The sequence below is a fragment of the Helianthus annuus genome, chromosome 2 (assembly GCF_002127325.2).
Source record: "Helianthus annuus cultivar XRQ/B chromosome 2, HanXRQr2.0-SUNRISE, whole genome shotgun sequence".
NCBI lineage: Eukaryota > Viridiplantae > Streptophyta > Magnoliopsida > Asterales > Asteraceae > Helianthus > Helianthus annuus.
Window position 1 is genome coordinate 114,126,697 of NC_035434.2, and position 72,089 is coordinate 114,198,785.

The window sequence follows — 72,089 nt, forward strand, 5'->3', positions numbered from 1 at the left end:
GTGAATTTCTCAAGAAAAATGCCGATTCCTACTCCCCAATTACCAACCTGGGAGTTCCGGCAAGTCAGGTTTTACATTTAAACAGTTTCACCCAAGCCTGACGCATCTTGGGTGCTTTTGAAATTTCGTTTGATAATGATGGAAAATTTTCGTCATTCATTGTCAAACCGGAATCACCACTGTTTACCTCAACCGATGGCTCTTCTGGCTTTGACGAACCCGATTCATCGCCTGAACATGGCTTGTCTGACTTTGATGAGTCAGATTCATTGCCAACAACTGGCTCCTTTGTTTCCGAAGAAACAAATTCATCACCAGAAACTTTTTCTTTCTTAACACTCCATTCTGTCCTCAGATTTGTATCTGATGAATTCATTTTACTTAACTGATTTTTTGTTGAGCAAGCGATTCATCAGAATTTTTATCTGAATTAACCGTAGTACCCGAGGACAAAATCCTTTCGAGATACTCACGTGCTTTTTTCCTTTTCTTTCTCAATTGATCTTTCTGCCCTTGTGAAAGTTTCACTTTTGGTTCTTTCACTTCTTGTTTTTTCTGTGCTCTGGGCTTTTCATCGACTTTGACTGATTCAATCACCCTTTTCTGAGATGCAGCCCTCGATCTTTCATTTGATCTCATTGGGCAATCTCTGGCAATATGACCTTTGATTTGGCAGTTATAGCATCTCCTCATCTCAAACCACTGATTCTGGCAGTTAATAGCAATGTGTCCTTGAACACCACAAGTGTAACACACTCTGTTATCATACCATTCACCACTTTCACACCAAACGCGTAGATCATAACATTGTCTGGCTTTGTGGTAATCATCACTCTTCCTGAAAACTGGATTTGCCTTTGAATCACTGTGGTCAAACCTGCACCACTCATTACCAACTTTTGTGAGTTTTGATTTTTCAATTTTTGTGTTTTTTTTATCATGATTGGATGATTGAACTGATGAGCTTTTATATTTGTTTTGAACATTTTCTGAATTTTTAACTTTTTGTTTCTGTTCCAATTTCTTTTTCAAAGGTTTTTGCGTAGAGCATTCACCCTTTTCAGTCGATTGCAGAACAGTTTCTTGAAATTTTTCTTTTAATTTCAGAAAGATTTTCTTTTTCTCATTTTTTCATTTCCATCATTAGTTTTCTCATTACAATCTGAATTGATCGGTTTTGGACATAATTGATCAATCATTGCTGCAATGGTCACAAAACCTTTCAATTTCTTTTCAAGCTCATCAATTTGGTTTCTGGCACTCTTAGCTTCATTTTCAAGCTGAGAGATTTTCTCAAGCTGAGAAGTAATTGCATTTTCATTTTCCACTATATTCTTTTCAAGAACAGATTTTTCATTTTCTAAAACTTTTATATGTTCTTGAAATTTTGTTTCATTTTGTTTCAGATTTTTGTTTTCCAATTTTATCCAAAAATCATTGTTTTCTGAAGATTTTATCTTATCTTCAAAAACTTTTTCATTTTCTTTCAAAATTTTGATTTCCAATGTCAAGCTCTCCATCTCTTTTAAGAGTTTGACATTGTCTGCTTTAGATTTATCACAGTTTAATCACTTCTCGGTCATCGTTTCAGCTTCAGCTTTCTTCTCGATCTTGATAACTGAAATTTCTTCAACTTGCTTCTCTACCACTTGAACATTTTCCTCAGATTTGTCTTTTACTTCAACAGCTGCTGCTTTATGATTCTTTTCTCCTGAATCAGACTTCAATTTTCTAATCTTTTGGAATTCAAGTTCTTGAGCTTGAATCTTCTCGACGAACGAGCTCAAATTGAAACTATAATATTCACCGCTCTTCTTCAAAGCTAACAAATACGTTCCCCACACATCATTTGGTAAAGCATTTGCCAACTTGTCAACCCATATCTCATCCACTTTGTTAATGTTCAAATTTCTCATCTCTATATGCAACTTGACATACCTTTCGATCAATTCTTTTGTAGACTCTCCCTTAATACCTGTAAAACTATCAAGCTTGTTCTGTGCAATATAAAACTCAGAACCCATGTTTCGGTATTAAAAGATTTACAAAGACAGATTTTCAAACGATACGAAAATTCACACAGTCTAAAATCAATTCAATCACTTTATCAAACCACTGAATCAGATGAATATCCGATTGAGTGACAAAAATCAAGTGACAACGGATCGAGTGAGGATTCGCTCGGGCGGGTATCCGATGCTTGACAAATCACCTGAAATACATACAAATAGAACTGATTAGGATCGGGTGGCAACTCGTTTGGATTGCCGCTCGATTTGTTGCACTTTAAACTTGAACAAATAAAATCCTTGAATCAGATTGTGACCCGTTTGAGTAGGGTTTTCACTTTTGATTTCAACAAATGAACTTGCCATTTTCAATATACTTCGAACAATGTAATCTCGTGAACATATGATTGGGCCGATAACATCAAATGTTAAAAGACTATGATTGGGCCGAAGATTTTAATGCAATAAATGGAGTCAGATTTCACGTGGTGTACCCAACAACTTTAGTTCAAAGCTCTATTCTATTGGACCTTCTTTTTAACCGGCAACAAACCACTGTTATAAGATTGGCCCTACAAATCTTGAATTAATGAATCTCGACAGTCAGTTATATTTAAATCAAACTAAATGTTTCTTCCTTTGAATGTGGCCGACAAGCTTTAGATGTTGTTGATTAATGATTGGGCGGCACAAGTTTTACCACATGGGCCGGTGATGGGCTGGTGACTCTAATATTAGGCTATGTAAACATGACCGACAATTGAGATTTAAATCTGTTGATATCTCTTTGTTAGGACCGATAATAAATTTCTTGGGTCTCTCAAATCACATGCAACTATTTAATGGACCAACAATATTATGATATCTATTAAAAGTCTGATAAAGTCGACTAAAAGACCGAACAAACCGATGCAACCTGACACAATTCACATGATCTCTTTTCCCAACTACTGACAACCTCGTAAAATGTTTCACACGAAAATATCAATTTCAAGCGGAATTATTTATTTCGCTTGAAATTACCACCATATTTCAAGCGAAATCAGTTGCACGTTCAAGCGGAATAAGATGTTTTTCAAGCGGAATAACTTGTTTCAAACGGAATCAGGTGATATTTTCAAACGGAATCACCTATTTTCAAGCGGAATCAGATTGTTCGTTCAAGCGGAATTAGGTTTTCAGTCCATTTTTACCAGATTTAGTTCGAATTTTGATCTGATTCTCTCAAGGGTTTGTTAAAACAGTGTTTTACACACAATATCAAAAACTCAGTTCATTTTGTCCGTTAAAATGTCCAAAAATCCAAGAAAGTGTAGAAAAAGTCACTGATTCAAGTGTATTGGCTCATAACTGGCTCTGATACCAATTGTAGGATCGATTTAACGATCAAGTGAGTCAATTAAAGTCAATACACCACTGTTTGAGTGGCGGAAACAAACAAACAGTGTTGAATCAGAGAGAATTGGGTAGAAAAACAGAGAATATCACTTTAACACACGTTTCTCATTAATATTTCACTTGAAAATCCGGCAGCAGTTCGATATACAACTTGTGATTCCGTGCCAAATGAGAAACACACATCACCTATATATAGGCATGTGATTTCGCTTGAAATGACCATGTGTCATTTCAAGCGAAACTACATCAAATTCTGATTTCCCTTGAAATGACCATGTGTCATTTCAAGCGGAATTACATCAAAATAACATAAATTTACATTTAGACCCCTATACAAGCTACCGACATGACCTAAGACGAAGTCAACAGACATATGCACCAACATCGGAAACAACTTAAAACTAAACAACCAACCGTGAACTCACTCAACTTTGTTGTTGACTCGTTGTTACATGCCTTACAGGTCGTTAGAAGCTTATGGAGCTTGCACGAGGAGGAAGTCGTTGTGGGATATGGACTATTATGTCCCGTGCTTAATAAATAAACTTTATGAACTCATGGAACTTATTGTAACACCCTAATTACTATTTAACGGTTTTACATATAATTACCAACAATTAGTTGTGTAGATAAGACTACAAATACTATAAAAATATGGGTTTATTAAAACTTTTACAAATCATAAGTTATTCGACATAACGTAATTGAATTCGTCGTTTAAAATTTACGACGGGACACTGTGCGGAAGCATGTATCTTTATCGTGTTCGGTTCTCCAATGAGCTTGATCGTCTTCCGGCATCCAAAATGTACCTACATTTCATAAACAAGAAATGCTTTAGTCTTATGGGGGTTATAAACGTGTCTAACGAGTTCTGGGAAACGAAACTGATTAAAATAAATTTTGTTACAGGGTCTACCGTAAATTACGGTGGCTACCGTAATTTACGGTAGCCCCTGAATGTTGATTCTTCCACCGTAACTCAGTGGGTTTAAGGCGTAAAGATTTTTAAGGCTACCGTAAGTTACGGTAGCTACCGCTGCAAGATTTTCCAAGTTTGCCGATTTCAAAACGGAAACCTTCATAACTTTTAATCCGCTTGTTCGTTTGACCTACCGTTTCTTCCTACGTGATTGTAAATTGAACCTCCATCAAATGGAGTCAAGACCCAACATCTGGATTAACAAAATTTAAGACTTTTATGTCTTCGGCTTATTACCCCTTTTTACCAAATTTGACCCGTTCGTGATTTTATCAAACAAACCTGTTGTTTGATTCTAATTTCTCATTTTTAACCAAATCTTGTTTTCAAAACATTCTGTCTATAATTTAAATCCTTCGGTTTACCTATTAAGGTAACCGAATGCCCTTTTTTTTATTTTGCCTAACTTTCATAGAACTTCAAGTTCTACATGATGAGTTAATCTATTATACATACCTGGCTCGGATCAACTTACTAACCCGGTTTAATACCTTGCTTTATAATTGCTAATTAAGAGCGATGCGAGTATCCATTGGATATCTACTCCTGTAAACATATAACTCGACACCAGAATCATTAGTCGATATTGTCAAAAGGTGATGTCTACACCTTTTGACCCGTTTGGCTGAATTGACCGTTTATCTTTGCGAGATAATATTTATTATCATCTCATCTACATGACTCGCTCCTTTTAACACCGTATGCTCATTTTATTTATAAACCGTTTATTACCACTTTCGGCTCTTTATGTCTTACGCGGGAAGCGTCTTTTAAAACTAACGATTATTGTCAACGTGTGACTAAATTACCATTTGTCTTATTCGTAGTCAATACGACAAAAGAACATTCTAAAATGTATGACTAGTGTAAGTTATACTTACCTTGCATCCTTACGAGCTTCATACTTGAACTTGTATCCATTTGACCCGTTCATTTCCAAGCTCCTACCTAGCTTGTCAGAGTCAAACTACCATATCATATCCACAAGATGATTAGATTAGTCAACCATTAACATGACCATCACACCTTATGGATTCACACACTTATTCACCAAAGTATGCTATTTGTTCAACAACTATATTATTTATTTTTTTTTTTTGTCATAATTCTTTCCATTCACTAACCGTTTGACCCGTTAGTCAAGTTATTTATACAAACTAGTTAGTAAGTGATTTTGAACACTTTAAGCATGTCATATAAAGTGTTACTTGTTCCTAACAATAAATACTTCATGACTAAACAAGTATACGCAATCATATGTCTTTTTCCGGATTAATAATAACATTATTAATGTGCAGCGATTTTCTATTCAGCTGCTGTAATCGACCATTATGACCCATTTAAAGTCCGAACTAGATTAACATGTTCAAAAATGGATCGTAGAAAACTTCAATACCTTCGCAAGCATATAAGGTACACCTTCTAACGATTTTTCTATGATTTTATATGATTTTTATAAAATCAGCACAGCAACTATATTTTCATTTTTCAACCAGCTTTTAAGTTTTCTGAACAGCAGTTTTAATCAGATTTTTGACCTCTTTAACTACCACATTTGTTTCTTATGATTGAAAACAGCAAAAATTTACTTCATAAGCTTTCCGAAAAGGTATAGAACACCCAAATCGGATAAACGGTTAATTTTATATGATTTTTTTTAAGATTAGTCAAAATCCATATAAAAAGCTACGGAAATCATGTTTAGGTTCCTTTCAAATTCGACCCAACCATCAAATGCAACCCATTTTTATGGCTATAACCCTTATTAAACTCTTGGTAATGGTTTGAAACCTATAACACAGTGATTGTAGGCTAAGAGATGTCAAAAACATCATCTATTTCAGCACTTTAGTTTTCATTTAGGCATTTTAACAAACACCTAGTGTGCATAATTTTACATATTTACTAACTAGTTATTTTTTTTTACCAAAGTTAACATCAATTAATCAAACCTCTAAGTCTAGTGTTCATGAACTACACATCATATTTTCAGAAATCAGTTTCTATGCATCAATTTACACTAGATTAGCATTCTACATCCTAGTGTTCATCATTTTCTCACAAAATCCATGGATGACCTTCAATGTACTCATGAAATTTCCAGAATTTAGGCATGATTTCACATGTTGATGTCTAGGTTTTACTCCTAGATACTATATCATCCCTATATTAATCAAATAGCTAACATGCATCATCAAATTTCAGATTTCCCAAATTCATGAGAATTTCAAACAGAGAATTAACATCAAATTTTACATACCTTACAACCCCCTTGCAATGGGGATCAATAATCTATGCTCGATTTTCGATTTTAACTTAGTTTGAGCCTTCAATTTGTGAGATTAGTGAGTTGCTAGGGTTTTGAGAGTGGGGGTCGCCCTCCTCCTTCTGTTTGATCGAACCAGACACCTAAAATGGTGTATTTGGTTTTATTTTGTTACTTTTATTAAACTTAATAATATAAGTTTAGGTTTTAACAACATAAGCCCCTCCACTTTAGTTTGGTTTATAATTTGAGTATTTTGTTCTTTCACTTAATTACAAGACTTGTACTAGGTTATTTATTTCCTAGTTATTTATCTTGTTCTAAACCCGTTTTATTTTAAGTCCCGTTAAATCTCGGGCCTTTTATATACTTTGCTTTCTCAAAGTATTTCTCATCCTTTTGACAAATATTAGATTTATTTATTTAAATCCTAAAATTTACCGGGTAAGTTTTACCACTAACTGTATTTTACCCGTCCTGTAGTATTAACGTGGTTTGATTACCAAACCCGTTTTCGGGGCGTTACACTTATGTTTTGGTCTTTAAACTTATGAACTATGAACTTATGTTTTGGACTTACGTTTTATGCTTCCGCTGTTAACTTAAAGTCGGTTACTTTCTTTAGGTCACCAATTATATTGTGGTTGGTTTTATTTACTTAAATACGTTGTTCAATATGATTGGTGGCTCGATCCTGGTCATGTCACACCCCCAAGCGGTGATACTCCGCATGGTGGATTTTGGGGTTGTGACAGATTGGTATCAGAGCCATTGGTTATAGTGAACTTGGTTTTAAAAAGAGAAAAGCTTTTTGACAAAACCAGACTATAACCTATACAGTGCTCAACGATCCACAACGACGCTTCGCTCCACGTGCAAGACTCGACACAATAGGTGGTATGATTTATGTTATACTGTCGGTTAGATAATTCACACTGTGCATTAATTAACGTGATAATTGCTATTTTAACCTTGTGTGCTTACTCTCTACTGTCATCCCACACTTACGCACTTTCGCGACACTTTTCTCACTTACGTTGCTTCGTTGTGAAGATCATGAACGGACGCAGAGGACGTATCAACCTAACTCAAGCCCAGTTGACGGCTTTGATCAATGAACGAGTTGCTGAGGCACTCGCAACTGCCCCTGCAGGAGGTATAACCTGCCATATCAACCCATCTTAAGACGTTTAGGTCCTACGTTCGTAAATCAACCCTTGTGCTTAACCTTGTCTTTTATTCTCGCGCGACAGGTCAACCTGCACAACCTCCTGTGTGCACGTTCAAAACATTCATGGATTGCCGACCTAGTACCTTCAGCGGCACAGAAGGAGCTGTAGGTCTTCTCCACTGGTTCGAGAAGCTTGAGTCTGTTTTTGAGATGTGTGAATGCCCTGAAGATCGTAAGGTGAAATTTGCTACTGGAACACTAGAAGGTGCTGCGTTAACTTGGTGGAAAGCACAGGTTCAACTGCTAGGGCTGGAGGTTGCTAATGCCACCCCATGGAACGACTTCAAGGAATTGATCAAGGAAGAGTACTATAGTCGTGATGATATCCACAAGCTAGAGGTGGAATTCTTCAATTTGAAGATGACGGGGTCTGAGATCGAGGCATACACAAAGAGGTCGAACGAACTAGCTATCTTGTGTCCCACTATGGTGGACCCTCCCATTAAACGTATCGAGCTGTACCTCAAGGGTCTTGTACCAGAGATTTAGAGTCACGTGACTTCAGTTAACCTGGGTACCATTCAGCAAATCATTCGGTTGGCTCATCGTCTCACTGATTAGGCAGTTGAGCAGAACAGGCTGCCCAAGCGTATTAGCGCCACTACTACTGATGCTCCCAAAGATAACAAGCGCATGTGGGATGGAAATTCGGGCAAGGGTTCTACTTCAGTTCAGTCTCAGTCCCAGCAGCGAAAGACAGATGATCACCAGAGTCCTGGTCAGCAATCTTCTGGTAGTCAAGGACACGGTGGATACCGAGGGAACCACCCCAAGTGCAACCGGTGCAACAAGCATCATAGCGGGCAGTGCCACAAGGGTCGCTGTCTGAGATGTAACAAGCTGGGTCATGAAGCCAAGGATTGCAAGAGCCCACGTCCTGCGAATCAGAATCGTCAACAGCAACAACAAGCTCCCCAGAACCACCAGCAGCAGCAACAGCAGGGCAATAAAGGATGCTTTCAGTGTGGCGCTGAAGGCCACTTTAAAAGGAACTGCCCTCAGCTGAACCAGAATCAGAACAACAATAACCATGGAAACGGGAACAACAATGGAGGCAACAACGGGGGTAATAATAATGGCAATGGAGCCCGAGGTCGTGCCTTTGTGATTGGTCAGGGTGATGCAAGGAACGATCCCAACATTGTGATGGGTAAGTTTCTTCTGGACGACTTCTTTGTTACTGTTTTATTTGATTCGGGTGCCGATACTAGTTATGTGTCCTTAAAAGTTAGCCAAATGCTTAAGCGCACTCCAACACGTCTGAACACCAAACACACGGTAGAACTAGCAAACGGTAAAAGTCTTGAAGCCACACACATAGTTAAGGGCTGTAACCTCGTCCTAGCTGGTCAGACCTTCTCTATCGATCTCATTCCTATCGTTCTGGGTAGTTTCAACGTTGTTATTGGGATGGATTGGTTATCTCATCAGCAAGCGGAAATTCTTTGCAACGAGAAGATTGTCCGCATCCCTCGTTCTGGTAAAGAACCCCTCGTAATTCGTGGCGACAAGAGTGGTGCTGTTGTGGGCATCATCTCTTTCCTTAAGGCCCAGAAGTGTTTGCGAAAGGGCCACACTGCTATTCTAGCCCTCGTTTCTGATACATCCTCGGAAGAAAGGAAGATAGAAGACATACCTATTGTACGCGATTTTCCTGAGGTATTTCCTGAGGAATTACCTGGTCTTCCGCCTCATTATCAAGTTGAGTTTCAAATCGAGCTAGCTCCTGGAGCAGCGCCCATAGCTCGAGCACCTTATCGTCTAGCTCCATCAGAACTTGAAGAGCTGTCCACGCAACTGCAAGAACTCTTGGAAAAGGGTTTCATACGTCCTAGCTCTTCGCCTTGGGGAGCTCCAGTGTTATTCGTGAAGAAGAAAGACGGTACCTTCAGAATGTGTATTGACTACCGCGAACTCAACAAGGTGACCGTGAAGAATCGTTACCCTCTCCCACGCATTGATGACTTATTCGACCAGTTACAAGGGTCGAGTTTCTATTCCAAGATTGACCAAAGGTCAGGCTACCATCAACTGAGAGTCCGAGACGAGGATGTCCCTAAAACAGCATTCAGGACTCGGTATGGGCATTACGAGTTTCTGGTTATGCCTTTTAGATTAACGAATGCACCTGCAGTCTTCATGGATCTCATGAACCAAGTGTGCAAGCCTTACCTGGATAAGTTTGTCATTGTGTTCATCGACGATATCCTGATCTATTCGAAGAGTCAGGAAGAACACGAACGACACCTGAGACTTATTTTGGAACTTCTTCGAACAGAGCAGTTGTATGCCAAGTTTTCGAAATGTGACTTCTGGCTTCGCGAAGTCTACTTTCTAGGCCACGTGGTGAATAAGGATGGAATTCATGTTGATCCATCCAAGGTTGACTCGATCAAGAACTGGCCTGCACCCTGTACACCAACAGAAATCCGCCAATTCTTGGGTTTGGCAGGATATTACAGAAGGTTTATCAAGGATTTCTCAAGGATTGAGCAACCTCTCACTTCACTGACTCAGAAGGGTGTCACCTATCGCTGGGGTGATGCATAGTAGTCCGCATTTCAGCACTTAAAAGACAGACTTTGTAGCGCGCCTATCCTCTCATTACCTGAAGGCACAGATGATTTTGTGGTTTATTGCGACGCTTCCATCCAAGGACTTGGTTGCGTGTTGATGCAACGTGACAAGGTCATTGCCTATGCATCACGCCAACTTAAGGTTCACGAAAGGAACTACACTACGCACGACTTGGAATTGGGAGCAGTTGTTTTCGCACTTAAGATATGGAGACATTACCTGTACGGTACCAAGTGCACCATTTACACCGATCACATGAGTCTCGAGCATATCTTCAAGCAAAAGGAGTTAAACATGCGACAACGCCGATGGGTCGAGCTCTTGAATGATTACGAATGTGCGATCAAGTACTACCCGGGCAAAGCCAATGTTGTGGCTGAAGCCCTCAGTCGAAAGGATACTATACCTAAGCGTGTACGTGCATTACAGCTTACCATTCACTCTAGCCTTCCCGCTCAAATTCTTGATGCTCAGGTCGAAGCATTGAAAGCAGAGAACATCAGGGCTGAGTCCTTACGAGGATCGAGGCAGCGGCTAGAATAAAAGGAAGACGGTGCCTACTATGTAACAGGGTGCATCTGGGTCCCACTTTACGGAAACTTACACGAGCTTGTGATGGATGAAGCGCACAAGTCTCGTTACTCAGTACATCCTGGTGCGGATAAGATGTACCACGACTTAAAGACTACATACTGGTGGCCTGGTATGAAAGCCAACATAGCAACCTACGTCAGTAAATGCTTGACTTGTGCTAGAGTCAAGACTGAATATTAGAAACCATCAGGCCTACTTCAACAACCAGAGATACCGAAATGGAAATGGGAGTAAATTTCCATGGATTTCGTTACTGGCCTGCCCAGATCTCAACGCGGAAATGACATCATTTGGGTGATCGTGGATCGACTGACCAAGTCTGCACATTTCCTGGCTATCAAGGAAACGGATAAGTTTTCTACTCTAGCAAACATTTACCTAAAGGAAGTAGTATCAAGGCACGGAGTGCCAACCTCCATCATTTCTGATCGTGACTCACGTTTTACATCTGAATTGTGGCGAGCTATGCATAAGTCCTTTGGTTCTCGATTAGACATGAGCACGGCATATCATCCACAAACGGATGGGCAATCTGAACGCACCATCCAAACCCTTGAAGACATGCTTCAGGCATGTGTAATCGACTTTGGTAATGGCTGGGAAAAGCACCTCCCGTTAGTGGAGTTTTCATATAACAACAGTTACCACACTAGTATCCAGGCCGCTCCGTTTGAGGCATTGTACGGACGGAAGTGCCGATCACCTCTTTGTTGGGCAGAGGTTGGCGACAGTCAAATCACAGGCCCAGAACTTGTAGTGGATACAACCGAAAGGATTGCTCAGATACGACAACGAATGGCGACACCAACGGAAATACGCCAATTCTTGGGTTTGGCGGGGTATTACAGACGATTCATTAAAGACTTCTCCAAGATCGCACAGCCGCTTACAATGCTGACACAGAAGGGTGTCACCTACCGCTGGGGAGACTCCCAGGAAACCGCTTTCCAGTACCTAAAGAATAGGCTTTGCAGCGCACTTATTCTCTCATTTCCAGAGGGCACGGATGACTTCGTGGTTTATTGTGACGCATCGATACAGGGTCTTGGTTGTGTATTGATGCAGCGGGATAAGGTTATTGCTTACGCTTCTCGTCAACTCAAGGTTCACGAACGGAACTACACGACGCACGATTTAGAGCTGGGAGCTGTTGTTTTTGCACTTAAGATATGGCGACACTACCTGTACGGTACCAAGTGCACAATTTACACCGATCACAGGAGTCTCGAGCATATCTTCAAGCAGAAGGAATTGAATATGCGTCAGCGAAGATGGGTTGAACTTTTAAACGATTACGAATGCGCTATTAAGTATCATCCAGGCAAAGCCAATGTTGTGGCTGACGCTCTCAGTCGAAAGGACACTCTACCTAGACGCGTACGAGCCTTGCAGCTCACTATTCAGTCCAGTCTTCCTGCACAAATACGAACTGCTCAGATGGAAGCATTAAAGCCCGAAAATGTCAAAGCTGAAGCTTTACGTGGCTCAAGGCAACGATTAGAACAAAAGGAAGACGGCGCCTACTATGTAACAGGACGTATTTAGGTTCCACTATATGGTGGTTTACGAGAACTTGTGATGGATGAAGCTCATAAGTCTCGCTACTCGGTACATCCAGGTTCGGATAAAATGTACCACGATATCAGAACTACATACTGGTGGCCTAGCATGAAAGCCCACATCGCTACTTACGTCGGCAAGTGTTTGACATGTGCAAAGGTCAAAGTGGAGTATCAGAAACCAACGGGCCTACTTCAGCAACCCAGAATACCACAATGGAAATGGGAAGAAATTTCCATGGATTTTGTTACAGGCCTATCTAGATCCCAGCGTGGGAATGATACTATCTGGGTGATCGTAGATCGACTCACAAAGTCTGCTCATTTCCTGGATATTAAGGAAACAGATAAGTTCTCTACCTTAGCAGACGTCTACTTGAAAGAAGTTGTTTCGAGGCACGGAGTGCCAACCTCTATTATTTCGGATCGGGATGCACGATTCACTTCAGAACTATGGCAAGCAATGCACAAAGCTTTTGGCTCTCGATTAGACATGAGCACAGCTTATCACCCTCAGACGGATGGGCAGTCTGAGCGCACGATTCAAACCCTAGAAGACATGCTTCGGGCGTGTGTTATCGATTTCGGCAACGGCTGGGAAAAGCACCTCCCGTTAGTGGAGTTTTCGTACAATAACAGTTACCACACCAGCATACAAGCCGCTCCATTTGAGGCATTGTACGGGCGTAAATGTCGGTCACCTCTCTGTTGGGCAGAGGTGGGGGATAGTCAGATCACGGGTCCAGAGATTGTAGTGGACGCCACAGAAAAGATTGCACAGATACGACAACGCATGGCGGCAGCACGCGACCGTCAGAAAAGCTACGCGGATAAGCGTAGGAAGCCATTGGAATTTCAGGTCGGGGACCGGGTTTTACTAAAAGTTTCACCCTGGAAGGGTGTGGTTCGATTTGGTAAACGAGGCAAGCTCAATCCACGGTATGTCGGACCGTTCGAGATCATTGAGAAAATAGGCAAAGTGGCCTACAAGCTAAACCTACTAGCTGAACTCGGTACTGCTCACAATGTACTTCACGTGTCGAATCTGAAGAAGTGCCTGTCAGATGAGACCCTCATAGTTCCTTTTAAGGAACTCATTATCGACGAGCGGTTGCAGTTCGTCGAGGAGCCAGTTGAAATCATGGACCGGGATGTTAAGTCCTCAAAAACAAGAGAATCCCTCTTGTTCGAGTTCGTTGGAACTCCCGTCGTGGCCCAGAGTACACCTGGGAACGCGAAGACCAGATGACAGAAAAGTACCCCCAGTTATTCGGGACCAATGCAATCACTACTGAGACTGAAGCTACTACTGCGGAATTTCGGGACGAAATTCTAAATCAACGGAGGGGATGATGTGACACCCCAGGAAAACCAGTAAACGATACAACTTACCTAGCTTCCTAACCGCATGCTAAATTTCGGGACGAAATTTCTTTTAAGTTGGGGATAATGTGACAACTCGAATTTCCAAGACTTCTATTTCGCATTTATTGCACGTTCTTGTATTGTTTAGTTGATTATTTGCACAATTAATTGCTATGGAATTATATACGTTTTGATGCAATGAATCGTATTGTGTGATTGTGCATGGTTGTTTGTTAATTGTGAAAGACTTGGTAAATATATGAACTTGGTGGTGAAACTATGAAATTGTTATGAGATGGTGTACATGTGTAAAATATGATACTTAGGGAGGTAGAGGGTAACTAGTGAAATCCTAGAGATACTTAACCCTAATCCCTTTTCACTAATCATTTGCACACAAAACAAAGCACGTAGTTTCATTCTCTTTGGTTCTCTCTGGAAATCAATCATCATCATCACAAGTTCTTAATCACGCTTGATTATCCTGTTTCTGTCTAGAATCAATCCAAGGTAATTATTAATGATTTGTTGTTGTTCCTGATTGCTTGATTATATCAATCCTTGATTATTAGAACACTTGTAAACCCTAGCTTTGATTTGATGGTTCTGTGCTTTAATTTGATTCTGATTATTGTAATATGATGGTGACTAGTTGTGTAATGGTTTGTTACATGATATGCTACAATTGTGACTGATAATTGGATTAAAATGGTTGCCAGTGTATGTAATTAGGGTTTCACGATTGTATGAACACAAGAACGTAACTGTTATGATCTTTGATTCTGTGCAATGATTGGAATTCACGTATTGTTATTGTCAGAGTTTCGTAACCCTAATGTAAGTGTCTGAGTTTTGAGAGGATGTTCATGATCCGAGTTTTAACTTTGCATAAGGTTGTCTGAGTTTTTAAGTGATGAAGTCCGAATATTATGTATTATAAGGGTCCGATCTTTATAACAATGCAAATGACCTGACTTTTGAATGTGTGCTTGTTATCCGAGTTTCATGACACTCCACATGGTCCGAGTTTCGTTGGGCCTTCCTTGTCCGACCTTTAGTGAGGATATGGGGGAGGTCCGAGTTTGTGAGCCCCATTCCCTAGTCCGAATTTCAAAGGGGGAATACCCCCAGTCCGAGTTTCATAGGGATGGCAGGCAGTCCGAGTTTTGGGTGAGGTGTTACCCCTGTCCGACTTTGTGCAGGGGACCCTCAGGTCCGAGTTTTGAAAGGGAAGCCCCCTCTTCTTCTTGTCCGAGTTTTAAGGTGGCCATGGTCCGACTTTATGGGTGTTAGTACATCAAAAGTTTGTATGTTTTCACATGATGTTTAGTTTAATAAATGTACACGCGATTCGACTTTCAATATCGAACTGTCTGAGTTTTTTTTTAATTCAATACAGGATCTGAGGTACAGTGATGATACATGCTCTGAATTCAGATAATACTCGAAGAGACAGAATGAATTAGGATGCCTAGATCGGAATCCTGTATGATATTATGTGATTATATGATAATGTACGTTACTGGGTGATGTTGTATGCATGAAGGATATTTATTATAGCACTCTGTACACGATAGTCACACCGAACACGATTGCTTGGATATCAAAGACTTATAAACCCTAATTGTCTACAAACTCTTACATCGTATCATGTGCAATGAATCCTAGGTCGTGTGTAACGGACTAAGACATTTAATAAACCCTAGAAGCAGTAACATACCGAGCAAACCAAGGTGAGTTCACACTCTTACTAAGGCATGGGATTCCCAGGGCACGGGAATTGGGATTGAAGGATTGAGATTGAATAGAACTGTACTTACACTGTTACTAGACTACCATACCATCGTCCTCGGTTGTGCAGGACACATACGTAAAACCTACGTATACTTGTATTGCTCACTGTCCTCAGGTTGCGAAGGACACTCACGTAAAACCTACGTGAACTTATACTCACTACTGCCTCGGTTGTGTCAGGTACTTACGTAAAACCTACGTAAACCCCCGCGTACCCCTATCCTCGGTTGTGAAGGATTACTTACGTAAAACCTACGTAAACTTGTACATGTTACTGTTCTCGGGATATGTAGAACACTTATGGTTACGAATAGTCTAGTGGTTATACAACATGGGAAGCCCCCACCAATAGAACGTACTATCGGCCCAGTAGAGCTACATGTTATAAACGAATATACTATTACGCATTTACTTTCTGTGAACTCGCTCAACTAGTTGTTGATCCTCTGTTACATGCCTTGCAGGTCGTTAGATACATGGAGCTTGCACAGGGAGGAGCTGGTCGTTGTGGGCTTGGATCGTGATTGTCTTGTTAAACACTTACGACATTTGATACTTTATTATGATGGGTTTTATTTATACGCTTCCGCTAAACAATGATAACTTACTTATGTTTTGGAACACCTTCATATTGGTGGTTGAATGACATTTACCTTTAAATATTAATTACGTGTTCAATATGATTGGTGGCTTGATCCTGGTCAGTCACGCTCCCAAGCGGTGATACTCCACAAGTGGATTTTGGGGGTATGACAGATGACACATACGTAAAACCTACGTATACTTGTATTGCTCACTGTCCTCAGGTTGCGAAGGACACTCACGTAAAACCTACGTGAACTTATACTCACTACTGCCTCGGTTGTTCCATAGCAATAATTCCATAGCAATTATTGAATGACAACTGTACGCCAAGTTTTCAAAATGCGACTTCTGGCTTCGTGAAGTCCACTTTCTAGGCCATGTGGTGAACAGGGATGGGATTCATGTCGATCCATCCAAGGTAGATTCGATACGGAACTGGCCTGCACCGCGTACACCAACGGAAATACGCCAATTCTTGGGTTTGGCGGGGTATTACAGACGATTCATTAAAGACTTCTCCAAGATCGCACAGCCGCTTACAATGCTGACACAGAAGGGTGTCACCTACCGCTGGGGAGACTCCCAGGAAACCGCTTTCCAGTACCTAAAGAATAGGCTTTGCAGCACACCTATTCTCTCATTGCCAGAGGGCACGGATGACTTCGTGGTTTATTGTGACGCATTGATACAGGGTCTTGGTTGTGTATTGATGCAGCGGGATAAGGTTATTGCTTACGCTTCTCGTCAACTCAAGGTTCACGAACGGAACTGCACGACGCACGATTTAGAGCTGGGAGCTGTTGTTTTTGCACTTAAGATATGGCGACACTACCTGTACGGTACCAAGTGCACAATTTACACCGATCACAGGAGTCTCGAGCATATCTTCAAGCAGAAGGAATTGAATATGCGTCAGCGAAGATGGGTTGAACTTTTAAACGATTACGAATGCGCTATTAAGTATCATCCAGGCAAAGCCAATGTTGTCGCTGACGCTCTCAGTCGAAAGGACACTCTACCTAGACGCGTACGAGCCTTGCAGCTCACTATTCAGTCCAGTCTTCCTGCACAAATACGAACTGCTCAGATGGAAGCATTAAAGCCCGAAAACGTCAAAGCTGAAGCTTTACGTGGCTCAAGGCAACGATTAGAACTAAAGGAAGACGGCGCCTACTATGTAACAGGACGTATTTAGGTTCCACTATATGGTGGTTTACGAGAACTTGTGATGGATGAAGCTCATAAGTCTCGCTACTCGGTACATCCAGGTTCGGATAAAATGTACCACGACATCAGAACTACATACTGGTGGCCTAGCATGAAAGCCCACATCGCTACTTATGTCGGCAAGTGTTTGACATGTGCAAAGGTCAAAGTGGAGTATCAGAAACCAGCGGGCCTACTTCAGCAACCCAGAATACCACAATGGAAATAGGAAGAAATTTCCATGGATTTTGTTACAGGCCTATCTAGATCCCAGCGTGGGAATGATACTATCTGGGTGATCGTAGATCGACTCACAAAGTCTGCTCATTTCCTGGATATTAAGGAAACAGATAAGTTCTCTACCTTAGCAGACGTCTACTTGAAAGAAGTTGTTTCGAGGCACGGAGTGCCAACCTCTATTATTTCGGATCGGGATGCACGATTCACTTCAGAACTATGGCAAGCAATGCACAAAGCTTTTGGCTCTCGATTAGACATGAGCACAGCTTATCACCCTCAGACGGATGGGCAGTCTGAGCGCACGATTCAAACCCTAGAAGACATGCTTCGGGCGTGTGTTATCGATTTCGGCAACGGCTGGGAAAAGCACCTCCCGTTAGTGGAGTTTTCGTACAATAACAGTTACCACACCAGCATACAAGCCGCTCCATTTGAGGCATTGTACGGGCGTAAATGCCGGTCACCTCTCTGTTGGGCAGAGGTGGGGGATAGTCAGATCACGGGTCCAGAGATTGTAGTGGACGCCACAGAAAAGATTGCACAGATACGACAACGCATGGCGGCAACACGCGACCGTCGGAAAAGCTACGCGGATAAGCGTAGGAAGCCATTGGAATTTCAGGTCGGGGACCGGGTTTTACTAAAAGTTTCACCCTGGAAGGGTGTGGTTCGATTTGGTAAACGAGGCAAGCTCAATCCACGGTATGTCGTTCGAGATCATTGAGAAAATAGGCAAAGTGGCCTACAAGCTAAACCTACCAGCTGAACTCGGTGCAGTTCACAATGTACTTCATGTGTCGAATCTGAAGAAGTGCCTATCAGATGAGACCCTCATAGTTCCTTTTAAGGAACTCACTATCGACGAGCGGTTGCAGTTCGTCGAGGAGCCAGTTGAAATCACGGACCGGGATGTTAAGTCCTCAAAAACAAGAGAATCCCTCTTGTTCGAGTTCGTTGGAACTCCCGTCGTGGCCCAGAGTACACCTGGGAACGCGAAGACCAGATGACAGAAAAGTACCCCCAGTTATTCGGGACCAATGCAACCACTACTGAGACTGAAGCTACTACTGCGGAATTTCGGGACGAAATTCCAAATCAACGGGGGGATGATGTGACACCCCAGGAAAACCAGTAAACGATACAACTTACCTAGCTTCCTTAGTAACCGCATGCTAAATTTCGGGACGAAATTTCTTTTAAGTTGGGGATAATGTGACAACTCGAATTTCCAAGACTTCTATTTCGCATTTATTGCACGTTCTTGTATTGTTTAGTTGATTATTTGCACAATTAATTGCTATGGAATTATATACGTTTTGATGCAATGAATCGTATTGTGTGATTGTGTATGGTTGTTTGTTAATTGTGAAAGACTTGGTAAATATATGAACTTGGAGTATCAGAAACCAGCGGGCCTACTTCAGCAACCCAGAATACCACAGTGGAAATGGGAAGAAATTTCCATGGATTTTGTTACTGGCCTGCCTAGATCTCAGCGTGGAAATGATACTATATGGGTGATCGTGGACCGACTCACCAAGTCTGCACACTTCCTTGCTATTAAGGAAACGGATAAGTTCTCCACCCTCGCAGACGTTTATCTTAAAGAAGTTGTTTCGAGGCACGGGGTGCCCATCTCCATTATTTCGGATCGGGATGCACGATTTGCCTCAGAACTATGGCAAGCGATGCACCAAGCGGTTGGCTCTCGTTTAGACATGAGCACAGCTTATCACCCTCAGACGGATGGGCAGTCTGAGCGCATGATTCAAACCCTAGAAGACATGCTGCGGGCATGTGTTATTGATTTCGGAAACAGTTGGGAAAAACACCTCCCTTTTGTGGAGTTTTCATATAATAACAGTTACCACACCAGCATACAAGCCGCTCCATTCGAGGCATTGTACGGACGTAAATGCCGGTCACCTCTCTGTTGGGCAGAGGTGGGGGATAGTCAAATCACAGGTCCAGAACTTGTAGTTGATGCTACTAAACGAATTGCACAGATACGACAACGCATGGCGGCGGCTCGTGACCGTCAGAAAGCTTACGCAAACAAACACCGGAAACCGCTCGAGTTCCAAGTTGTGGATCGAGTGCTACTCAAAGTCTCACCCTGGAAGGGTGTGGTTCGTTTTGGTAAACGAGGCAAGCTCAATCCACGGTATGTTGGACCATTCGAAATCATTGAGAAGATAGGCAAAGTGGCCTACAAGCTAAACCTACCACCTGAACTCGGTGCAGTTCACAATGTATTTCACGTGTCGAATCTGAAGAAGTGCCTGTCGAATGAGGCCCTCATAGTTCCTTTTAAGGAACTCACTATCGACGAGCGGTTGCAGTTCGTCGAGGAGCCAGTTGAAATCACGGACCGGGATGTTAAGGTCCTCAAAAACAAGAGAATCCCTCTTGTTCGAGTTCGTTGGAACTCCAAACGTGGCCCAGAGTACACCTGGGAACGCGAAGACCAGATGACAGAAAAGTACCCCCAGTTATTCGAAACCAATGCAACTACTACTGAGGCTGAAGCTCCTACTGCGGAATTTCGGGACGAAATTCCAAATCAACGGGGGGGTGATGTGACACCCCAGGAAAACCAGTAAACGATACAACTTACCTAGCTTCCTCAGTAACCGCATGCTAAATTTCGGGACGAAATTTCTTTTAAGTTGGGGATAATATGACAACTCGAATTTCCAAGACTTCTATTTCGCATTTATTGCACGTTCTTGTATTGTTTAGTTGATTATTTGCACAATTAATTGCTATGGAATTATATACGTTTTGATGCAATGAATCGTATTGTGTGATTGTGCATGGTTGTTTGTTAATTGTGAAAGACTTGGTAAATATATGAACTTGGTGGTGAAACTATGAAATTGTTATGAGATGGTGTACATGTGTAAAATATGATACTTAGGGAGGTAGAGGGTAACTAGTGAAATCCTAGAGATACTTAACCCTAATCCCTTTTCACTAATCATTTGCACACAAAACAAAGCACGTAGTTTCATTCTCTTTGGTTCTCTCTGGAAATCAATCATCATCATCACAAGTTCTTAATCACGCTTGATTATCCTGTTTCTGTCTAGAATCAATCCAAGGTAATTATTAATGATTTGTTGTTATTCCTGATTGCTTGATTATATCAATCCTTGATTATTAGAACACTTGTAAACCCTAGCTTTGATTTGATGGTTCTGTGCTTTAATTTGATTCTGATTATTGTAATATGATGGTGACTAGTTGTGTAATGGTTTGTTACATGATATGCTACAATTGTGACTGATAATTGGATTAAAATGGTTGCCAGTGTATGTAATTAGGGATTCACGATTGTATGAACACAAGAACGTAACTGTTATGATCTTTGATTTTGTGCAATGATTGGAATTCACGTATTGTTATTGTCAGAGTTTCGTAACCCTAATGTAAGTGTCTGAGTTTTGAGAGGATGTTCATGATCCGAGTTTTAACTTTGCATAAGGTTGTCTAAGTTTTTAAGTGATGAAGTCCGAATATTATGTATTATAAGGGTCCGATCTTTATAACAATGCAAATGACCCGAATTTTGAATGTGTGCTTGTTGTCCGAGTTTCATGACACTCCACATGGTCCGAGTTTCGTTGGGCCTTCCTTGTCCGACCTTTAGTGAGGATATAGGGGAGGTCCGAGTTTGTGAGCCCCATTCCCTAGTCCTAATTTCAAAGGGGGAATACCCCCAGTCCGAGTTTCATAGGGATGGCAGGCAGTCCGAGTTTTGGGTGAGGTGTTACCCCTGTCCGACTTTGTGCAGGGGACCCTCAGGTCCGAGTTTTGAAAGGGAAGCCCCCTCTCCTTCTTGTCCGAGTTTTAAGGTGGCCATGGTCCGACTTTATGGGTGTTAGTACATCAAAAGTTTGTATGTTTTCACATGATGTTTAGTTTAATAAATGTACACGCGATTCGACTTTCAATATCGAACTGTCTGAGTTTTTTTTTAATTCAATACAGGATCTGAGGTACAGTGATGATACATGCTCTGAATTCAGATAATACTCGAAGAGACAGAATGAATTAGGATGCCTAGATCGGAATCCTGTATGATATTATGTGATTATATGATAATGTACGTTACTGGGTGATGTTGTATGCATGAACGATATTTATTATAGCACTCTGCACACGATAGTCACACCGAACACGATTGCTTGGATATCAAAGACTTATAAACCCTAATTGTCTACAAACTCTTACATCGTATCATGTGCAATGAATCCTAGGTCGTGTGTAACGGACTAAGACATTTAATAAACCCTAGAAGCAGTAACATACCGAGCAAACCAAGGTGAGTTCACACTCTTACTAAGGCATGGGATTCCCAGGGCACGGGAATTGGGATTGAAGGATTGAGATTGAATAGAACTGTACTTACACTGTTACTAGACTACCATACCATCATCCTCGGTTGTGCAGGACACATACGTAAAACCTACGTATACTTGTATTGCTCACTGTCCTCAGGTTGCGAAGGACACTCACGTAAAACCTACGTGAACTTATACTCACTACTGCCTCGGTTGTGTCAGGCACTTACGTAAAACCTACGTAAACCCCCGCGTACCCCTATCCTCGGTTGTGAAGGATTACTTACGTAAAACCTACGTAAACTTGTACGTGTTACTGTTCTCGGGATATGTAGAACACTTATGGTTACGAATAGTCTAGTGGTTATACAACATGGGAAGCCCCCACCAATAGAACGTACTATCGGCCCAGTAGAGCTACATGTTATAAACGAATATACTATTACGCATTTACTTTCTGTGAACTCGCTCAACTAGTTGTTGATCCTCTGTTACATGCCTTGCAGGTCGTTAGATACATGGAGCTTGCACAGGGAGGAGCTAGTCGTTGTGGGCTTGGATCGTGATTGTCTTGTTAAACACTTACGACATTTGATACTTTATTATGATGGGTTTTATTTATACGCTTCCGCTAAACAATGATAACTTACTTATGTTTTGGAACACCTTCATATTGGTGGTTGAATGACATTTACCTTTAAATATTAATTACGTGTTCAATATGATTGGTGGCTTGATCCTGGTCAGTCACCTTCATATTAATTACTGATCGAGATGTTAAGATTCTCAAGCGTACCAGAATACCTCTCGTCCGAGTTCGTTGGGATTCCCGTCGTGGCCTAGAGTATACCTGGGAACGAGAAGACCAAATGAAACTCAAGTACCCCCAGCTGTTTAAGAAAAGTGCAACCACTACTGAGGCGGAAGCTACTGCAGAATTTCGGGACGAAATTCCAAACCAACGGGGGGATGATGTGACACCCCAGGAAAACCAGGAAACCACGCAACCTAACTAGCTTCCCCAGTAACCACGTGCTAAATTTCGGGACGAAATTCTCTTAACAGGGGGAGAATGTGACAACCCTCAAAATTACATGTATCTGTACGATTGATTAATGTTAATTAAAGTGCTTGATGACTGTGTTAAACTACTTAACTGCTTTCTGATTACTGTGTCGGACTTACATGTGCTTTTTAACATACTAGTCTTGTGCAGAAAATTGACTAAATAGTCCTGTATGTTTTCCTGAGCGTTGGGAATTAAAAATGTTACAAAAAGATATATATAGGACACTATATGGAATAACTTAGCACTTTAACAGAACGGTATCTAACCGAACAACCGGACATTACCCGGAACACTAAAATGTTGTTAAACACATTGTTTCACCTTTACTAAGCTAGTTATGATCCCCGAACATTATAACACATCATACAAAATATCTAGTAACCAATAAACCTAACTAATACTTGATTTCTAACTATTTAAGTAACTAACTAGTTGGAACCTATGCCTAGACCCACCCCCCAACCTAAAATCGGCCAACACCAAGGGCCCACATTGGATTTTATTTGAATAAATTACTAGATCATGTTTCACCTTTTGAAACACATTACACACTAGTTAAAACATTATGGAGGATTATAAGTTAAACCAAGAGCTCCATAACCTTCATTGTTCACCCAAGATCACCAACACCACTTCTCTCTTCTTCCTCCCCATACTTTCGGCCGAAACCATCCACCACCCTACCACCATCATTCGACTTTGCTTCATCCATTTTCTTAACACACAAGGGTGTTAGAAGGTGCACAAAGAAGCTTGGAGCTTTTGGAAGTTCAAAGACCTTCTTCGTTTGCTATTAACCACCTCATTTATTCTCTTGAACATCCCTAGCCTTGAGCTAGTGGTAAGAATATCCTACACTTCATATTTCATCTTATTTAAGTGGTTAAAGTAGTTTACTTGATGATAAACTTAAAGAACACTAAGAAACTTGAACTTGAAACATGAACATAAGCTAAAGTTATGAAGAGATCATGTTGTTTAGTGTTGATATGCTTGTTTATTGTTGATTGCTTGTAGAAATGATGTTGACCATCATGTAGTCTTGCTAGATCATGATTAAAAACATAATCTAGCAAGATGAGAGGATGAACATGTTAAAGGTTGTGGATCATCCTCACTAAAGTCATGAACTTGAATGAATATAATGTTTCTTGTAAAATGATGAACAAAGTAAGTTTAAAGTCTTGTAGATCTAAATATTTCAAGTATGATTTACCAAGAAACCAAGTTAAAAATACAAGTTGTACTTAATCTTGGTTCTTACATAAATATACATCATTTTTGGTGGTTAACAAAGTAAAGAAACACATGTGTAACAAAAAAAATACATGAAGAAGTATTTTTAGAAAATATAAACATAAGTTGTAAAGAATCACATTCTTTAAAAATGGGGTTTTTAAAGAAGCAATCACACTTTAAAGGGTAACAAGACTTACTAAATACACTAGTAAGTTACTACACATTTTTATAAACTTTCAAGTTCATGATATAGAAATTAATGCTTGTTTTTAACAAGATTGATAAGTAAAGGTTGTATATTGATTGGTTGAGGATTGTTTGGATGAATTCTTGAAAAGAAAATGATATGCTAATAAGCATGGACACCTCCGTTTACAAAGGAAACTCTGGCAAAATTTTCTAAAAATTCCAACACTTAGAAAATATTTTTCTAAACAAGCGTTACAAGTATATTTTATAACTTGTGTTTCGAATATAAACTTCGCCATAATTTTTGTAACAAAATACAAAGTGTCGGAGGTTGGTTTTTGTAAATAAAAACGGGTAAATATATATTTAGAATATATATCTTATACTAGAACACTTGTGTGGATACTTGTTTATTTTGTGAGATAGTTATATTATATTAGGGTAAAATAATATGACTTAACAAAGTACTTTGACGTTAGAATTGTGTGGTGCGTGATACAAGTAATGAGTAGATAAACCGTACGTAGGATACGTGTCATGCATGAGAATCTGATTGTTATCTGTACCTTATTAGGATGTGCTTGATTTCCTGATTATTAGAGTAATTAATCTAACCGAGCAAATCAATGTGAGTTCATACACTTTCTAAGGCATGGGATTCCCGGTGGTTTGGGAATGGGTTAAAGAATTAAAACGGAACCTACATATCCTCATTGGGTAGGATATGTACCGCCATCCTCCTTAGGTAGGATGCCAAAATTAATCCTGCGTATTCTCCTTGGGTAGAATACGTACGTTCGTCCTCCTTGGGTAGGACAACAACCTTAAAACTTACTAGACAAAACTCTATCATGAAGTCCCTCATTTTATATCAACTTAATCGCCGAGGCCAATGGCGAGCGGGTCATTAGTTAATAGCGCTATTAGGTTTAACAAACCTCACACCGTGCCAGTCGGACGGGCGTGTACTAATGGACTATGGCAAACTGTCAAAGATGATAGGCATTGACGTAGGGCACAACTATTGTTCGTCAGTTGTCGATATGTATGGTCTAGTGGTTCACATGGGGAAGCCCCCACTGATTATGGATATGGTTTGGGTAATAAAGAAGGAACTGGTTAATCATACTTTCAACTATGGGGTAACCCCCACGGCAATTAAGCAAACGAAAGACAAACCATGTTTTCGGAAACAACTTAAAACTAAACAACCAACCGTGAACTCACTCAACTTTGTTATTGACTCGTTGTTACATGCCTTACAGGTCGTTGGAAGCTTATGGAGCTTGCACGAGGAGGAAGTCGTTGTGGGATATGGACTATTATGTCCCGTGCTTAATAAATAAACTTTATGAACTCATGGAACTTATGTTTTGGTCTTTAAACTTATGAACTATGAACTTATGTTTTGGACTTACGTTTTATGCTTCCGCTTTTAACTTAAAGTCAGTTACTTTCTTTAGGTCACCAATTATATTGTGGTTGGTTTTATTTACTTAATTACGTTGTTCAATATGATTGGTAGCTCGATCCTGGTCATGTCACGCCCCCAAGCGGTGATACTCCGCATGGTGGATTTTGGGGTTGTGACAAAATAGGTGACCCCCGCGCCACGCGACAGAGTCCCTTTTCACTCTCGCGACAAGCGACAGCAGCTCGCGGCCCGCGACAAGTGTCGCTTCCCTGGCGCGCCCCGCGATAGCATCACAGACCTGCAAATTTTTTTATTGATGTGTTTTGATGACTTTTGGTCATAGGTAAAGGAACGGACTTGCGGATGATGATCAAGCCTTGTTAGAGAACCGAACACATGCTAAAAAGGAGCTTCCGCAAATGAAAAACTATTACTTTTGTCACAAAACACTTTGGTGTTGTGTTATCAAACTTTTGTAAATAGGGTTTGCATGTTTTAAAAGTGAAGTATGGTTTGTTTTAACAATATAGTTTTGAAACGTTAGTAAACCTCGTTTGAAAGGTTGAACACTAGGTAAAAGTTGGTTTATAGATGTTTTTGGAATATTGGCACTATAAATGTGCTATATATTATATGAAATATTAAGTTGGTGATATGGGTCTTACAGCATAGCTGAAATAATATTGTGTGTATAGATTGGGTTTGCTCCTAAAGCAATTATTAAATGTAAAAAAATCTAAACATTACCATGGTTTTGCAGTGCACATCATAATACCATCGTTAAGCACCCGATCCGTAACCCAAATCATCGTCGTCACTCCATCATCACCGGTCTTTCTCGTTCTCTCTCCTTGCATAGATCCCCTTTAGAATTCAGTATAAGATTTAACACAAAACAATTAGAAGTTAACATCTCTTACTTGCACTAACATGGCAAGAAAGGGCACTCAACCCAAAATCTGGAAAAAAAAGTGTTTTGATTAAAGTAGTCGTGGTACAGAAAACGCACTTTGTTGTAGTCATGGTCTAATGGGTGTGCCAAATACAAAGCCACTCGTAAACACATTGAGGGATCTCGGAAACACTTGCAGATCTCTGAAGCTCGATATAAACATAACAAAATTAACATAGTTCAATTCATACAATCAAAATCAAGGATATTCATTAGAATTCTTACGATTCAATAGCACACAAAACACAATAAAATAACTAACTTAGGGCCCGTGGTCATTTTCTATCAAATAAGTTAGAAACATACACAATTTATCAATGTTTAATTATTTTGTTATGAATTTTCATGGTTTGATGAAACATCTAACACAACTAAATACTAATATTGGGTTTGTAAGCATTTTCTATAAAAAACATGAATACAAAAGTCCATTTGCACAACCAGTTAAGTTATAAGCAAATTATACAATATTTCATAATTAAAACCTTGGAGGATGGGAAGTTTTTTCTCTCAAGAAATCTTCCACCCATCTCGGGATGAAAACACTATGTAAATCTATAACAATATCAGAAATCAACTAAAAATGATATTACTAACTTGAGAATCGCTATAATCAGAAACAATAACAATTTCCGTGAACAAAACAACAACAAAAACAAACAAGGTCAATCAAGTAGTCTCCATATCCATGTCAAGCAACAACAGTTCACATCTCCTTCTACCGCAAGATTCTGAAAGGGTAACATCAAAGTCTTCAGATTGTTATGATTAGAAACGGTGACAACAATTAGGATTTCGCTAGTGGAATCAGAATGAGCTAACCTGTGACGATACATCTGGGTTCAGGACTTCTGTGATAAGTCATCGTCTTCAAATCGAGACCCGGAGAGGGAGAGAGAGCGAGATGGAGCGCAGAGATATAGAGAGAAGTGAAGAAGGAAGGAATAGGAACATTTGAATTTTGAAACTCGATTAGGGTTTTTGTTCAACTCAGACCTGTCACACATCCTTTTCATTTCAGAGTTTAACATGTTTAACCAAACCCCTTCGCCAGAATCTTAGTTTCCTTTGCCATCTCTACCTTCTCTAGAGATTCTCCTTCCCTTCTCTCTATCTGATTCTTCCTGGCCTCTGCAAATGAAAAGAATAAGCGGGATAACAGTATTTGGGGATGAGTGTTGGAATTCAAAATTTGAACTCAAAAAATATGGGCCACCTAAAAATTCAAGCTGCTTCACATCATGCTTCAAAAAGCTTTGGGTTGGTGTGCTTTGATGGATTGTACAATGAGCTTTAAATATTTGTACATGTTGAAAAAGTGGCAAATGACCATTATTGCCCCTCGAATATGCATTATATATATACATATACATACTACAGATTAAAACCTATAATAAATTAGCTGGTAATTGTTGATGGGCCATATTCCCCTTATTAACTAATTGGGTTTCCCCTTGGGTATATAAGGGATTAAGGTTAGACATTCATAACATCATACATAATTTCGCCCCTCCTCTCTCTCAATTACCACGAGTTCTTCAACCCTAAAGAACTCGGCACTACCATCAAGAACATACATCCTAAAGGAGAACCAGATCAAGCTGACTACTATGTCGAACTCCATGGTTGCGTCTCTGACTGGATTCTATGCTGGCCTGTCTGCTGTATCATGTATTATTTGCATGTTTTCCCTTATGTTTAAACAGAACTGATAAACATCATATAGAACTGCCAAAAGATTATACAACTAGCCTCACTCCAAGGGACTGGACGGACCTCTATTCCTCTCCCAACCCCAACGGATGGATATACCCCAAACCTGAAAAACAATCAGCCACCAACGCCCTTTTATAAGCTGCCAAAGAACATATGTGGGGACCTATGACGGAGTAGGGCCTCCCTCCAACCAACTTTTTAACCAAAACATAATTTGCTTTCAGTTTCCCTCCATCCCAATGAGATTTTCCACCAAAGAGAGCCCTTTATACACAAACTTTTTCAATACCACCCACATCTTTCCAAACACCTTAATAGTTTTTTTTTTTTTTTTAAAGAAATAGAGTGAACGGTCTTAGAATTACCACGTAAAGAGTTGATCACCGAACCCGCAACGCGGATTCGTTTTCTGTAAATATCCATCACCATTTTGCAATCAAAGCTAAATTTGTATTCCGAATATCACTGAACACAAAGCTACCAAGCCTCTTCGTAGTGACCAACTTATCCCATAAAATAATTACATATCCTTTATTTCTAATGCTAAAGGGCTCGGGGCATTGTGAAATGTGAAGTTAAAAAAGGTGTAGTGGTATAATGCCACATCATACCCCTGTAATGATTACCCAATTATTATATTTTAGAAAATAAAACAAAAAAGAAAAGCATACAATTCTATTGGACCATTCAATTAAGAGATGGCGTTTTAATAAACACGCTTGGGACAAAAAAATGGAGATCGCGCCTCTGGGAGTGGTGTACGGGGCATTGTAGGGCGTTATGGGACAACTTCACCTACCTTTCCACTACACATTTTTTTAAAATAAACTTCATTAGAAAACACCAACCCACAAAACAGAGCGGACACAAAAACTACCTATATGCTTACAAAATTACATCACTCGGTCTAAAACAAAGACCTTGTTTTCATTCTACTACTAAACCATAAAAAACCAACCGACCTAGTCTCACTAAAAATGTCTTCCACTAAAACTTCTTTGTTAGGGTACACGGTATGGATTGTTTGAGTTAGGGTGTTTGAGTTTTCTCTACCCAATGATATAAAGCCATGTCAACTCCCCCTTTCACTCCCCATTTTCTACTCAAACACTAGGTATGGTTCAAACTCCCACTCAATTAAAAAATAAAAAAATTTTGATTGGTTTTTCTATCATCTCTCCTCTCTCTCTCCTCAATCACTCCTTCTCTACATTCGGTGAATAGTCACCGATTTCTCTCCCTCTCTCCAACTCCCCACTCACCATTCAAACACTAGGAGTGGTTCACCAATCGGTGAAACCATTCCCCAAGCTCGGTCCCCATAACCATACCAACTCCCCTTAGAAAACTTAACTCGATTCCTAGTGCACCACATGTTAAACAATATTGTTTAAAAATTTAAAAAGAATTAAAGTATATAAAGATCTAGTTTCCAGAAGATTCGACAGTTAATCGTGTTCGATTACGTGACACCTGCTACAAACAACAGAACTCAAAACCCTAGTAGTCAAATCGATCAGGCAATTCAACCACACCGGAATCAATTTCTTCAAATTCTCCTTCAGATCAATCCAAAAATTCAAACGCAATGAATCCAAATCAATCGGCGAAACCAGAGGAATCTCACTCCACCGGTTACGCTCCGTATCCAAAAATTGATCCAAACGACGTCGTTCCTCCTCCGGCCGCTGAGAGCTGGACATCCGTCCCCGTCGGTTCTCAACCTGAAGCTCCGCCACCGCCGCCACCTGCTGCCGGACAACCGGTGTATACGGCTGCTGCTAGGGCATCGGATGCTCCGCCGCAAGGTGCGGCGACGACGATGCCTAGTGAATCTAATCCTTACATAACTCCGGCTCCGGTGCCAGCATCTTCTTCAAAGAGTGAGTGTGCGGTTGAATTCGTTTTTGTTATAGATCTGGTTTGTTATGTGTTGTTGTTCAGTGATATGAGTATGAAACTTAATATTGATTGTGAAGTAGTTAGGTTTAAAAAAGTATCTGTTTGATTAGATGTTTGTTGATTGGTTTAAATGTATTTTGATGTTTACATGTTGTGTACCTGCTGTTTTAGAAACGATTGATACGGTGAAGGATGTGCTTGGGAAATGGGGAAAGGCGGCTGCTGATGCAACAAAGAAGGGTCAAGATTATGCTGGAGAAGTCTGGCAACATTGTAAGTTTAGCGCTTAAAATGTTTTTGATCAATTTTTATTTAGTTATTGTTTGACTCTATATATGAAGCATAGTATGAGTACTTTTAGTTTGAAATGCATTTTTATCGTCACGAAGATAATGAAGATCATATATGCATATGACCATGGATTGGACAATATGTTGACAGTTATCTAGGATTAGTGCTTTCATATTTTGTACTATGTAGTTGATATCCCGATATATCACCGATATATCAGTGATATATTGGTTATCGGCCCCTTGCCGAGGTATCGGTGCGAAATATCGGTACCGATGATATCAGTGATATTGATCGATATTTGACCGATTTCCCGATATCAGTACCTTTCTTCTTATTTCTACCATTCGTCCTTCTTCTTATTGTTGCTATTAGTGTTTTAAGTCTTAATTGTTAGTTGTTCCTGTTAAATGTTAGTGTTTTAAGTCTCAGTCATTTCCTACTTGCTACAATTGTTAGTGTTTTGTAAGTTGCAAAAGGTTAATTTGTTGGTAGGAGAGTATACTGAATTGTTAGTGTTAAATCGCTACATATATAAATTTAGCATGATATTAAAATTACCGATATCCCACCGCGATAACCGATAAGCAATATTTTACCGCATTAACTACTTAGATTTTGTAGTGTATATGTTACTTAAGTGTTTCAACAACATGCAACATAAGGACAAACGATGACCATGAAACGAATGATGAAAAAAAGAGGTCATCTGTTTATTGAGTTTAGGTAATTAGATTTACTGTATCATTAAGGCGATGGGCTTTTTAGCATATCATTTAGTGCCCAAGAGAAGTTATGAGCTTCGTGTTTGAGTTTGGTTGTATTAAGAATAACGAGTTACGATAAGGTAAATTGGGAATTGGTGCCACATAGAATCCTACACAAGGTGAATGCAAAACTGCTAACTTGGATAAAAATTTTGTTTTGGTTGAATAAACGCTACTCATTTTTTTTATCCGCTTAGAAGTTAACATGATGATTGATGGCTGAATTGAAGGTTTTCATTTAGTTTACTTATCATGATTTGTTAAATATCAGCCATGATAAATGTTAAGAAGAAGATGATTTGAACTCAAGAAAATGTGGACGATGGGAAAACACAAGAGGAGGATAGAGAGAAAATCACACTTAGAATTCAAGAATGAAGGAAGAAAGGGATAACCGCCCCCTATTTATACTCATCGCATTTAATGCGATGGATAGTGGACCGTCAGGAAACAGGAAAAGCACCCAATAGCTGACTGACACGTCAAAGGAGAGAGAAGACGTCGGCTCGTTTTTCGGGAAGCATGGGCGACAGGGTCTGCTGATGTGACAGAAAGTCACTGCAAAAGCAACTGTTCACCTCCGAAAAGACAGGGACGTCAGACGGTCACACCAAACACTTCCCAATAACCACCAAACTTCCAACAGAAGGAAACACAAAAGGGTCAAAACCCATGCGGCATGCGTCCATTTGGCTCACTTTTTTCAAGAGGCCAAAACCCATGCGGCATGCGTCCATTTGGCTCACTTTTTCAAGAGGCCAAAACCCATGCGGCATGCGTCCATTTGGCTCAGTTTTTTCAAGAGGCCAAAACCCATGCAGCATGCGTCCATTTGGCTCACTTTTTCAAGAGGCCAAAACCCATGCGGCATGCGTCCATTTGGCTCAGTTTTTTCAAGAGGCCAAAACCCATGCGGCATACGTCCATTCGGCTCACTTTTTCAAGAGGCCAAAACCCATGCGACATGCGTCCATTTGGCTCACTTTTTCAAGAGGCCAAAACCATGCGGCATGCGTCCATTTGGCTCACTTTTTCAAAAGGTAAAAACCATGCGGCACGCCCCCATTTGGCTCACTTTATATGAACCAACTTCAACGCGACGCATGGAGATCATAACTCTCATAAGTCCAGAATCCCTCCTAGACGATTAACTCAACTAGAAGGCACACTGGACTGGGGGGACTTGAAGAGGTATGGTCCCAATTCCCTGCCTACATGGCAGGGACCACACCACTTTTGTGCACACAAGGCATCCATGCACCAGAACATTCTAGAAGCTTGCAGAAGACATCTGGGCGGTTCACAGCTGGCATCGAAGATGCTTTGCCCAACATAAAGGACAACACGTGTCACCATTGACAGAAGGCCACATAGGCCTGCGACAATCCAGAGAGCAGGGCTGACATGACCAGTACGAGGTACCCAGCACAGGCGAATGCAAGGACGCCACGTGTACCACTACACCCTTCGCGACAGAGCAGACCAAGAGGATATTCCCCTTGGTCGGACAGCTGGCGCGCACCTACAGCTGGCACAGCTGCTTCCTCCTTCTCCACCCTCCGGCTATAAATAGGACCCTTCATCATTCAGGTTCGGGATCTGGGCTCTCTTGACTCACTCTATACACACACTGTTTATTTCCTCTCGGAACAGTACTTATTCTCACGCCGGAGCCTGGTTAAGAGGGAAAATCCCCTTCCCCCCTCTTAACGAGACTAACGGTGTTTACTGTTTTGCAGATTTCGAGCCATCAATACGAGTAGAAGAAGAGGTTGAACCCCTTGTATGAAACAACCCCATTGATTATCCTTGTGATAATCACTGTTTCAACAGTTACTTAAATTGTTTTATCAAGTGTAAGTTTAGTAAAAGCATTGTATATTGGTTTTGTTTAAGTTGGCTAAATCATCATCATCATCATACTCGGTAAATTCCAAGGTAGGGTCTGAGGAGAGTAAGATGTAGACAGCCTTACCTCTACCCCGTAGGAATAAAGAGGCTGCTTCTAGTGAGACCCCCGGCTCGATTGTAGTTTTGTATCAAGCCTTGGACGTAAGACACATAACACTCAAAGTCTCAAACAATCGGGACAGAGACTGATTGGTGCATGTACCCCGTGTCTTTCAGCTATCAACGTCACCACATGATGCATGATTAACCATCCGCCGCTTTTAACGTTATTTTCACGAAATTAGTAAAATAACGTTAAAGTTAGTACCATTTCACTTTTGCCCCCCGAGCGCCCACAGATATATACCTTATATGTGCACACCGCAAGCGGGACATACCAGTGATCAGATACAAATCTACTAAATGGTCATCTATTCATGGTTTCATTAAGCATCATATCGTCTTAAATGTTAAAAGTTATCAGCTATATTTGCTACCAACGCACTTGTTGAGATGACTTTTTATGGGAAGATGAACATAGTTCATTAAAAAGTATGAACATATATTACTATATGCCTATATAGACGTATCCTTGTGTCATATATAATCCTTGAATCCCAGAATTGGCGCCAAGTATATATCAATGACAATAATCTATGTAAGCTGTTCGATACTAGGGCTGGTCCATGATCCATCTTGGTCAATTAATTCATCTAAATAGTTAATGATAACTATTTTATTTTTTTACCATCTCTTTCTGTTTTTACTTTCAAACACTGATCCCAGTATCCCACGTATTACTCTTTTCTTTTTCTTTAAAGTTATATGTTCTGTTTTTTGCATCTGTGTATTTTTTTATTTTTTAAAAAGCCATCTTGTAGAGGTCACAGGTAACTGTATATATTTTTGGATATCACCTTTGCGAAAACATATTTTTTGAAACATCATTTACACTGAAATTTGTATAAAGCCAGTACTTCTACAAAATGCTTTATTTTATAAATCTATATAGCGTGAGTACTTTGCTTCATAGTAAAATTTAAAACATGGCATATTCAAATCCAATCTACAAAAATGACTTGTTTATATTGTTATTTTCTGTAATAGGTGTTCTGAATAATAAAATCTCAAAATATGATGACAAGTTTGTCTTCAAAAAGTTGATTGGTTTTATGATATTGTTATTTTATATATAATCATGATCATTTTTGGATAGTATAATTCTTTAGAATGCGAGTGGTATTAAGTTTGATAACTGGTCATGCTTTATGTATGGATTTAATAACAACAGGCATTTAAATAACAGACCTTTTATATTATGGCACCTTGTTTAGTTGCACCTTTTCAAGTATAACTTATATGAAGTGTGTGGTTCAAGACCTCAACTTTTCAGATGCGGTTGTATTGTTATGACGACACTTTGTATTGTTATAAGTTATAATGGCATTTAGGAAAATGTATCGTTATAACAAATTAGCACATCTGAGAATAGCATTTTAAAAATAACTAAGAGACTGTATGTGAAGTCATATAGAATGTTGACACCCTCATCAGTTATTTTTGGCTTTTCAAAAATTCTGATGGCATTTTTGTCATATAAAATGTTGACATCTTCTATTATCTTTCTTAAGGCTTCATCAGGTACATTTCTTTTGATGAAAACAAACGCATTATATGTACCGAAGCACAGATTTGTGATTTGTAGCAGTTTAGGGTAAATTTGGGATCACTGAGAATAATGACCTAACAAATAAAGATCGTCAAAGTAATCAGCGTAGTCCTTGTTTTTTTAGGGTGTCATATTTTAATGAACAAATGGACAAAAAGCTTAAAATTATCGAGAAAACTGAACAAGAAATAAGTGAAGGGAGCCAAATAGTACAAACAAGTAGAGGAGACAGGTGCATATGAATAAGAATATACAAACAAAGTTGTGCAAATGCAAAATGTCAATTCCAATAATTGAATTTGAAGTGTTCTGTTTTCTCTGTGGAGTCTTTAATGAAAAATTGAGAAGACAAAAAGAAATGCTTAAACTTCCATCCAATTAAAATACAGATCCTCTTCTCATGATTCCATATGTCAATTGAGTTTATTAGTACAACAATTTATCTTGCATTAAGCTTATTTTTATTCGATTTATCTATATTTTAGTGAAAATTTACATTCAGTATACATGCAAGATATGCTAATATATATACTGTCCTGCTCTATGTAGCTATGGTAACTTGTTTCATAAAACAGAGAACACCAGAGGTGGCAAAATGGGTGGGTTGGTTAATGGGTATTGGGTCAAAACATGCAATATTTAGGTATGGTCAGAAACGGGTCAGGTTGACATGAACACTAACTAGAGTGTTAGTTCTGAGTAGAAAAAATATATTATTTTGATCATAAACTTATAAACTTATTTTTATAATAGAACGATTTAAAAGATTTAATGCATCGAAGATGCACTTTAGGAACCCGTTTTTTCAAATCCCGCATTTTGGTTTTACTCGTTAAAGAAAAACACAGCCCAAATGGTCGAAATTGCCACATCTAAATAATGCACGCATGCAAATCCAAAACATGATACTAAATTCATCTGATGTTATCAGTTTTTTAAATAAAATGAATATTGAATCAGTGAAAACGGCACCAAGTATTACTGATGCGGCGGTTGGGAGAATTGCACAAGGAACCAAAGCTCTTGCAGAAGGTGGTTATGAAAAAATCTTTGCAACAACATTTGAGACGGGCCCTGATGAGAAACTTGTCAAGTATTATCCCTGCTACCTTTCCACATCTGCGGGTCCGGTCATGGGAATCCTCTACATGTCAACTGCAAAACTTGCTTTTTCAAGCGACAATCCACTTTCATACAAAGTTGGTGAAGAGACACAATGGAGCTATTATAAGGTCCCATATCTTCTTACCATTTTTAAAAGTAGAAGTAAAGTATATGGATGGTCCCTGTGGTTTACTAAAATTTTGGATTTGGTTTATAGCTTTCCAAAAGTATACGGATGGTCACGGTGGTTTGCCCTTTCTAACACATTTAGTCCCCCAGCTTTGCCAAAAGTCACATGGACGGTCCTTATGGTTCGCACTTTGTAACGCATTCAGTCTCTAACTTGGACCTGGTAAAACCTTTAAATTTGTTGGTTGCGGACTAAATGCGTTACAAAGTGCAAACCACAGGGACCATTCGTGTACTTTTGGAAAGCTAGGGACCAAATTCAAAATTTTGGTAAACCACAAGGATTATCTGTGTACTTTACTCTAAAAGTAGTTTGCTTTCTAAAATTTCAGTTTTTTTATAGTTGACCCATTTGATCATTTAAAGATTAACATAACCCGAGGCGGCCCATTCATTATTAAACGGGTAAACTGTTGGACTAAAACCTTAATATAACAGGTGGTTATCCCGTTGCATCAGCTGAAAGCTGTAAATGCTTCAAAAAGCAAAGCCAATCCTGCGGAAAAGTACATCCAGATTATCTCAGTTGATAATCATGAATTCTGGTTCATGGGTTTTGTTAACTACGACAGTGCTGTAAAAAACCTTCAAGGCGCTCTTCAATCGCATCATCAAGTGTAACTTCTTTCTTCATGGGTATATTCAAGTCATACATGACAATTTATTGCGTTGATGATAAACCATGGTCGCTACAGTAAACTGGTTAGAACATTATGTGGTATGGTTCTTGCTGCATATTTTATGTGGTTAGATACAAGTTGGGTGCACTTTGGTGTTTCGTGTGATGCTCTTTTATTTCTTTCTTTCTTTGCATTATGTGTTTCGTTGTCGTTTCTCTCGATATTTGTGCTATTGTTTTATTGTATATTTGTATGATGTTAAACATGGCCCTTCGTGTCATTAAGAGATTTTTTATTTGGTTTGTATGATTATGTGGAGACTTAATATGTAGAATTTGTACAATTGTACTGCTTTTCTGGCTCTTGTACTTACCGAAATACTAATGAGTTCTTTGTCAAAAGTTTTAGCAACTATAAACCGACTTAGTTGAGAAATGATGGAGCTTTACATTGAATTAATGTGTATTGCGCAATCTATCCCTTGTGTCAAGTATTACCAACAAAAATTGTTAATGATATATAAGTATTTTATATCATACAATTAAGCACAATGTAAAGGATCTCTCTCTCTCTCTCATGCAACTTGGGAGCCACCTAAGCATAAGATTTGTTGGGGTGAGGAGCACGAAATGGAGAAAGATGGTCTATGGTGGGTGATTCAAGTGGCAGTTTGGCTTATGTGAAAAAACAGAAATGATTTGGTGTTTACCCGAAGATAACTAAATATGGCTATGATAAAACAAGAAATCAAGCAATTTGCTTTCCTATTGGTCAAAAGCCGCTTGGGTTTGAGGGTAATGACGAGCGAGGAACGGTGTGATTTTGATGTATTGAATAGATGTAGTTAACTTTGGTGATGTTTTGTAACATTTGGTGTGGGCTAATACATTGTTAGTCCTATGTTAAATAAAATATATGCTTTAATACATTGTTAGTCCTATTGAAATAAAATATATGCTTTGTTGGCCGTTAAAATTATAAAAAAAAAAACTCACTAGTAGTAGCATACTTTGCCATATACTTTAATTCAAGTGGTTGGTTACCATTATTCCTTGGTCAATTGATGAGAGCATCACACGTACGGTTCAACATATGGCCTGCGTATATGTAATCATTGTTCTCCCATTTTCTCATGTGTCTTCTTGCCTTTTGGAAATCGTCCTCCATTATTTCTGGAATATTCGTACTTGTAATGAACACCACCTTTAGTGTCACGAATAAAATGTGCATCTTCTTCTACCATCGCTTGACTATTAAACGTCTGATGTGTGACGAAGTAGATACAAAATAGAAGTGTAATCATCACATAAAGTATATTTGTCCAGCCAAGAGTTTGTCTCCACTAAACTTCTCTTTACCCGTATAGATCAACGTTAACACCCTAGACAAATCATATATTAGCTGTGAATATGCATTATTGCGTTCATAAGAAATGTCTTAGTCTTGGATATCCACGCATATTAAACCCATTGGTTACAGATACGTGATCTTTATCACATCTTCCCATTCCATATAGGTAAGGACTAATGCCATGTTTAGAAAATTGGTGCAATTTAACTTTTGCCCCCGATAGCAAGTTGGCTTATGATAGGATTAATAAAATTATATAGATAAACACATAATCAAAGTAGATGCAATTGGATTTTTAATAAATTACTAGTGATTAGATACATCATCATCATACTTAGTAAATTCTACCAATATCAAAGCTAAGGTAGGGTCTGAGGAGGGTAGATGTAGACAACCTTACATCTATCTCGTAGGAATAGAGAAGCTGCTTCCAGTGAGACCCCCTGCTCGATTGTAGTTTTGTATCAAGTCTTGGACCTAAGACACATAACACTCAAACAATCGGGACAGAGACTGATTGGTGCATGTACCTCGTGTCTTTCAGCTATCAACGTCACCACATGATTCATGATTAATCATCTGCTGCTTTTAACGTTATTTTCACAAAATTAGTAAAATAACGTTAAAGTTAGTACCATTTCACTTTTGCCCCCCGAGCGTCCATACATATATACATTATATGTGCACACCGCAAGTAGGGCATACCAGTAATCAGATACAAATATACTAAATGGTCATCTATTCATGGTTTCACTAAACATCATATCGTCTTAAATGTTAAAAGTTATCGGCTATATTTGCTACCAAAGCACTTGTTGAGATGACTTTTTATGGGAAGATAAACATAGTTCGTTTAAAAGTAAGAACATATCTATACTATACTATATTATAATGCATATGGCATTTTAAGATACTCAAAAAATAAGAACCTTTCCTTCCCTTTATTTATAGAATGACCCTTAGAATGAGGGTAGTTTGGTCTTTTAAACATTATTTATTTTTTAGCCTCTAAACTTATTACACTTAAATCCCTAATGTTTTATCTAAATTATAGATAATTAGTTACAATTCACCCCTCCATAACAAACTTATAATTTTTTTACTTATTCTTGACATATTTATCTATATCTATACTTACTATATTATAATGCATGAGGGATGAATATTTGAAGATACCTAAAAAATAAGAACTTTTCCTCCATTTATTTATAGAAAGACCCCTAAAATGAGGACAGTTTGGTCTTTTAACCACTATTTATTTTTTAGCCCCTAAACTTATTACACTTAAATCCCTAATGTTTTAACAAAATTATAGATAATTAGTTACAATTCACCCATCCACAACAAACTTATAATTTTTTTATGTATTCTTGGCATATCTTATAAACTATACTGTTTAAAAAAAAAATCCAAAGATAGCATGACGACCTACACATTTTTGTCGACGTTTCGGTAGTTGTCTTGTTCAATATCGACGCACGAATTAAAAGGTACAAGTCGATAATGCTTTAATGTACAAGTAATTAATATATGTGATCTAATGTGCCTAATCTACAAAGATTTTATAAACAAAACATTTTGTTTTTATAAAAAAAAAATAATTCTTTTATAAACATTTTTTTGTAACAAGTAATATAAATAAAATAATCCACAAATTTGCAATCTTTACTAGATAAATACTAAATTGTGTTTCAAATTGTTAGAGATTATAAGTTCAATTATATTGTTATAGATAATATTAGTCAGTTTCAAATTAATTCTTTACCAACTTAACTAGATACATATTAGATTGTGTTGCATATTTTTAGGGATTATAAGTTAAAAGTACACTCATATAAATAAGATTAGTTAGCAACTAAAAATTTGAACTTAGTATGATAAAAAGTTAATAAAGATATAAACTGTTAACATCCTTTTTTAATAAAAAAACGGTTCTTGAAATTTTATAAAAATATAAATTTTTTATATCTGTAAAAAAACGAAAATTAACAATTTAAGTTAAAGGTCTAAAACATACTTACAAGTCAAATACTATTATTTATTATTTTTATAAAAATGAAAATTTTAAACTTAAAGTTTATTGGATGAGTACTATGTTGATATTTAAAAAAGTTTTGATAATTATACTTTATAATTTAACCAATAAAATAAACATACTTTACAATTTTAACAACTTATCTTTTATTTTTTGTCTTTTGATTATTAGTTTTTATAAAAAAACAACACTTTTTGTTTTTTGATTATTAATTTTATAAAAAAACAAAACTTTACATATGTGTAACACTTATGAAATATATCCACCACAATAATGTTATCGTAAATATTATACGAATAAGAAAACTACCAGAAAGAAGTGTCGCAATGCAAAGTGTCGCCCCCGCTGCATTGCACGGGCACTCTACTAGTATTACTATATGCCTATATAGACGTATCCTTGTGTCATATATAATCCTTGAATCCTAGAATTGGCGCCAAGTATATATCATTGACAATAATCTATGTAAGCTGTTCGATACAAGGGTTGGTCCATGATCCATCTTGGTCAATTCATCATCATCATACTCGGTAAATCTCACAAATAGCAAAGCTAAGGCAGGGTCTGAGGAGGATAGATGTAGACAGCCTTACCTCTACCCCGTAGGAATAGAAAGGCTGCTTCCAGTGAAACCCCCGGCTCGATTGTAGTTTTGTGTCGAGCCTTGGACCTAAGGCATATAACACTCAAACCATCGGGACAGAGACCGATTAGTGTATGTACCCCCGTGTCTTTCAGCTATCAACGCCACCCTATGTAGCACGGGAACGAGTACGAGACTGGGGTACGAGGATGATACGGGTACGAGGAACGACAAAACTCAAAAATCCAAGATACGGGTACGACAAAGGTACCACAAAAAATATAAAAGATATAGAATATAACGGGTAGTTGATGATCCTTGTGTTTCTTGAGAAGTGAGAATCGATTATTATATAGATGATGATGATGATGATGATGAATACATATGATGATATGATGATGAATATATATGATGATGAACTGAGAAGAGAAGAAAATGAAAGGCCGACGTTATGTATAATTGGATATTGATCGGTTTTTTAACTGAAAGGCCGACTATTTGTTATGGAATTTGAAAGGTTTAAAAGATAAAACCCTAAAAATAATAGGATACGTCCCCGAAACTTGTAGTCGCCGTCCTCGAAAAGTGTAGTCGCCATCCCCAATACCCAGAAACGTTTAGGGGACGTCCCCATGGCGTTTCCGTCACCAAAACGTCCCCGGGACGGGTACCCAATGGTTCTAGGCGTCCCTGTGCTACATAGACGCCACCACATGATGCGTGATTAATCATACGTCACTTTTAACTTTATTTTTACGAAATTAGTAAAATAATGTTAAAGTTTGTACCATCAAAATAGTTAATGATAACTATTTTATTTTTTTTACCATCTCTTTCTTTTTGTACTTTCAAACACTGATCCCAGTATCCCACGTATTACTCTCTTTTTTTCTTTAAAGTTATTTGTTCTGTTTTTGGCATCTGTGTATTTTTTTTTATTTTTTTTAAAAGCCATCTTGTAAAGGTCACAGGTAACTGTATATATTTTTGGATATCACCTTTGCTAAAACAGATTTTTTGAAACATTAGTGGTTTTACGCTGAAATTTGTATAAAGCCAGTACTTCGACAAAATACTTTATTTTATAGATGCTGGTTAACGTACAAAGTGTCTTAACGTACGATGCATACGCGATGCATTATCAACTTGCGAAATCTGGTAACTAACATCCGAGTTTGGATTCCTTAACAACATGCGAACTTTCGTTTTTATAACATACAATATTTCTTCTACGAGTTTATAACATACGAACTTGCCATCGAGTACGCAACGTACGTTAAGGCATTTTGTACGATACACTTTTTCTTATTTTATAAATTTATATAGTGTGAGTACTTTGCTTCATAGAAAAATTTAACACATGGCATATTATAATAAGCTGTCTAAGTATCACTTCATTCAAATCAAATCTACAAAAATGACTTGTTTATATCGTTATTTTCTGTTATGTTCTGAATAAAAAAAATCTCAAAATATGATGACAAGTTTGTCTTTGATCGATGTTGTAAGGTCGGTCAAAAATAGAGTTAAAAGTGTCCTATTCACCTTTTACTAGTAAAGGGCAAGTAGGGTGTCGAATCCACAGGAAATCAGTGGAAAGTGTAAAAGTTCGTTGCTTTAATTATCATCTATTTCTAAACTAATTGCTTTTTGCATTTGTGAGAATAATTGTGAAAACAAATGTAAATTAGAGTTGTAAAAATTATGAGAAAATGACCGATCTCCGGGTTTTCAGGTTATACAGAAAATCACGTTACTTAATTACGACTATTTGGAAATCACATAGACATGATTTGATAAAAACTTATTTTGATAAATAATTAACGGATAGTAGATTTGATTGCAATGATCCACGATCGAAACCGAAGGGTTGATGCAAATGAACAGGAATCCAATTAATTACCAATCTTAGATTTCATAAACATAATCAAGTTTAATGATTAAAGGTTTAAGACAATGACAATTTAGAAGTTAATCCCAATCGTTGATGAATAAACCAAATAATTGATGAACAAAAATGATTACGATAATCAAATATTGTTTAATCAAACAAGAAACAATAAGAACAACTAACCGAAGGTTTAATCGAATCCTAATCCAAAAAGTCATAACAATAAGCAAACCAATGTTTCACACATAAACCCTATTCCCAGAGACGGTCACGGGAAATCTAGCCGCTTGTGACGCTCGTACAATCTTCAAAAGCTTGAAAAAAATGATGAAGACATGAGGATTTGGTGAGTTGTGGATGATTAATGATGATGTTGTTGAAGAGATTATGGAACCAAAAATGTTATCAATTGCTGCCAAAAATCGATTAGATGGAAGTGTCTCAATTAGGGTTTTTCAAAACCCATATATCCCACAACAAACATGTCACGCGTGTGACAACTCGAGTTTCCAAGATTCCATCTTCGCATTCAATGCACGTTAATTGTTTAAGTTGTTTGTTTACACGACTTGTTTGCTTTGTAACCGTACACGTTTGTGATATGTTAAATCATTATGTGACTTTTGTGTCGATATGATTGGTGATATGATATGTAACATATATGAATAAGTTAAAACCTTAAACTAATTACCTTGTATAAGCTCGACGAAACCAAGTGTTTCACCATAAACCACTTCGACGAAACAGGTGTGTTTCGTCCCACACACCTCGATGAAACAGGCGTTTCGCTGGCCCACTGTTTCGTCGAAGCCCACTAAGGGCCCAGTATGCTAATGTGGGTATATTTACGTGAAACGGCTTCACTCGTCACACTGTTAGCAAATTAGAAACCCTAGAGCTCTCTCTCCCTACTGACGGCGATCCTGTACTCTTGAAGCCCTTTAGGCCGATCAAGTTAGTATTTTCGTTTATCACGGTTAGTGTTTAAAACTATTGCATGATTAATCGATTGTTATCATAGCTAACCATTAATCGAAGACATGATTCATCAATGTTATGTAATGCTTGATCTTATGTTTGGATCCCCTTTTGATTGTTGATGATGATTATTATGATATGAATGAACGATAATGAAACTTGTAAACACTATTCGGATTATGTGACGACAAAATGTTGAATCTGTTAACGTTTAGGGTTCTTGTTGTTGTTAGTTCGAATGGGATGTTGTTCAATGAGATAGGTTGATTGATATTGTAAATCTGTGAATTTGTGTTCATGTAATGGTCATTGTATGTTATAGATCGTTAAGATTAATGTATGGTTCTGTTGTGATTGAATGAATATCGTATGATTGTCGTATGATGATGATCGATGTTAGTGTGTAACGGCTGAGGATGATGGTTAGGGTTTCTGGGTAATCATTAGTTACACAACGTAACTGATGCCTTCCGACGAAACGCTGATGGCGACGAAACGGGTGTGTTTCGCCGGAGGGTAATCACGACGAAATGGGTGTGTTTCGCCGGAGGGTAATCGCGAAGAAATGGGTGCGTTTCGCCGATGGGATGCACGACGAAACAGGGAGTTTCGTCAAAACGGAATTATGACGAAACAGGGCGTTTCGTTTAGTGGGAGTCATGACGAAACAGGGGGTTTCGTCAAGGGTTAGACATGCACAGTGAACTCAGTTAAGTCTGTTAAGGGTTAACTGGGTTAGTTAGCTGTTGTTAAATGATAAGCATGACTTGCATGAACTTGTGTAACTGATAAATACTATGTGTTAGTTGTTACTTGCATGTACATGATGATCTTGCCTATTAGTCGAACATGTGAATGTCAACTGATTTGTGATTTGTGTGTATGTGCAAACTATAGGCTTTGATTGAATTAATTGTGCACAAGTAATTAAGCATACCGAGCAAACCGAGGTGAGTTCACACTTTCTACAAGGCATGGGATTCCCAAGGGTTGGGAATGGGTTAATAAACTAAAATGGAACTCTACATATCCTCCTTAGGTAGGATATGTACGGCCATCCTCCTTGGGTAGGATGCCACTATAATTCCTGCGTATTCTCCTTGGGTAGAACTACGTACGTTCGTCCTCCTTGGGTAGGACAACAACCTTAACTTACTAGACAAAACTCTATCATGAAGTCCCTCCTCTTTATATCGACTTAATCGCCGAGGCCGATGACGAGCGGGTCATTAGTTAATAGCGCTATTAGGTTTAACAAACCTCACACCGTGTCGTTCGAACGGGCGTGTACTAATGGACTATGGCAAACTGTCAGTGATGATAGACACTGATGCAGGGCACAACTTATATTTCGTTAGTAGTCGATATGGTATGGTCTAGTGGTTCACAGGGGAAGCCCCCCCACTGATTATGGTTATGGTTTGGGAAACAAAAGAACTGGTTAACTCGTGGTATACAAAACAACTTATGATTTCAAAGCAAACTGGTAAAACTAAACAACCAACTGTGAACTCGCTCAACTTTGTTGTTGACTCGTTGTTACATGCCTTGCAGGTCAATAGGTACTTTTGAAGCTTGCACGAGGAGGCGTGGACGTTGTGGGACATGGATAGTTATATGCCATGTTAAACATTTATCATACTTTTGAACTTATACTTTGGTTTTAAACATTATGCTTCCGCTTACAACTTAAACTATGTTTTGTTTGGACACCAATTATATTGTGTTTGGGTTTTACATTTATTTATACGCTATGTTCAATATGATTGGTGGCTTGATCCTGGTCAGTCACGCCTCCAAGCGGTGATACTCCGCATGTGGATTTTGGGGGTGTGACAGATTGGTATCAGAGCCATTGGTTATAGTGAACTTGGTTTTAAAAAGGGGAAAAGCTTTTTGGTAAAACCAGACTATAACCTGTACAGTGCTCAACGATCCACAACGACCCTCGCTCCACGTGCAAGCCTCAACATTCTAGGTGGTATGGTTTATGTTTGTATTGCCTACTTGTTAGTTACATAGAACTTTGCTCATGGTATGCTTAGATGAACGTAACAACTGTTGTTTGAGAACACATGTGTGCTTACTCTCTTCTGTCATCGCACTTTCACGAACATCTCTTACTCATGTTTCCTTTGATACGAAGATCATGAGTGGACGCGTTAACCTAACTCAAGCCCAGCTAACGGCTCTAATCAATGAACAAGTTACTGCAGCTCTAGCAGCCGCTCAGGCAGGAGGTATAACCTGCTATTGCAACTTACTCTAGGATCTTTAGATCCTACTCGTGTAAACCAACACTTGTGTTTAACTTTGACTCTTCTTACACACACGACAGGTCAACATGCTCAGCCTCCTGCATGTACCTTCAAAACTTTTATGGACTGTCGACCTACTACTTTCAGTGGCACAGAAGGAGCGGTAGGCCTCCTCCATTGGTTCGAGAAGCTCGAGTCTGTTTTCGAGATGTGTGAATGCCCTGAGGCACGTAGGGTGAAGTATGCTACTGGAACTCTTGAAGGTATATCGCTCACGTGGTGGAACGCTCAGGTTCAAATGCTGGGGATTGTTGCTGCTAACGCCACCCCATGGAATGATTTCAAGGAAGTGATTAAGGAAGAGTATTATAGTCGCGACGACTTCCAAGCTAGAGGTGGAGTTTTTCAACTTAAAGATGACGGGGTCTGAAATCAAAGCGTATACGAAAAGGTCAAATGAACTGGCAATCTTGTGTCCTACCATGGTAGACCCTCCCATCAAACGTATCGAGCTGTATCTCAAGGGTCTTGTGCTAGAAATTCAGAGTCATGTGACCGCGGCTAATCTTGGCACCATCCAGCAAGTCACTCGACTTGCTCATCGTCTCACTGATCAGGCGGTGGAACAGAACAAACTGCCCAAGCGTATTGGTACTACTGCTACAGTCACAACTACTTCTGATGCCCCCAGTGACAACAAGCGCAATGGGATGGGGTCTCAAGCAGCTCAGTCTCAGTCTCAGCAGTGAAAGACTGACGACTACCAAAGTCCTGGTCAGCAATCGTCTGGTAGTCAAGGGCAGGGTGGATACAGGGGAAACCACCCCAAGTGCAACCGATGCAACAGGCATCACAGTGGGCAGTGCAACAAGGGCCGTTGTCTGAGATGTAACAAGTTTGGTCATGAAGTAAAGGATTGCAGGGGCGCACGACCTGTGAATCAGAATCGTCAACAGCAACAGTAAACACCGCAGAATCAGCCGCAGCAGCAGGGTAACAGGGGATGCTTTCAGTGTGGTGCTGAAGGTCACTTCAAGAGAAATTGTCCTCAGTTGAACCAGAACCAAAATAACAACAATAATCAGGGGAACGGAAACAACAATGGGGGTAACAACGGGGGAAACAATGGCGCCCGGGGCCGTGTGTTTGTGATTGGTCAGGGTGATGCAAGGAATGATCCTAACGTGGTGATGGGTAAGTTCTTTCTCGACGACTTTTATGTTACTGTGTTATTTGATTTGGGTGCCGATACCAGCTATGTGTCCTTAATAGTTAGTCAAATGTTAAAGCGCACACCAACACTTTTAAACACCAAACACATGGTAGAACTAGCAAACGGTAAAAATCTTGAAGCCACGCACATAGTTAAGGGTTGTAATCTCGTCTTAGCTGGTCAGACCTTCTCTATCGACCTCATTCGTATCGTTTTGGGTAGTTTCGACATCGTAATTGGTATGGATTGGCTATCTCAACATCGATCAGAGATCCTTTGCAAGGAGAAGATCGTCCGCGTTCCTCGTTCTGGTGAAGAACCTCTAGTGATTCATGGCGACAAAAGTGGTGCCGTGGTGGGCATCATTTCTTTCCTCAAAGTCCAGAAGTGTTTGCGAAAGAGCCACACTGCTATTTTAGCCCTTGTTACTGACACCTCAAAGAAAGAAAAGAAGATCGAAGATATCCCGATTGTGCGTGATTTTCCTGAGGTATTCCCTGAGGAATTACCTGGCCTCCCACCCCATCGTCAGGTTGAATTTCAAATCGAGCTAGCTCCTGGAGCAGCGCCAATAGCTCGAGCAACTTATCGTTTAGCTCCATCAGAACTAGAAGAACTGTCCACGCAACTGCAAGAGCTCTTGGACAAAGGTTTTATTCGTCCCAGCTCTTCACCCTGGGGAGCTCCAGTGCTATTTGTGAAAAAGAAGGACGGTACCTTCAGAATGTGTATTGACTACCGTGAACTCAACAAGGTGACTGTGAAGAACCACTATCCACTTCCACGCATTGATGACTTGTTCGATCAGCTGCAAGGGTCGAGCTACTATTCGAAGATTGACCTGAGGTCAGGTTACCATCAACTGAGAGTCCGAGACGAGGATATCTCTAAGACAACATTCAGGACTCGCTATGGGCATTACGAGTTCCTGGTCATGCCTTTTGGGCTGACAAACGTGCCTGCAGTCTTCATGGATCTTATGAACAGAGTGTGCAAGCCTTACCTGGACAAGTTTGTTATTGTTTTCATCGACGACATCCTGATCTATTCTAAGAGTCAGGAGGAACACGAGCACCATCTACGGCTTATTTTGGAACTCCACCGAACAGAACAGTTGTATGCTAAGTTTTCGAAATGCGACTTTTGGCTTCGTGAAGTCCACTTTCTAGGCCATGTGGTAACAAGGATGGGATTCATGTTGATCCATCCATGGTAGACTCAATTAAGATCTGGTCTGCACCCCGTACACCAACAGAAATCCGCCAATTCTTGGGTTTGGCGGGCTACTACAGAAGGTTCATCAAGGATTTCTCCAAGATTGCGCAACCTCTCACTTCACTAACTCAGAAGGGAGTCACCTACCGTTGGGGTAATCCACAAGAAACAGCATTTCAGCACTTAAAGGATAGACTTTGTAGCGCACATATTCTTTCCTTGCCAGAGGGCACAGACGATTTCGTGGTTTATTGTGACGCGTCAATTCAGGGTCTTGGCTGTGTGTTGATGCAACGGGATAAAGTCATTGCGTACGCCTCACGCCAATCTTACGATCAATCTTGGATCCCAAGACTACTCACACACTCTATGATGGATGATGGATGATGGTGGTGGATGTGGGTTGTGATGGTGGTGGTGGGTGGGTGAAGTGTGAGAGAGGTGGTTTGCCAAGGGATGGTTTGCAAATGAGCCAAGCACCCCTATTTATAGTCTGCACAGAAGCCCGGACACGGCCCCATGTCTATTGGGCACGACCCCGTGTCCATCCATCTTCTCTTTCTTCATTAATTGCAGTTTGTCCGCATTAGTTGACCACGCCCCCGTGTCCACTGGGCAGACCCATGTGCAGAAGCGTATCTGTACTATCAAGATTTCCCCAGATTCTGCGAATCTTAGAGTTGACCACGGCCCCGTGTCCGCTGGGCACGCCCCCGTGGTGGGTGATAGAAGCTTCTATAACTTTGTCTTTTCTGCAGACACTTGGGCACGCCCCCGTGCTCATTGAGCACGAGGCGTGTTCAGCCTTCTGTTCTCTTGTTTTTGCTTGGGAAGATGCTGTCGGGGGGTCGGGCATGCCACGTTCGTTCATTTTCTTGTATTTATGTTCGATTTAGCTGCGTTTTTGCTTCTTTTGTTCATTTGAGCTTATTTAATCCTGAAAATATAAAAGGAAGACAAAAACACACTTTTTCCAACATTAGTACTAAAAAAGGGTTAGTTCTATGCCATATTTGATGTAATTTATATGTTGCATTTTGCGCACATCAAATACCCCCACACTTCAATCTTTTCTTGTCCTCAAGCAAAACTCTTTATAATGTGGCTTTACACTCCCAAATGGAACATGTAGAAGAGAAGGTTTTTGGGCTTGTCATAGAGTGTCGGGATTTCCAAGATTCTTTATTAAGTTTTATTTTTATTTATTTACAATCCTATTCGTCATGATTTGTTTAAAACATTACATAAGATAAATTACTTATTAGGGCATAACATGCCTTTTTAAAATTCCATTTATATAAAAGTTCACATACCTCACGGGGGATCACTCAACACTCGGCCGAAGGTATATTTTAGTGAAACACTCGAGAGCGGCATGGAACTTACTCCTACCATAAGCTTGCCAAGCAATCAATCCTCCTCCTTTTTAACTATACACCTTTGTAAATATCAAGAGGACTTTTGGGGGAAGGGTTAGGCTTGGGTTAAAGTTAGGTGGTTGGGTTAGTGGTTAGTAGAAAAGGGCAAAAGGCGTAAAAAGCGTCGGTTTTCGTAAGACTTTTTATTTTTGTAACTTTTTATTTTGATGAAGCAATTCTTCAAACAAAGTTCTTTTTTGATAAACTTGTTTGTTTATTTCTTTTGGCTTCATCATTATATATATATATATATATATATGTATTTGATATGGAGTCATAAGAAAAACCGAGATTTGTTACTAAAATAAAGGGTTTAAAATGAAAAAGGGTTTTGGTGGGTAAAAGGGTGTTTGTTTTGGGTTAAGAAATGAAAAGGTTTAGGCTCAAAGGGGTTAACTAGGGGGATTTTGGGTAGGTGGTAAAAAAAAGAAAAATAATGGTGTAGAAATAAAAAGGGTTAGTCCTAATGCCTCCATCATTTACTTACTCGGGTTTAAGTTGGTAAGGACCGGGAATGTATCGTCATGGCAAGTTCTAGAGTCGTAAGAACCAAACGGTTATTCACACAAGAAACGAAAAATGAGCATTTAGTTTAAAGATGTGTATTTGTATGCTCAATAAAGGTTCAAAACTCACTTTTTGTGGGAATGGGTTTTTTTATGTGATCAAGTATATATAATCAAATTTTAACTAGATTTGTCATGTCGTTTCATAATTTTCTTATGTTGGTTCTTTTTATCACGACGCTATCGGTTGTAAATTTGTAAAAATATAACCTTTTTAGAACTTGAAATTCCCAAATTAAATCTAGACAAGTACAAAAAGTTGAAAAAATTTTGAAAAAAAAAATTGGGGTGATTAGCGGTTCCAATAGAGTTTTGTGTAAGGCTTGTAATTAGGACTTGCAAGATTCAAGGTTTTAGCATCCCCCCCCCCCAACACTAAATTACACATTGTCCTCAATGTGTCCCAAAAATAAGTTTTTAGGTTGATTGAATGTGTAAAAGGGTGTGAAAAAGCAAAAAATTATGTTACTGGGCGTCTGGACACGGCCCCGTGGTGTCCGGGCACGGCCCCGTGTTCAGATCGCCAGTAAAAGAAAGTAACAAAAAGAAACAGAAGCCTGGGCACGGGGGCGTGTTCAGCGAGCACGCCCCGTGTCCAGTTACCTGAACTGGGTATTTTCTGCAGATGGTTGAGCACAGGGCGTGTTGGCTGAGCACGGCCCCGTGCTGAACTTGCTGTAATGAAGAAAAATTTGTCGAGTGGCCCTGTTTTTGTGCATGGGGTGCTGGTTCAGGTTTCCCTTGGTATCCTTCACCATCCCGAGTGTGTTTTATTCCTGAAAATTAAAACTAAACTAGAAAACATAAAAATTAATTTAAACTACGGATAGTTCCGCGGAATGCCTCCGTGGTGGGCCACGTTTTTAAGGGTCCTTGGCTAGACCCAAAGCCTAGTCATATGTTACCCAAGTGGGATGTTTTGCATCCCATGTTGCACCATCGGAGAGCATCATCCAAACTTGAGTCTATGACCTTCATGTAATTGACCGGGTTGTCGTCTTCTACTCTCCTCCCAACTCCAAACTTCATTTCCTTGTCCCCAATCCTCAATGTTAGTGTTCCACCATTCATGTCTACCACTGCTTGGGACGTAGCTAGGAATGGCCTCCCTAAGATGAGCGGTACTTCGGTATCTTCCTCCATATCTAGTATGACAAAGTCGGCCGGGAAGACAAATTCGCCGACTTTGACCAATAGATTTTCAACGACACCATTGACTTTATTACTTCGGGTACATATCCTTCGTCTTCAAGATCATGGGCAAGCACCTCTTCTACAAAGTTCTCCAATGGATAGAGCGTCTTTGATTCGTGTTAAGGGGCTGCAGTTTCGTGGCAACTTCATTTTTGATGATGGAGGATGAGGATTTTTGGTTATGTATTGTTTTGTCTACTAAATATCTTTTCATGATGTATAGTAGGTTAGGTTGATGTGATGTTATAGGTACTTTTATGTTTGTTGGCTTACATATATGGGGCGTGTCCTGTATATGAACTAGTGTGGAACTCATCCTCACTACTTGTACTTATTTGCGGTTGTTTATAATAGATTCACTGGGTTAACCCGTTACCCAAAAAAAGATTTTCAACGACACCTTGTGGATATTTGACGGACCTATCGGCGAGTTGTATGCTCATTTTTGTAGGGCTTGTTTTCCCTAGGCCGAGTCAGTTGAACATTGATGCGGGCATGAGGTTGATGCTAGCCCCGAGGTCAGCTAGTGCATTGCGAATGGGGGATTCCCCAATCGAACAAGGAATTGTGAAGCTTCCAGGGTCAATCTTATTTTGCGGGAGTTTGCTGAGTAGCAAGGTGGAGCATTCTTCGCCTAAATTAACTAATTGCACTGATTCAGTTTTCCTTTTATGAGTGAGGAAGTTCCTCATAAATTTTGAATATTTAGCTATTTGAGTTAGGACTTCGATAAATGGAATATTAACATGCAATTGTTTTAGCAAATTTTCGAACTTTGCGAATTGCTCATCGGTCTTTTGGCGAATTAATCGACCGGGGTATGGAACCAGAGGATTTTTGGTGGGCTCTTGAATTGGTGGAGAAGCCTTCTCTTGTTGGGACGTGGGTGGATTTGTGGTTTGGCTAGTTGGCTTCTTTCAGTTGGAGGCAATGGAGCTTTCTCGGGACCCACGGTACGGTTTCTCAATGTGATGAGATGTACTTGCGCCTTTGGGTTGGTTTCAGTATTACTTGGTAACGCGCCTTGTGGTCTCTCGGAGAAATTTTGAGCTATTTGATTTAATCGTTTTTCAATGTTTTGAATACTAGCTTGTTGATTTCTAAAATTCGATTCCAATTGTTGAAATTGATCTGAGTTTTTCTTTTCGGTGTCGGAGATGAGGCGAGATATGGTATCTTCAAGCCTTTCTCGTCCCCCTTGTTGTTGAGAGAAATTTTGTGACTCGTTTCTTGGTTGTTGAAAGTTTGTTCTTTGATTTAGATTTTGTTGGTTACTACTATTGTTGGGTTCTCTCCAACCAAGGTTAGGGTGGTTACGACATCCTTGGTTGTAGGTACCCGTTGGAGGACCCGACGGCCTAGGTCTATTATCAATGTAGTTTACCGATTCTGTTTGATTATCTACTTCTTTCATACAACTCCAACTTTCATGTGGCCCACCACACCCCTCACAAGCCATAACCGAGGCCGTTTTTGCCATCTCTAGCTTTTTGATTTTTGAAGAAAGGGCCTCGATTTGGGCTTGTAAAGAAGTGCTTTCATCAACCTTCTGGGCGCCCAGGGCAATAGATTTACTGCCTCGGGGAGTGTGCCACTGAAAATTGGTTTGAGCAATTTCCTCAATTTGATTATATATTTCATTTGGGCGACGATTACCTAAAAGTCCCCCGGAGCTAGAGTCAAGTGTTTGTCTTGTGTGTGGCAACAACCCATTATAGAAAGTGGATACTTGTTGCCATACCGCAAGACCGTGATGAGGACACTTTCTTAGTAGCTCCTTGAACCTTTACCAAGTTTCATATAAGGATTCCCCATCCTCTTGCGAATATGTATTAATTTCAGTCATTAATTTAGCCGTTTTAGTAGGAAGGAAATACTTATATAGAAACTTTTGGGCTAGTTCATCCCAGGTGTTTACTGAGCCAACTGGGAGGGTATTAAGCCAAGCCTTAGCTCGGTCTTTTAGTGAAAATGGAAAAATTCGAAGGCGGATGGCGTCGTTTGATGCTCCATTGATCCGAAAGGTATCACATATTTCTAAGAAATTAGTAATATGTAGATGGGGATCCTCGTCCGCAAGCCCATGGAAGGTTACGGAGTTTTGAAGCATCTGTATCAAATGCGGCCGAAGTTCAAAGTTGTTGGATTCGACATTCGGTGCATTGATAGCGGCGCCGAGGTTACCTACGGTGGGTCGAAGGTAATCCATGAGGGTACGTTGGTCCGTCATTGGAAGTGGGTCCCCCGAGACTTTCTCTTGGTTTTTAGCTTTAAGTCTTCTTCTTAGAAAGCGTTCGGGTTCGTCTAGGGGTTCTTTTATGTCTCTACTAGAACTGGAGCTCATACAATGCGTGAGAAGTTCAGTTGTGGCGTCTGGGCTCCAAGTCCTGCAATAAAAACACAAAGAACGTTGGTCAGAAGCTTCACCACGGCCCCGTGCTCAGATGAACACGGCCCGTGGTCGGAGATACAGTGATTGTTTTCCGGATCCCTGTTACTGGGGAGCTTGACACGGCCCCGTGCTCAAGTCTCTGTAACTCGGAAAATAAAAACTGCCAGTAACAATATTGGGCACGGCCCGTGTCCGACCAGGCACGGCCCGTGCTGAGCTCTGCAGAAGCTGACAAATTAAGAAAAATCCTGAAAAAAATTAGAAAAATAAGAAAAACGATTAGGCCGTTGATTCCTAACTTTTTTAAAATCCTTGTGTCCCCGGCAACTGCGCCAAAAACTTGATGCGCGTGTGGAATCGTATGTTTTTATATATATTTTTTATCCCTTTTTACACGTTAGTCAAGTTTTAAATTTATAAAACACGATATTTTACTAACACCAAAACACATATGGGCAAAACCGTAACCTATGATTTTGAAACCGTAGGTGACGGCGTGAAAAGGAAGTGGCACGTGACACATTTGTTGTGGGATATATGGGTTTTGAAAAACCCTAATTGAGACACTTCCATCCAATCGATTTTTGGCTGCAATTGATAATATTTTTGGTTCCATAATCTCTTCAACAACATCATCATAATCATCTACAACTCACACCAAATCCTCATGTCTTCATCATTTTTTCAAGCTTTTGAAGATTGTACGAGCGTCATGAGCACTAGATTTCCTGTAACCGTCTCCGGGAATAGGGTTTATGTGTGAAACATTGGTTTGCTTATTGTTACGACTTTTTGGATTAGGATTCGATTAAACCTTCGGTTAGTCGTTCTTATTGTTTCTTGTTTGATTAAACAATATTTGATTATCGTAATCATTTTTGTTGATCAATTATTTGGTTTGTTCATCAACGATTGGGATTAACTTCTAAATTGTCATTGTCTTAAACCTTTAATCATTGAACTTGATTATGTTTATGAAATCTAAGATCGGTAATTAATTGGATTCCTATTCATTTGCATCAATCCTTCAGTTTCGATCGTGGATCATTGCAATCAAATATACTATCCGTTAATTATTTATCAAAACAAGTTTTTATCAAATCATGTCTATGTGATTTCCAAATAGTCCTAATTAAGTAACGTGATTTTCTGCATAACCTGAAAATCCGGAGATTGGTCCTTTTCTCATAATTGTTTACAACTCTAATTTACATTTTTTTCATTTTTCATCGTTTTCAATCACTTTCAACCTCTTTCAAGCCTTTGTCCCAAACCTTTCCCTTCCCGGGTTTCCCATCCCCACACTTGGGCGACATTGTCCCCAATGTATCATGTTTAACAAAGACAGAACCCGGGAATACCAACTAACAAACATCATGAGTGACCATTCCTAAAACAACTCATTTAACACATTCCATAACACATAAAGTTTACATCACCAAATACGACAAACACACCAAAACAAGAAAAATAAAAATGTTCAAATAAAGTACAGAACGAGCACGTAGACCTGATCGATGGTGCAAATCAGTGAGTGCTCAGTCGTATGATGGCTTCGGTCCACTATAATAGCCGCCTAGGGTGTCGTAAAAGGAGCTCATATCAAATATATCCGCCAAACCTCTGGTTGGCGGGTCTTGTTGTTGAAACGGATACGAGCTCTGGAATAGTGGCGCGGAGTACTCTCTTGGAACCCACATAGAACTGTGGACTTGTGGCGTGGGGTGTCGTTCCATACTAGGCTAATACGGCGACAACTAACTGCAATCCACGTAAGGTGGATTTTGTACATAGGGCACTCCATTGTAATAATCTATGTGTCGCCTTGTTTGATTTTCATCATAGGCCCATAAATTCAGATTCATTTCATTTATGATATGCACCGCACATTGATGAGCCATTAACTCACTGTGCTGCTGCTCCTGTTCAGCACCCAGCCTCGAACCCTGATCATAAATTGACTGCTGAAAGGGTTCCCAAGTAACATATTCAGGTGGACACATACTTTCCACCTGAGCCTCGTCATCAAAGACACCCCATGAGTAAGCCGACTGTCTTGGCTCTGACCGTACCTGATGCGCGTGAGGTGTCGTATGTTTTTATATATATATATTTTTAGCCCTTTTTACACGTTAGTCAAGTTTTAAATTTATAAAACACGATGTTTTACTAACACCAAACACACATATGGGCAAGTGCACCCATCGTGAGCGTAGTATAGTGTTGGTAAGATACCGAGGTCGTCCAAGGACACAAGAGCTTTTAATACCGGTTTATCCTCAACGTCTAATCAAATCAAAAGTTTAGAAAAATGTTTTAAACTAGAAAATAAAAACTAAAAATGCTTAAAAATAAAAATAAAAATGAAAACAGATAGTCAAGATGAATCACTTGGATCCGACTCGTGTTTAGTGTAACCTTTGATTATTTCCGCACTTTTGCACTTTTTAAGAGATTATCTTAGTTATTGTAGTAGGTGATGTGTGTAAAATGCAACATATAAATTACATCAAATGAGGCATAAAACTAACCCTTTTTAAGTACTAATGTTGGAAAAAGTGTGTTTTTGTCTTCCTTTTGTATTTTCAGGATTAAATGAGCTCAAATTAACAAAAGAAGCAAAAAGACAGCTAAATCTAACATAAATACAAGAATAGGATCAAAAGTGGACTGCCCGACCCCTCGACAGCATCCTCCCAAGCAAAACAAGAAAAACAGAAGGCTAAACACGCCCCGTGCTCAGCGAGCACGGGGCCGTGCCCAAGAAGCAGCAGAAAAGACAAACATGTAGAAGCTTCTATTGCTCACCACGGGGCCGTGCCCAGTGAACACGGGGGCGTGCCCAAAGTACTGCAGGCGCATTAAGTGTAATTGCGAATTACAATTAATGAGGAGAGATAGTGTCAGACAGGCACGGGGCCGTGCCCAGCGGACACGGGGCCGTGCCCAGGCCTCTGTTCAGCCTATAAATAGGAGTGCTTGGATTCATTGCAACTCATCCCTTGGCACACCACCTCTCTGACACTTCATCCACCACCCACCACCATCACAACACCATCATCCACCACCATCATCCATTGTCCATCATAGAGTGTGTGAGTCATCTCGGGATCCAAGATTGATCGTAAGAGTTCTTGACAATCAAGGCCAGTTTGCCTATGTCTCTTACATCACTTGGTGAAGACAAGTGTTTAGTATAATACTTTTTATTTTTAATCTTTTGCATTTCTTAATTGGTTTTGTATTAATGACTTTAATAACTAGTTGCTTATGTTGAAGGTGATTCTTCCTTATCGTTTGTCCGTGGTGTCTTGGCATTATTTGACTGTCTATATAAAATAAAATAAAAGATTTTCACCAGGTAGGCCCCTCTTTTGAAGGTGACGTTACCCTCAACCCAGTAGTTTGAGTCAGCAAGGATACAATCCTAAAGGGTCGGATTATTGAAAGATAATTAATTAAGTTAGTAATGCATAATGTGGTAGGCCGCTCTTTTGAAGGTGACGTTACCCTCGGCTAAGTAGTCTGAGTCAGCAGGGATACAGTCCTAGGTAGCCGGGTTAAAGTTCTAATAGTAGCTTACATATGAGGGGATCAAAGAGTTTGGACCCCCGCCATCCAATACCAGTGGGTATTGAAGGAGGTCCTACTAAATTTGACCCAGGTCCTTGCAGGATCTATACACTGAACAAGGCAAGACTCTTACCAAACCATTCCCTTAACCCCCAACCAGGTAGCCAACATATCTCCATATAGACCGTGGAGATATGAATGCTGAAAATCTTTTATTTTATATGGACAGTAAAATAACGCCAAGACACCACGGACAAATGATAAGGAAGATTCACCTTCAACATAAGAAACTAGTTATTAAAGTCATCAATACATAACCAAATAAAAAGTGCGAAAAGATTAAAAATAAAAAGTATTACACTAGACACTTGTCTTCACCAAGTGATGTAAGAGACTTAGGCAAACATGGCCTTTGATTGTCAAGAACTCTTACGATCAATCTTGGATCTTGAGACTACTCACACACTCTATGATGGATAATGGTGGTGGATGTGGGTTGTGATGGTGGTGGTGGGTGGGTGAAGTGTGAGAGAGGTGGTTTGCCAAGGGATGGTTTGCAAATGAGCTAAGCACCCCTATTTATAGTCTACATAGAAGCCCAGACACGGCCTGTGTCCATCCATATTCTCTTTCTTCATTAATTGCAATTTGTCTGCATTAGTTGATCACGCCCCCGTGTCCGCTGGGCACGACCCGTGTGCAGAAGCGTATCTGTACTATCAAGATTTTCCCAGATTCTGCGAATCTTAGAGTTGACCACAGCCCCGTGTCCGCTGGGCATGCCCCCGTGGTGGGTGATAGAAGCTTCTACAACTTTGTCTTTTCTGCAGACACTTGGGCACGCCCCCGTGCTCATTGAGCACGGGGTGTGTTCAGCCTTCTGTTCTCTTGTTTTTGCTTGGGAAGATGCTGTCGGGGGGTCGGGCATGCCACGTGCGTTCCTTTTCTTGTATTTATGTTAGATTAGCTGCCTTTTTGCTTCTTTTGTTCATTTAAGCTCATTTAATCCTGAAAATACAAAAGGAAGACAAAAACACACTTTTTCCAACATTAGTACTAAAAAAGGGTTAGTTCTATGCCATATTTGATGTAATTTATATGTTGCCTTTTGCGCACATCAGTACCGGTTCTTCAACTTGTGCACTTGAACCTTCACCAATCACTACACCCGCTTCTCTTTTCCGCCTCATCACTTCCTCATGCTCGAGTCCTGGTCATCCATTTCACCTCTACTAGGTGCTTGCTTCCCCCATTGGAGCACCTTCAGCTTCACATCATCACCAAATTAGATTTTATGCCACAATTTCGTCTTTTTGTAAGCAATTTTCTCGCTCTTACAAACATCCGCCAGTGCGAATATAATGTGCGGCTTGCTAAACGCGTACTCCTCATGTCGGAGTGCCCCGTGCTTCTCCAATAATGCACTTAACAGTTGTGCGTGTGGGATTAACTTTTTATTTTTCTGATTTCGTCCGTGCCACACATGCATTATCACAAGCTGCCTGAATGAGAGATGTAACTTACCAGTCATCAATACGTATATGTAACACCCTGTGTTTTCATACTTTCCATATTTAGAAATCATTGCTTGAAATTCTATTTTTTGGAAATCTTGTATTCCTTGTAATCGTATTTTATTGTATCGTTGTAAATCCAAGAATTTGATCATAATGAAACGAATCTTTTATACATCGTTTATACTTGTTTATACATTGATACGTGCACTGGTTTGATACATGGTTCGTAATTCGTATAAACGTAGGCTTAACTCATAAACAATGATCGTGTATTCGTAATCCTTAAATCTTCATACATTTAAACACTTAGTTATTTGATTATAAGATTAAGTTGTATGTTTTTTTTCACTTGATCATACCAAACTATAAACCATACATACTTGTTACATTTCACGTGTTATACATACCTATGTTATCACACTTTTTGCTAAATTAAAACATGTCATTTATGCATTTTGGACCTCGTTACAAGTTACATACATACTAGACACCATGTAACACTTTATTAAACATCAAATATATACCTTCTAATGTCAAAAAAATAAAATAAAATAAAAATTATAGGGTTGTTAACAGCCTTGCATCAGCCCACTTAATTTCCTTGTTTTGAGTTATTTAGCCCACTAAACACTTCTAAAGCCCAACCCAATGAAACCCTAATCCATCCCCTATATAACCCAAGCCTCTTCCAAGCATTTTTCACTTTATAAATACTCTCCATTCACTCTCAAACACTCCAAACCGTAGCTGATTGCAGAAGTTCGAGCAGATTTATACCACTTCACTAAAGTGAGCATAACTCACTCAATTCTTATCCGATTCACTCGATTCTTTTTCCTACTACTTTGTATTGACCTTAGATACGTTTCCATGGGTTTTCTCTGGAAAACCAGAGCCTGGAATGTTGCCAAAAGGGCTCCAAAGTGGACTGATTTTTCTGTTCTTGTTTCAAACTTTGATAAACTTGTTTAAACTTGAGGAAACTCATCTCAAACCTATGTCCTTATGCTTATAACCACTTCTATGGTCAGTTAGGCTTAAAAACAAGGTTGAGACATTCAAAATCAGATGTATAAACCTCACAAACTTTCTGTTTTGTTCAAGGGTTTTAACCCACAAGTGATGCTCAAGTTCAAGACTTGATGATTGTGTCATTTAGGATTAGCTTGGGCTAACCTACTTGAAAATCCACACATTGCTTGATGTTTTCTCATAGATTAGTTGTTCATATTCTATTGTTTCTTGTAAGTTCATGACCTTCCTTGTTGTTCATAACAACAAGTGTAGTGGTGAACAATAGAGGTACCTATATGGAAGCTTTGTTCTTCCTACCTCATGTATGAATTCCATGATACTTAGAGGTGCCTAAATGAAGACTTTAATCTTCTACCTCATTCTTGACTTATATGATGTAATATACACTATGTAATACTTATGTAACAACCAAATAATTGAACTCTATTCGTCAAGCTAGTAGATTGTATCATCTTAGGTCTTGACAACTTGTCACGATTCTAATGGAACTTTGTTCCATGAAAACATTTAAACTCTTTTAGAGTTTCATAGTGTCAAGAACAAGTGTCATAGGTGTTAGATGATTATTTTTATATGTTTATTTTTCATGTTATTTAAACTCCAAATCCCTAGAACCATATGTAAACACCTCTTAAACTCCAAATCGAACACATTCAACTTCCTAGTCTCAACAACTTCGTCACATGGGATAATCGGAAAGCATATACAACTTTATGAGTACATTTGACCCATTTTCCTTTTAATACACTTTAGGTGCAACATGTTTTAATTTTTAAAATGCACGATTCACAAACATGCTTTATTCAATCAATCCTTATACATGCTTTGTTATGCTTAAGTTCATACTAGAATTCTTACTACTTGTTAACTCGGCTTATACAATTATAGCGCTATAGGAGTAGCACACCACCCGACGGGGTTTTGTTAAGTCTTTATTCTATAATGGTCTCGTTGCTTTTGTGACGAGGGATGCTAAATACTAGTGGACACTAGAGTTGACATATTGTTATGCATGATAGCTTGACCTTGTATACCAAATGCTATGTTGGATTGAAAATACTTTTTATACACATGACACGAGTCTAAAACTTGTGTACTCGCCAATACCTTTGTATTGAACTATGCTTTTTAAAACATGTTGCAGGTTTAGCGATGATGTTGGTGATGCATGGAATCTAGTAGGATGCTTAGATACACACTTTAATTTGTATTCTTATTGCATTGTATTTCATTATTCATGATGTTGTATTTACTTCAAATTCTTGTAAATTATTCTTTAGAAATGAAATGAAATTACTATTTAAATACTTGTCACAATTATTAGTGTTATGATGTCTCGAGCAATCTATTTCGTCTCACTCCGATGTTTCCGCCATCGGTTGGGGTATGACAGTATAGCACTGGTGGCTCTCACTTTCTAACTGCCACCCTATCACCCGTCCTGGGTGTCACATTCGTAAAAGCTATCGGCCTTTGAATCAAATTTTGCTAAAGACCTCATAGTAGCGGGCAACAAAGTGATTGTTTTGTTGTTGACTTTTTCCTGATAACATAATAGTTTTCGGGGGGTCGTTTCCATCATCTTTTGTAAGCGTTCTCATCCATCCCATAATGCTCTTTACGTACACATCTCCGTTCGGATAACCTTCAAATCCACCATAACCACACCTCACCCTAACTCTCTTGATTCTTCACCAAATCTGTCCATTCAAGAGTGTATCTTGATTGATTTTTCACAAGGAACAAGATCCTAACATTTGCTTGGTCCGATTCACACCCGATTGCGAGAATCAGAATATTGTGTGACAAACCCTAACTTTCAAATTTGGGGGTTTTCGTTTTGGAGTGAAATTTGTGGAAGTTAAAGTTCAATCTAGCATATCTAAACATAAAAGGTACGTTTCTCTTCATTGTTTTGCTAGTTTATTGAAGGTAAGTTATCATGAGATATGAGACATGAATGATACTTCAATTTCTATATGTGCAACTGAGATTGGGAGCTTGTCGTGGTGGGTTATCTTTGAATGAGGGATAAAAATTGAATTTTGTTGCTATTATGTGTGTTTGGGGGAAGGTTATTGCTATTAGATATTGTTTAATAAGCATGAAACACGATGAAAAATAAAGACAATTCTGTTGCGACAAATATTCGGTGATTGTTGGTTTTGAATTCCACAATGGCAGTGGATATGGTGCTAAACAAGTGTGGGGAAGGGTGATATTGCACACTTTTTTATGTTTCATATAGTGAATCTAATTTGAACTGTTTGTTTGTGGTTTGTGTATACAGAATGACTCGACAGAGACGCCCAGGAAAGGAGCAGGTTGTTGATCCACCATCTAAACCGGTTGCGGTAAAGAAGCGGAAGACAGTAGGAATATCAATCCGCGAACCAATGGAAGAAGGACGAGAGGTTCAGGATGAACCTTATGTTATGAAGCATGGTGACATCCCGTACAGGGGTATGTGGGTACAAGGGTCGTTGAGCAAGTTACCAATGGAAGTTCAACCAGAGTTATTTTATGAGAAGATGGGTGATGCTCACTCGATTAAGGAGAATATGATGTTCGAGAAAACAATAATGGGGTCGGATATCAAAGCTCTTGGGTTATTTGAGAAATTCATCGCGTTAGGATGGGAGGCGGTACTTGGTTTTAAAGGTCATCTGAACAGGGATGTGTACATAAAGAGCATTATGGAATGGATGAGCATGCTTACAAAAGTTGATGGGAACGACCCCCCCGAAAACTATTACGTTATCAGGAAAAGTCAACAACAAAACAGTCACTTTGTCCCCTGCTACTATGAGGTCTTTAGCAAAATTTGATTCAAAGGTCGATAGCTTTTATCAAGTTGTGAATCCGACTGATTATTATTCACATCCTAAGAAGTTGGTGGCAAATAATGTGATGTACACACAGTTGTTCATGTTGAATAAGGGAGTAGAGATGAAGCGAGACAAGTTGAAACCGAATGTCAGCTTGCTGTTGAGTTATCTTCTTACGAATGTGACACCTAGGACGGGTGATTGGGTGTCAGTTAGAAAGTGGGAGCTACCAGTGTTATACGCATTGATGACTGATCAGTTACGCCTCTCATTCAGGCAGCTTGTGATAATGCATGTGTGGTAGGCATGAAATCAGAAAAATAAAAAGTTAATCCCATATGCACGACTGTTAAGTGCATTATTAGAGAAGCACGGGGCACTCTGACCTGAGGAGTACACGCTTAGCAAGCCGCACACTATATTCGCACTGGCAGATGTTTGTAAGAGCGAGAAAATTGCTTACAAAAAGACAAAATTGTGGCATAAAATCAAATTTGGTGATGGTGTGAAGCTGAAGGTGCTCCAATGAGGGAAGCAAGCACCTAGTAGATGTGAAATGGATGACCAGGACTCGAGCGATGAGGAAGTGATGAGGCGGAAAAGAGAAGTGGGTGTAGTGATTGGTGAAGGTTCGAGTGCACAAGTTGAAGAACCGGTATGGTCAAAGCCGAGACAGTCGGCTTACTCATGGGGTGTCTTTGATGACGAGATGCAGGCTCGGGTGGAAAGTGTGCGTCCACCTGAATATGTTGCTTGGGAACCCTTTCAGCAGTTAATTTATGATTAGGGTTCGAGGCTGGGTGCCGAATGGGAGCGGCAGCACAGTGAGTTAATGGCTCATCAACGGGCGGTGCATATTGGTAACGAAATGAATATGAATTTATGGGCCTATGATGAAAATCAAACAAGGTGACACAATGATTATTACAATGGAGTGCCCTATGTACAAAATCCACCTTACGTGGATTACAGTCAGTTGCCTCCGTATCAGCCTAGATGGAACGACACCCCACGCCGCAAGTCCACAGTTATGTGGCTTCCAAGAGAGTACTCCGCGCCGCATTTCTAGAGCTCATATTCATTTCAATCACCACCTTACGAGTACCTGGCTTGTCGTCAGCATCTACAGTAGCAGCAATCATCATCCCAGCAACAACAAGACCTGCCAACCAGAGGTTTGGCAGATATATTTGATATGAGCTCCTTTTATGACACCTTGTGCGGCTATTATGGTGGACCGAAGCCATCATACGATTGAGCACTCACTAATCTGCACCATCGATCAGGTCCACGTGCTTGTTCTGTAGTTTATTTAAACAAATTTTTTTGTTTTGGTGCGTTTATTGTATTTGATGGTGTAAACTTTATGTGTTAGGGAATGTGTTAAATTAGTTGTTTTAGGAATGGTCGCTCATGATGTTTGTTAGTTGGTATTCCCGGGTTCTGTTTTTGTTAAACATGATACATTGGAGACAATGTCGCCTAAGTGTGGGGATGGGAAACCCGGGAAGGGAAAGGTTTGGGACAGAGGCTTGAAAGAGGTTGAAAGTGATTGAAAATGATGAAAAGCGAAAAAAAATCAAAAATCTTGAGAATTTTAAAGAATTTCATCGCCTTAAATGAACTAAATGGATATGAAAACCGAATGTTTCAATCACTAATGGGTTCCTTGCAGGTAGTAAACTAACATAGTCCCTTGTCATGGTCGTTCCTTTAAGTTTCATGAGAGTAGGTCCAACAGGTGCTTTTAGGATATAAGAAATGAAAAGATATGTTTGTTTAGGGGTAACATGCTTTAGATTGCATATGCTATGTGTCGGCAGCCTTTTTACCTTTTTTGGTGAGAATTTTGAGCCTGTAGAATGATAGAATGATTTACATTATGACTTCATTTGTTAAGAGCAGGCCGCATGTTATTTTGTGATTAGAACTTGTGTGATTTGATGCATGTTGAGACGGTGGTTTAATATGTGCACGTAAATGATAAAGGCATTAGGATATCCCATACACCTGTTTGCTTATTTCGTGTTTACCTAGTTATCACCCTTAGTAGCCCTGTTGAGCCTATTTACCCATTCGATTGTCCACCTAATGTGAATTGTTTGATACGACCGTGAACGACAATTTATGAATAATTGAAAAAAAAAAGGAAAACAAAAGAAAAAAATAGAAAAAGAAAAAAGAGCAAAAATAGAAGTGTTAGGAATATTGTCCATGTCTTGGGTAGAAACCAACCCAAAAGTATGTTATGTTTGCAAATAAGTTGTCACGGTTTGGTCGTTTGTTTGTTCGCCACATAAAAAAATATAAATCAAAATAAAAAATATTCCTACCTTTAGCCTAAGCCCAAACCGAAAGTCCTTTTGATATGTGCCATGTTATATGATACAGTGGAGGTATGATTGTCATACAAGCATATGATTAAAGAATTTCATGTTAGGTTTTGAGTGTTATACATACTAGCACATTACACGCTAGTTCATATTTTAAATCGAGAGGAGAGTTTATTGTGAGGGGCGTGTAGCATTTGTATAATCCTAAGCATGTTAGTTTTGAACAGACAAGTCTTAGATTTTGAAATTGCATCAATTGCTTGTCGGACTATCAATCTTGATTGTGTCAGTCTATGGAACGGGTATGACTTGGGACTTAAACTGTTGCATTGGTATAGGGGTTTAGAGGTGTTGTGACTATGGTGAGTAGTTCCATAACGGTTTGCTTGAGGACAATCAAAGGTAAGTGTGGGGATGTGATGTAGAGTGTGAAACATGGGTGTTTATGTATTGATTTTACGTGGTTTAGCTTATTTTATATGATTATACGCTTGGAATAGGTTTATTACGAGTATTTGTATGTTTGCAGGTAAAACACGTGAATTTGGTGAGGTTACGAGGTTTAGAGAGAAAGCGGATCATGCGAGATTGTTGAATGCAGCCGTTGGAAGTATTCGGATATGTTTCAGGTCGAACCATAGCTTGGAAGTGAAAGAAATACGAAACATTACTGTTAATGGACCTTTCTGTCATTATCGAAAAGTGAAACATAGTGTAGATGTTCAAGCTTTATGAAATGTTAAAGTTGAGGGGCCTTAGTGCCGTTAATTGAAAGATGAATATAGTGAAAATATAAAGGGAATGAAGAATATTAGAGTTGAGGGGATGAAATGTCATTAAAGGAAAGTTGAAGAGGAGATGTAAGTGAGACTGCTAATGCACGTCGTGGGTTACGGTATCAAAACTGTAACTTACGATTTCTAGAGGGACTCCACAAAAAGAAACAGTGACTTGAAGTTGAGGTTTACGACTGTTATATGGGACTTACGGTTCACATTTTAAAACATGAGAAGCAAAACCGTAACCTACGGTTTTGAAACCGTAGGTGATGGCGCGAAAAGGAAGTGGTGCGTTGTCACACCCCCAAAATCCACATGCGGAGTATCACCGCTTGGAGGCGTGACTGACGAGGATCAAGCCACCAATCTTATTGAACATAGCGTATAAATAAATGTAAACCCAAACACAATATAATTGGTGTCCCAACAAAACATAGTTTAAGTTGTAAGCGGAAGCATAATGTTTAAAACCAAAGTATAAGTTCAAAAGTATGATAAATGTTTAACGTGGCATATAACTATCCATGTCCCACAACGTCCACGCCTCCTCGTGCAAGCTTCAAAAGTACCTATTGACCTGCAAGGCATGTAACAACGAGTCAACAACAAAGTTGAGCAAGTTCCCAGTTGGTTGTTTTGTTTTACCAGTTTGCTTTGAAATCATAAGTTGTTTCATGTACCACGAGTTAACCAGTTCTTTTGTTTCCCAAACCATAACCATAATCAGTGGGGGGGCTTCCCCTGTGAACCACTAGACCATACCATATCGACTACTAACGAAATATAAGTTGTGCCCTGCATCAGTGTCTATCATCACTGACAGTTTGCCATAGTCCATTAGTACACGCCCATTCGAACGACACGGTGTGAGGTTTGTTAAACCTAATAGCGCTATTAACTAATGACCCACTCGCCATCGCCCTCGGCGATTAAGTCGATATAAAGAGGAGGGACTTCATGATAGAGTTTTGTCTAGTAAGTTAAGGTTGTTGTCCTACCCAAGGAGGACGAACGTATGTAGTTCTATCCAAGGAGAATACGCAGGAATTATAGTGGCATCCTACCCAAGGAGGATAGCCGTACATATCCTACCCAAGGAGGATATGTAGAGTTCCGTTTTAGTTTATTAACCCATTCCCAACCCTTGGGAATCCCATGCCTTGTAGAAAGTGTGAACTCACCTCGGTTTGCTCGGTATGCTTAATTACTTGTGCACAATTAATTCAATCAAAGCCTATAGTTTGCACATACACACAAATCACAAATTAGTTGACATTCACATGTTCGACTAACAGGCAAGATCATCACGTACATGCAAGTGACAACTAACTAACCCAGTTAACCCTTAACAGACTTAACTGAGTTCACTGTGCATGTCTAACCCTTGACGAAACCCCCTGTTTCGTCATGACTCCCACTAGACGAAACGCCCTGTTTCATCATAATTCCGTTTTGACGAAACTCCCTATTTCGTCGTGCATCCCATCAGCGAAACGCACCCATTTCGTCGCAATTACCCTCCGGCAAACACACCCGTTTCGTCGTGATTACCCTCCGGCAAAACACACCCGTTTCGTCGCCATCAGCGTTTCGTCGGAAGGCATCAGTTACGTCGTGTAACTGATGATTACCCAGAAACCCTAACCATCATCCTCAGCCGTTACACACTAACATCGATCATCATCATACGACAATCATACGATATTCATTCAATCACAACAGAACCATACATTAATCTTAACGATCTATAACATACAATGACCATTACATGAACACAAATTCACAGATTTACAATATTAATCAACCTATCTCATTGAACAACATCCCATTCGAACTAACAACAACAAGAACCCTAAACGTTAACAGATTCAACATTTTGTCGTCACATAATCCGAATAGTGTTTACAAGTTTCATTATCGTTCATTCATATCATAATAATCATCATCAACAATCAAAAGGGCATCCTAACATAAGATCAAGCATTACATAACATTGATGAATCATGTCTTCGATTAACGGTTAGCTATGATATCAATCAATTAATCATGCAATAGTTTTAAACACTAACCGTGATAAACGAAAATACTAACTTGATCGGCCTAAAGGGCTTCAAGAGTACAGGATCGCCGTCAGTAGGGAGAGAGAGAGAGCTCTAGGGTTTCTAATTTGCTAACATTGTGACGAGTGAAGTCGTTTCACGTAAATATACCCACATTAGCGTACTGGGCCCTTAGTGGGCTTCGGCGAAATAGTGGGCCGGTGAAATGCCTGTTTCGTCGAGGTGTGTGTGACGAAACACACCTGTTTCGTCGAAGTGGTTTATGGCGAAACACTTGGTTTCGTCGAGCTTATACAAGGTGAATTAGTTTAAGGTTTTAACTTATTCATATATGTTACATATCATATCACCAAGCATATCGACACAAAAGTCACATAACGATTTAACATATCACAAACGTGTACGGTTACAAAGCAAACAAGTCGTGTAAATAAACAACTTAAACAATTAACGTGCATTGAATGCGAAGATGGAATCGTGGAAACTCGAGTTGTCACATTATCCCCAACTTGAAAGAAATTTCGTCCCGAAATTTAGCATGCAGTTACTGAGGAAGCTAGTTAGGTTGCGTGGTTTAATGGTTTTTCTAGGGTGTCACATCATCCCCCCGTTAATTTGGAATTTCGTCCCGAAATTCCGCAGTAGCTTCAGCCTCAGTAGTAGTTGCATCGTTGCTGAACAACTGGGGATACTTGAGTTTCATTTGGTCTTCTCGTTCCCAGGTGAACTCTGGGCCATGACGGGATTTCCAACAAACTCGAACAAGAGGTATTCTGGTGTGCTTGAGAACTTTCACATCTCGGTCAGTTATTTCAACTGGTTCCTCGACGAATCGCAACTGGTCGTCTATAGTGAGCTCCTTAAAAGGAACTATGAGGGTCTCATCTGACAGACACTTCTTCAGATTTGACACGTGAAATACGTTGTAAACTCCACTGAGTTCAGCTGGTAGGTTCAGTTTGTAGGCCAGCTTGCCTATTTTCTCGATGATTTCGAACGGTCCGACATAACGCGGATTGAGTTTGCCTCGTTTGCCAAAACGAACTACACCTTTCCAAGGTGAGACTTTGAGTAGCACTCGATCCCCAACCTGGAACTCGAGTGGTTTTCTGCGCTTATCAGGGTAGCTTTTCTGACGGTCACGAGCTGCTGCCATTCGTTGTCGTATCTATGCAACCCTCTCCGTTGTGTCTACTACATGTTCTAGACCCGTGATCTGACTATCACCCACCTCTGCCCAACAAAGAGGTGATCGACATTTACGCGCGTACAATGCCTCAAACGGAGCGGCCTGAATACTGGTGTGGTAACTGTTATTATACGAAAACTCCACCAACGGGAGATGTTTTTCCCAGTCATTACCAAAATAATCACACATGCCCTAAGCATGTCTTCAAGGGTTTGAATGGTGCGTTCAGACTGCCCATCCGTCTGGGGATGATAAGCGGTGCTCATGTCTAAACGTGAGCCAAAAGACTTGTGCATTGCTTGCCACATTTCAGAAGTAAAACGCGCATCACGATCAGATATAATGGAGGTTGGCACCCCGTGCCTCGAAACCACTTCCTTTAAGTAGATGTCTGCTAGAGTAGAGAACTTGTCTGTTTCTTTGATAGCCAAGAAGTGTGCGGACTTAGTCAATCGATCCACTATCACCCAAATAGTGTCATTTCCGCGTTGAGATCTAGGCAGGCCAGTAACGAAATCCATGGAAATTTGCTCCCATTTCCATTGTGGTATCTTTGGTTGTTGAAGTAGGCCTGACGGTTTCTGATATTCAGTCTTGACTCTCGCACAAGTCAAACATTTGCCAACGTAGGTTGCTATGTGGGCCTTCATGCTAGGCCACCAATATGTAGTCTTTAAGTTGTGGTACATCTTATCCGAACCAGGATGTACCGAGTAACGAGATTTATGTGCTTCATCCATCACAAACTCGCGTAAGTTGCCATAAAGTGGGACCCAGATGCGTCCTGTTACATAGTAGGCGCCGTCTTCCTTTTGTTCTAACCATTTCCTTGATCCGCGGAGGGCCTCAGCCCTGACGTTTTCTAGCTTCAATGCTTCAACCTGAGCTTCTCGTATCTGAGAAGGAAGACTAGACTGAATGGTGAGTTGTAACGCTCGTACACGCCTAGGTGTAGTATCCTTTTGACTAAGAGCGTCGGCCACAACATTAGCTTTGCCCGGATGGTACTTGATCGCGCATTTGTAGTCATTTAAGAGCTCGACCCATCGACGTTGTCGCATGTTTAATTCTTTCTGTTTGAAGATATGCTCGAGACTCCTGTGATCGGTGTAAATGGTGCACTTGGTACCGTACAGTTAATGTCTCCATATCTTAAGCGCGAAAGCAACAGTTCCCAGCTCCAGATCGTGTGTAGTGTAGTTCCTTTCGTGAACTTTTTGACAATCAAAGGCCATGTTTGCCTAAGTCTCTTACATCACTTGGTGAAGACAAGTGTCTAGTCTAATACTTTTTATTTTTAATCTTTTCGCACTTTTTATTTGGTTATGTATTAATGACTTTAATAACTAGTTTCTTATGTTGAAGGTGAATCTTCCTTATCATTTGTCCGTGGTGTCTTGGCGTTATTTTACTGTCTATATAAAATAAAAGATTTTCACCATTCATATCTCCACGGTCTATATGGAGATATGTTGGCTACCTGGTTGGGGGTTAAGGGAATGGTTTGGTAAGAGTCTTGCCTTGTTCAGTGTATAGATCCTGCAAGGACCTGGGTCAAATTTAGTAGGACATCCTTCAATACCCACTGGTATTGGATGGCGGGGGTCCAAACTCTTTGATCCCCTCATATGTAAGCTACTATTAAAACTTTAACCCGACTACTTAGGACTGTATCCCTGCCGACTCAAACTACTTAGCCGAGGGTAACGTCACATTCAAAAGAGGGGCCTACCACATTATGCATTAATAACTTAATTAATTATCTTTCAATAATCCGACCCTTTAGGATTGTATCCTTGCTGACTCAAACTACTGGGTTGAGGGTAACGTCACCTTCAAAAGAGGGGCCTACTACAATAACTAAGATAATCTTTTAAAAAGTGCAAAAGTGCGGAAATAATCAAAGGTTACACTAAACACGAGTCGGATCCAAGTGATTCATCTTGTCAGTGTAACACGAGTCGGATCCAAGTGATTCATCTTGTCTATTTGTTTTTATTTTTATTTTTATTTTTCAGCATTTTTAGTTTTTATTTTCTAGTTTAAAACATTTTTCTAAACTTTTGATTTGATTAGAAGTTGAGGATAAACCGGTATTAAAAGCTCTTGTGTCCTTGGACGACCTCGGTATCTTACCAACTCTATACTACGCTCACGATGGGTGCACTTGCCCATATGTGTGTTTGGTGTTAGTAAAATATCGTGTTTTATAAATTTAAAACTTGACTAACATGTCAAAAGGGCTAAAAATTATATATAAAAACATACGACACCACACGCGCATCAGGTACGGTCAGAGCCAAGACAGTCGGCTTACTCATGGGTGTCTTTGATGACGAGGCTCATGTGGAAAGTATGCGTCCACCTGAATATGTTACTTGGGAACCCTTTCAGTAGTCAATTTATGATCAGGGTTCGAGGCTGGGTGCTGAACAGGAGCAGCAGCACAGTGAGTTAATGGCTCATAAACGTGCGGTGCATATCGGTAATGAAATGAATCTGGATTTATGGTCCTATGA

General features: G+C 39.6%; 1 protein-coding gene, 1 long non-coding RNA gene and 1 other non-coding gene across 3 annotated transcripts; 2 read left to right on the forward strand and 1 right to left on the reverse strand.

Moving 5' to 3' along the window:
* Window positions 1-4,776: 4,776 nt before the first annotated feature.
* Window positions 4,777-6,823, reverse strand: LOC110920754. Its single transcript, XR_004886585.1, has 2 exons — window positions 6,650-6,823; window positions 4,777-5,356 (listed from the first exon to the last, which is right to left on the reverse strand). It is a non-coding gene; the product is annotated as an uncharacterized LOC110920754 (long non-coding RNA).
* Window positions 6,824-30,171: 23,348 nt separating this feature from the next.
* LOC110920744 (GEM-like protein 1) lies at window positions 30,172-37,497 on the forward strand. Its single transcript, XM_022164945.2, has 4 exons — window positions 30,172-30,614; window positions 30,805-30,906; window positions 36,211-36,482; window positions 36,982-37,497. The coding sequence occupies exons 1-4, from the start codon at window positions 30,320-30,322 to the stop codon at window positions 37,162-37,164; spliced, it is 852 nt and encodes a 283-aa protein (XP_022020637.1). The 5' UTR covers window positions 30,172-30,319; the 3' UTR covers window positions 37,165-37,497.
* A 16,112-nt stretch (window positions 37,498-53,609) lies between these two features.
* Window positions 53,610-53,716, forward strand: LOC118489940. The gene has a single exon (XR_004887951.1). It is a non-coding gene; the product is annotated as a small nucleolar RNA R71 (small nucleolar RNA).
* The last annotated feature ends 18,373 nt before the right edge of the window (window positions 53,717-72,089 follow it).

Bases quoted from the DNA above. Each gene is read 5' to 3' on its own strand.
- LOC110920744 (XM_022164945.2), top strand. From the start codon at position 30,320: ATGAATCCAAATCAATCGGCGAAACCAGAGGAATCTCACTCCACCGGT. The intron at 30,907-36,210 runs GTAAGTTTAGCG...ATATTGAATCAG, and splicing joins TGGAGAAGTCTGGCAACATT to TGAAAACGGCACCAAGTATT. The intron at 36,483-36,981 runs GTCCCATATCTT...TTAATATAACAG, and splicing joins CACAATGGAGCTATTATAAG to GTGGTTATCCCGTTGCATCA.